The sequence below is a fragment of the Onychomys torridus genome, chromosome 5, assembly GCF_903995425.1.
Source record: "Onychomys torridus chromosome 5, mOncTor1.1, whole genome shotgun sequence".
Classification (NCBI taxonomy): domain Eukaryota; kingdom Metazoa; phylum Chordata; class Mammalia; order Rodentia; family Cricetidae; genus Onychomys; species Onychomys torridus.
The window spans coordinates 5,057,874-5,129,962 of NC_050447.1; positions in this window are offsets into that span (position 1 = coordinate 5,057,874).

Genomic DNA, 72,089 nt, shown 5'->3' on the forward strand with positions numbered 1-72,089 from the left:
TTGACCTCAAAGCCCACACTGATAAGATCTCCTGCAACATGGCCACTTCTCCTAATATTGCCACTCTCTATGAGTTTAGGGAGCCAATTACATTCAGAATACCACCGTTAGTTTAAAATTCATTGGTTTGAAATTCATCAGAAACTCAAATGACATTTTTTTTGAGAGCTAGGTGCTTGCTTGACAAGCTGACTTTAAAATGTATGTGGAAGTGTAAACTGCTTAGAATAAGCCAACACTGTTAATGAGAAAAAGAGACTGAGAATATAGTTTCTAATGGGAATATCAAAACACAACTTTTACAGCACAAATACTTGATTCATAATAAAGTTGATACTGGAGAACAATGGAGAAAAGCAGACATCAAAACATCTAGGGAAATCCCCTCAAATAAATTGGTCTCTACTGCATTTCCCACACACACAAGAGTAAGCACGGGCTGAGAGATGACTCAGAGGTTAAGAGCACTGACTGGGTTTCCAGAGGACCTGAGTTCAATTCCCAGCAACCACATGGCAGCTCATAACATCTGTGCTTCCTGTTCCAGGGGATGACACCTTCACACAGACTTACCTGCAGACACAACACTAATGTTCACAAAATCATAAATGAATACATATTTTTAAAGAAGAGTGATCACAGCCTGTGTATTAAAGGCCATACCATAAAGCTCTTAAATGCTAGCAACTGAGATGGCTTTGTGACTCCCGACGAAGATGCCCCACTGATAAGACCCCTAGCTCAGCAAGTCAGAAAATTTTCCTTGAAAATTACAAATTGAGTTAGTCTTTGAATTGTGGTAGGATCTGAACACGAGGGACTTTAGGAGGGATATGCTAAACACGGATGAAAATGGAATCTGAGGAGCATTGATTAGCTTGGTTCAGCTGGGGTCAAAGAGCCTCAGGACTGAGAGAGAGGTCGGACAATGTGCCCATGGCCAGCTGCTAGTAGACTTTGAAAGCCAGAAGAAAGGACAGCCCACAAACCAGAGGCAGACTCAGCATTGCTCTCTACGACACCAGTGCTAACATGGAGGCAGCGCCTGGCTGGAGACTGGAGCGAAGGAGGGAGAAACAGGCAGGAGGCACATTGAGTCCAACAGGAGTTACAGCAGAAGTCTTCCTCAGGAGACAATCCATGAACATTACTAATATCATGCTAGGAGAGAAAGGAGGTGAGGCAAAGATAAATAAATATGGTTTTTAACTCAGGATGAGTGAAGTAATGCTGGGGAAATAGTTTAAAAATCTGGAGGATGTCAGATTTGTGGCTAGTGTAAGTTAGTTGCAGCAGTGATGTCCAAGAGTCTGCTGGGATTGAAGGATGGGAGATTAAGAAATTGATCAGGAGTTATTTATGCACATAAGTGAATCTAGGGGGTTTGTGGCTGCAGTTATGGATGAGCTCACCGGGGGAGAAGTTTCAGGAAACAATGAGGACTGAGAACTGAGTCTCAGGGAACATCCACATTCGGGGAGTAGGGGGAAAAGAGGAAATGGGGAGAATCTAGTGGGGAGGTGGACGATTAGAAACAGGTGGGAACCAGAGACAGGCTTATAAAATGTGCTGCTAACAGTTCACTTGCTCCACCTCAGGGAGGAATGCAGTCCAGGCGAGCCGTCCGAGTTCATGTTCTAGAGATGCTGGATAGCATTGGTGCATAGCTCCAGTGGGAAGGCGGGGGAGCCGCGTCTGCAGGGCAGAAAGCCAGTGCAGGGAGTTCATTCCCAAACTTTCTGCAAGGGAAAAGCAGATCATAGCTAGAAGAGATCTTGTCATTTGTCGGACAGTTCCTTTAATTTCTCTTCAAAGATGTAAAAGGGCTTTAGAAATGGCTTAAGACTTATCCTGGGGGAACAAATGTTCCCCTAGGTCACATCACACCAACAGATTTTGATTTGTATGTTTGTGTGAGCAATTGAGTGCTTTAGAAACTGAATTAGTTCTGATCATTTAAGCTTCACAAAAATTATTTCTAGTTTCCCTATAAAACACTGGAAATTTGGCAACCTTTTCCCATCTTGATGAAACCACCACCTCTAGTGACACGTGCCTGTCTCTCACACCTCTCAGCCTGCTGGAGTCTCCAGACTAGCTGCTGCACCTTTGCAAGGGTTCAAATCCAAGCTCCTTTATTAATTCCACCACATTCATTTTGTAAAATAGACGTGCAAAGTTCAAAATGAGAGAGTGAGTGGCCCTGGCCCCAGAAGTCCTGTATCTGGTCAGCAGAAGACGCCTGACCCGGCATGTCCTAACTCTTTTTCAGTGGGCATGCCTTGCTAACTCACTAAGTTCTTTTCAGCCTTGTTGTCTCTTATGGACTGGCCCAAGACATTTCTACTGCTTCCTGGATTCTAATATTGCCAATATCAGCGCTGTGGTTTGTTTGGGTCAATCTCTGACCAGGTTCTCAAGTCTGTTGATGTGGTTCAGATGGTGAGCAGAGTGATCCCGTAGGCAAGCAGGCCACTTCACTGTTCACCAACCCCATGCTCAGCCTTTTTGGAACTTTGGCAGGACACGAAGTACATAAATTCCACATAAGGTTTCTTTTGTGGAGATTTTTGAGGCCTAAGTGGAATGATGTTAAACAATGACTATTATGTGTTGCCTCCCAAAGTAGAAAATTAAGTTCAGCTTACTGAAATTAATACCAGATCACACTCTTCACGCCCCTTCATCCAAGATCTACAGTTGGTCTGTCAAGGGAATTTGAATAGTATGTTGGCATTTACATGTTCTCTGCCTGGAGAAGAAAACCGTCATGTAACAGTCTTTCTTATTTCCCTTCCCTTTCAAAAGTCCCCTGAACATCTAGAGGGCACAACAACTTCTGTTAAGTCATAGAGGCCCCCAGTGTCTTCAGAAAACCTGGGTGAGTCCTGCACCAACGCCGTCTCCTTAGCCATGCTCCTGCCCCTCCACCACATAATATGGATTACATTGCTTTAGAAACAAACGACGGTGGGCTGGGGATTTAGCTCAGTGGTAGAGTGCTTGCCTAGTAAGCACAAGGCCCTGGGTTCGATCCTCAGCTAAAAAAAATAAATAAATAAATAATAAAAACAAACGACTACTGGATTTAAGATAGACAGTGTCATTCTGCTTAGTATTAGAGACTGAGTGGCCCTGTGGAAATACGCAAAGCTTGCTTTTTCTATGAAATCCAACTTAAGATACATTCTAGGTTAGTGTCACAAACAGCAGTTCTTCCCAGGGCTTATCTCTCCATGTACTCCTTGCCAAGTGCAGCCTAGAGAGGCCTGTATACACTAACAAACAGTATGACTTAACAGACTGTATTTATCAATGACAGTTGATGATGCTGTCGCAGTCTGTTTTCCCACTGTACAGCTTTGAAAACATAACTGCAGGCTGCAATGTCAACCTCTTCATCTTATCTGGTTGCGCTTTATGGAACTTTATGACAATAGTCGCTGTTGCCAGTGTATTCTTTGTTTTGTTTTGTTTTGTTTTTTTCACTGCTGGGGCAAATCCCGGACAGGAGCAGGTTGAGGGATTTATTTAGCTCAGTCCGACATGGTGGGGAAGGCATGGAGGCAGGAGCCTGAAACAGCTGCTCACATGGCATCCACAGTTGGGAAACAGAAAAATTATGCCAGTGCTCACACCCCACCACCTTTTTTAATCCTAGTCCAGGACCACAGCCCATGGCATGATGTCAGCCACTCCCGACTCTTCCCACCTCAAGTGACTTGGTCTCAGTTGACTGTGAGAGCACCTCACAAACATGCCCAGCGGTTATTGCTATGGTGATTCTGAATCTTGTCAAGCTGACAATCAGAGTAATCATGTCAGGAACTTAATTCATCTAGCTGCTCTAACTGATGCTCCAAAATGAATGGCATCTGGACGGCCCCGGACCAGTGGACAAAGCACTGGGTCCTTCTCTCACTGTCACCTTGCACACATTGCGTGGCTCTTCTTCATCTTGTGACACTGCCATTTTGTCACAAGGTCTCCATATTTACCCACACAGATGATCATAGGATCTAATAATTAGATAATGCAAGGGCAATAATCACATTGATTTTGTGTAGGCAATGCCCTCTGTTTTGTGTATATCACTCACCCGGCCACAGTTCTAAACTTGCAACTCTATTAAACTACTACACAGAACCACTTGAAATCACTCCATGGGAGAATGTAAATAGTTTGGAAGTTACCAACACAGAGATCGCATTTCCCCTTGCAAGAAAAAAAAGCTGGAGTCTATGATAGAGTTGCTCTCCTTGACTTGTGGGTTTGTTGACCACTAATTATATCCTTACAGACCATTTCCATATTGTAGGCATCAATGAAAGTCCATCAATATGGCTGAGTATTCCTTTTATAAACCATCGCATGCCTCATGTGGCCCACTATGTCTATAACACAGTTGGTGATTGCCTCACAGAGAATGACAATGTTTATGACATGTTATAGTGGCTATGTGTAGAGCCTTTGGACAAAGCTGTTATTGAGAAATGAGTAAAACAGTTCACATGGGCCTTAACTTCCACACTTGGTTTATATCAGTTTCAGCTCCAGGAGGTTGGTATTGCTTCCTTTCCAAACCAACGTTGATACTTTTGTTTACAAGCTTGCTAAGAAGGCATGCAGTCTGCTGGTTCCAGCTAAGGTCACAGTATCTGCACTGCTGGAGAAAGCATTTCAGAAAGTGGGTGTAGACAGATCCCAGCCTGCAAGTTCTGGAAAGACTCATTCAATCTTGAGCAAGTTCTGTTGTCTCTGCCTGTCTTAGTCAACACCTTTTAATTCATTCAGAGACCTACAGGAAAAGCTCACAGAATGTTTAGCAATTTTAAATACATTCTATAATTCCTCTGGCTCATAGGTGGGATTGAAACAGGAGGGGAAAGAAACTGTAAAATCTACTGTTAACATTGTAGATTGTTCCTGAGTTCTCATAGATCCCAGGCATTATTTTATACCTGTTAGTAGATTTGTAGCGTTATCCATTTTCCATTACTGGGTTCTTCCATCTTGCTACTTAAGATGTTAATGCAGTAGTAACTATTTCCTGAGCACTTAGCAGGTGCAACTTTTCTCTTTAGAACACTAAGACTATTGATCCACAGTCTCTTATCCCATCACACAAAGGCTAATGATATCACAAGAATCTTACCCATATTCCTCAGGGAATACAAGAAACTTCCATGCTCGTTCAAGGAAAGCCTCTCTGGCAGATGCAATGTTGGTGTGTGGGAATGCTGAGCCCTAATGGTTAGGCTGACTGGCCCTGACCTAGTGTACTTGCTTTCCCCCCCTTGGTTTCCTCTCCTTCCCCAGCACAGTACTCTGGACCCACACTGCCTCGCCTGTTTACCACTGTGTATAAATACTGTCATTTTCTCCAAGATTTGGGGACACTAAGTATTAGGAAAATCACAGCTAACTTTCTCTAATAAGAGGATGTCATGTGTCCTGCCCTGTCACTTTCTGCCTCATTACCTCGAGACAGGGCCTCTCACTGACCCTGGAAACTGTCAATGTTAGCTGATCTGTGTGTCTCTGCCCCAATAGTGCTAGAGTTACAAACATGTGACCATGTGTGGACATGTGTACCAAACACAGCTTTTCCCTTGGTTCTGAGGATCCAGGTCCTCCATGCTTGCACAGCCAGCTCTTCTACCTACTAACTCATCTTTGAATTAATTTTCTCTAAAACTCATGTCACCTTAAATACTAGTCCGAAGTCATACTACAACAATCTTCTGATGGGAATAAAAGGCCTGCTTGTGTCTCTCCAGAAGTCTCTGATCACAGGCTTGCAGGCAGCCTTTTCAGTGGCTAGACACAAAAAGGGACTAAGTCCATCGGTGCTGTTGTTCTCAGAAGCGCTCAGTAAACAAACAAACAGAAGGACAGGAGTGAACCTTGCTCCCTTGTGTTGCTGGTTGTCTCAAAAGTCTCATGTCATGAGATCTGCACTGGTGCCACCTTTCAGGTGGACACCATTCTTGTCAATCCTCCGCTGTGACCTGTCATTCTTCTCAGACATTATCCACAAGTAATGAAGATTTCCTGGAGAGTTCAGTGGTATCTCATACACCTTATGTGACAATGACCAGCGGTGAGCTAGACTCATGGTGACAACTTTAGTGAGCATAACATCTTCCATGCTTAGGAGAATTTCTTGTAAGCTGAAGAAAGTGTTACACATGTCAGGTTCTTGGTCCTGAACTGAACGTAGCACTCTCTCACTACAGACGGGGCAAAACCACCCAGCGTTTGCAGGGTGTTTCCATTATGGTGCTGGTAGGTGGAGCATGTGTAAAGGAAGCATGTTCCAGAATTCTTATTTATTGTGAGAAATCAGAAGAGTCCTCAGCCTCCTCCCAGGATCTTTTTATTTGGTTGGTTTTTGGTTTTTGGAGACAGGGTTTCTTTGTGTAGCCCTTGCTGTCCTGGATCTCTAGATATCAGGCTGGCCTCAAACTCACAGAGATCTGTCTGCCTCTGCCTCCCGAGTGCTGGAATTAAAGGCGTGCGCCACCACTGCTCAGCCTTCTCACAGTATCTTAAGGACTGAATGGCTGTCTATCAATTAAAAATAACAGATTCATCCCTATGCTAATTACCTGTGAGATTCCACCTTCCTGAATGCTTAAGGGAAGTTCCTTGTCTATGTATCCAGCATATTGGGCCTTAACAGCTTAGATGCAAGATTGTAAAACATCAGGAGCAGGGTTGGGGATTTCGCTCAGTGGTAGAGCGCTGGCCTAGCAAGTGCAAGGCTTGGGGTTGGATCCTCAGCTCCTAAAAAAAAATCAGAAGCGAACTTCTGCCCTCTGTGGTTCTCCCATTGTGCTGTAAGCCTCCTCCCTCCTTCAATAAATGGTATTCGGCATTCTAAAAAGAAGAAGGAGAAGAAGAAGAAGAAGAAGAAGAAGAAGAAGAAGAAGAAGAAGAAGAAGAAGAAGAAGAAGGGGTCAAAACCCACAGAGACAGCTGACTGGTGCTAGTTGGAGCTCACTGACTCTGGACTGACAGCCCGGGAACCTGCATGGGACTGAACTGGGCCCACTGAATGTGGGTGACAGTTGTGTGGCTTGATCTGTTAGCGGGGTCCCTGGCAACAGGGCCAGGACTTATCCCAGGCGCATGAACTGTCTTTCTGGAGCCCGTTCCCTGTGGTGGGATACCTTGCTCAGCCTTGATACAATGGGGAGGGGCTAGGCTCTCCTTCAACTTGGTATGCCAGACTTTGTTGACTACCATGGAGGCCTCACCCACTCTAAGGAGTGGATGGGGGTAGAGTGGGAGGGAGGTGAGGAGGTGGGAGAAGGGGAGGGAGGGGGAACTGGGGTTGGTATGTAAAATGAAAAAAACTTTAATAAATAAATACATTTAAAATAGAAAAGAAAAAATAACAAATTCAATGGACACTCTGATAAAATATTAATACACTTAATTATTGTTTCTAATTAAATCTTGAATATTGCTTGGTTTTTTTTTGTTGTTGTAGTTGTTATTTTGTTGTTTTGTTCTTTTAAAGAAGAAGGAAACAGCCTACCATTAAATGAGAAATCTGGGAAGGGCAGAAGAACAAACCTTGTGTCCTGAGCAGTCTTCTGGGAAGTACCTTCTCTAAGGAGTCTCAAGTGACTCAGCCTAGAGGCACTCCCACAGAGCCGAAAGGTGATGGGTTTTGGCTTCTGTAGAAAAAAAATGGAATTGTGTTTTCTATCACAAAAAAGTAAGGTGTCATCTCATGAGTAAGTTGTTTTTTCAGTAGAATTTGTTTGCCTTGGTCCCCTTGACGTACATCTCTGATGGAGAGTCCCTCCACTGTTTGTTTGAATTAGTCTGTGTTTAAAAGAATGTGATAGAAATAGTGAGACTCCGGCTGGAATTCTTTGGAATGTTCTGGCTGTTTGTAGGAACATTACTGCTTCCACCTTGGTTTTGGCTGACGGACAGTAGCTTCCCTTCAACTGGTTATAAATATAACAATTATAATGAGATGCACAGGTCATGTCTATCTTAAATATTGGGTGTGTTAGCTCACATAAGAAAAACAGCTAGCCTTTGGTCAGCATTACTCCATGCCTGCAGACCTGCTCTAGTCGTGACCAACTTTTGCTGTAAGTACCAATAAGATCATTAGCAGGTAAGGAGTCCAAAGCTTTGAGTTCACGCAGCTGTCCCAGGAGCTCAGGCTTTTGCAGTCACAGTGTAGGACACATTCCTCAACGGAGACAAATGCTCAGGATGTTTAAGGGAGCCACATGGAGAAGCTCCATTCACTAAGTGTTCTGAGAAGGGAGTCCTTCGTTTTGGTTAGCACCTTATTTGGGTTTCTTTTTCCTTTGTCTGCCAGTACCACATACATGTTCTGTCAATGACTTTGATACTTTAAACTGTCACATAGCCATGCTGCCTCTGTGGATGAACACATCTCACTTTATTGCCAGAAATACTCAAGTTCTTTCATGCACAGTTCAACTTTGACCTCTTCCTCCTGCTTCTCCTCTCCTCCCACTTCCTCCTTTTCCTTCCCTTTTCTTTTTTCTGTAGATTTATTTGTTTCATTTTATGTGTATGAGTGTTTTGCCTGCATGTAATTATATGCACCACATGCATGTCTGGTACACATGGAAGTCAGAAGAAGGCGTCAGATCTTCTGGAACGGGAGTTAGGGTGGTTGTAAGATGCCCTGTGGGTACTGGGAACAGAATCCAGGTCCTCTGAAAAAGCAACAAGTATTTTAATCACTGAGCCATCTTTCCAGCCACCCTCTTTTGCTTTTTGAGTTATGATCTCACAATGTAACTCAGGCTTTCTTGGAACTTATGATCTTCCTGCCTTGGGCTTCAAAGTGCCAGAATTATAAGTGTGTAGCTATGCCTGGACTTAGTGTGTACCTTTAAAATGGTACATTTCTCAAATACCAGTGTCTACTCAGATTCTTCCTGGTCCATGCTCTTATCAAGTTATTGGCTAATTATCAACTTCCATGTCACCTCTCCTTGATCTTTACTCTTCTTGACACAGAGACATCACCTCCATATCTTTATGTTTCTATATATCCTACAGTTGAAAGAGAAATTCTAAGAAATCCAGAAGATGAAGAAGCAATTAGGGAAAATCGTGTTCTGTGATGTCACAGACATTATTTATAACAGCTCTGTGTCCAGAAAGGCCTGTGATTGACTCACAGGAAGTTCCATAATACAGAAACAAAGGTATGATGGATGGAATTTGGGAAGATCCAAAGCTTAGGTCATTTTGGGGTGCCCTTATTTAAAGGGGAACATATAATTACAAATATGAAATCATGTAAGAAGTAAACCCCTATTCCAAACAAGAAATCAGAAGAAGTTATAAAGTAATAAGATCTGAGAAACATTGCCCTGTCCTAAAGTTCAGAGAACAGGCCTCTCACTTTTATTACATGGTTACATATGACCTTTTCTCTTCTAACCTTTTTTGGGGCATATTTTATCTTCTTAAGACAATTATTTTCTTAATTATGAAAGTGATATTTTTATAATGAAATTATACTGCCAATGCTATATAAATTGTTGAATTACTGTCAAATTTTTGAAGACTTTATTGAATTTCTTTCATGTATGAACTGCATGGTCCAGAGTAATTCTGTAAAAAACTAGCCCTTCATGTCAAGTAGTTGTAAAATATTTCCTTTGTAATTTCTTTGTCTTTTTATTTTTTTTCGTTATGATGAACAAAACCAAGGGTCTCACACATGCCTGGCAAGCACTGTACCACTCAACTATATCCCAAGCCCTATAACCTACCACCACCCACACACACAAAAGAGTTTTGTGTAAATTTAGCCTTATTATTATCTGACAAGGAGATATGTTCAATTCCTTTCCTCGAAAATGCCTAATTGTAGCCAGGTGGTAGTGGTGTACACTTCTAATCCCAGTAGGGATGCAGAGGCAAGTGGATCTCTGAGTTGGAGGCCAGCCTGGTCTATAGGCTACACAGAGAAACACTGTCTTGAAAAAAAAAAAAACCGAAAAACAAACAAACAAACAAAAAAGAAATGCCTAATTGTCAAGAGGGTCAGAGAGTGAGTATATAAAGTGGTCTCCATATTTCACAACAGAAAAGCTGTGTGTGGATTTCTAAATACTGTTTCCCACAATATACCACAGTAGTATAGGAGTGGGGGAGGGAGCTGGAGAGAGGGAGAGGGGAGATAAGATATCTAGGTGAATGGGAGGGGCAAGAAGGCAGACGCCTGTTGAATACCCATTCACAGTATTTGTTAAGAAGGCTAAGAGGACAAGAAGGAGCCTAGTAAGAATGAACGTCGACTCACAGGAAGGGCTGTTCGCAGTAGTAAGCACGAGGGAGTGCTAGCCTTCATCATTTCCAACACATGGAAATGCCCCCTTCAGAACTCATCCTGCGCCTCTCAATCCTAAGCAAAGACAAGTCTGTGTTTTATTTCGTCCATTTTGTATCATCTTTCAGGGGACTGTAAATGATGCCTTCTAAAGACATAGGTCTTCATCTTCATAAAGTACTTTCTCACCCATCATCTCATTGGACTATTATTGCTCAGTTATGAAAATAAACAGATTTTTTACTTGTTTACATCTTGTAATAAAGAGGTGAGACTTAAAGATTCCTAGAAGAAGATTCTGAAAAACAAACAAACAAACAAAAAGCCAAGTGTTTGAGTGCTCAGCTCTGAGCTCTGCTTGGAAATCTGTGCAGCCTACAGGAGGTTGAGACTTGCTGTAGTATGTGCATCACTGAGGGCAGGCTTGGAGGTTTGGTAACCTCTCTGTCTCCCTTTTGTGCACAGACTCAGCATGGTCAGCCAGCTCTGCCCGCCACCATGCCTTCCTTCCTTTCCACGTGGACTCACTCTCTCCCTCTGGAAGCAGAAACCAGAACAACCCTTTCTCCCACAAGATGCTGCTGCCAGGATATTTTTATCACATAAACAAAAGAAATTCTATATGTTTTTAGTCTCTGAAGTCTGGGGAACACTAAATGGATTCTGCTTCTTCCATTAAGGAGGATTGGAGGAAGATAAATCAAAACAACTTGATTTTTTTCCATGTCCATTGATTGCGCCTGGCTCCTGGTCTTGAACCTGAGTCTCTGGGCTTTCCATACTACACTGGTTTTGTAATTCAGGCCCCAAGAGAAGGCATGCATTAAAGTAGCTAGAAATGTTGATTTTAGAGTCAAGGTCACTGAGTCTGAATCTCAGCTCTTGCTTTATTGTCTGTATTCTCCTGGGCAAAATATTAAACCTCAGTGTGCCTCTGTTTCCACATGAGAGCGAAAGTCTATGATAGAATTAAGCAGGTTACCACTGGGAAGCGGCCTCAGCATCTTTTGTCAGCAGTGGAGACGATAGGACTCTATACTCACTAATTTCCTGTCATGTGCTGTCCATTTCTTTGTGTTCCTCATGCTCCAGTCTTACTGGCCCGTGATAACCCAGCCTCTGGTGTCTGCAGTGCTCACTGTCCTGCTGTGGGCATCGCCCATCAAGACACAGGCTGTTGCTGCTTCAGTGTATCAGCACCAGGTAGGAGGGAAAGTGGGCATTTATTTTGTTTTATGTTGCCTCTTGGGTGTGCTACTATTTAATTCTAACTGGCCATAAAATCACAGTTTTGATGCAAATCTGTAATGTGTCCCTTCCTTTTTCTTTTCTCAAATCCATACCATCCCCAGAGAAAAACAAACAAAAAATACTTTTTTTTAAAGACAGGGTTTCTCTGTGTATCCCTGGATATCCTAGAACTTACTTTGTAGACTAGGCTGGCCTCGAACACAGAGATCCACCTGCCTCTGCTTCTTGAGTGCTGAGATTAAAGGTGTGTGCCACTATGCCTGACTCAAAAAAAGCTCTGTGGCCAATTCCTTTTTTTCTATTCCATTTGAAAGGCAGGACAGATACTCACTGAGAAATCAGTGCTGTAGTGTGACTGTGAAATATCTCCCACTGGCTCACCTGTTCAAATACTTGTTCTCTGGCTGGTAGTTTCTGGAGATTGTGGACCATTTTGGAGGTGGGGCTTCACAGGAGAAAGCAGGTCACAGGACCCCTTGAAGGTGGTATGTGCCATCCTCCCTTCTGTTTAGTTATCCCTCTTTTCTGATACAATAAGATGTGAATAAGCCATGGACAGAATTGCCCCCATGCTCTGCTATCATGAAGGCTCCCCTGCCCCATCTCATAATAATTAACTATAGCGCCTGAATTGTGAGTTGGAGTAAGCATGGCCTTTCTTAAGTTGCTTCACTCAGTCACAAGAAGAGCTAGCTGGCACAGTGTCACAACTCTCAGCTGCTTTATTGTTCCAGGGTGATGTTTTCCTCTGATGGCCTATTCTATCACAGTACACGCGGGCTCCTAGTCTACCCATGAGAAAACTGGGGTCTCCTTGTCATTTGTAATGTGGAGTAGTGAGAGGGTCTCCTTGTCTCCTTAGACTTTCCTTTTTGGAAGTCATAATCAAAGGACTATAGGGACTCGTTTATAGCTGCTGCTGAGTGTCATTTAGTATACTATCTAGGCACACATATTACAGATGCATATGTATTACTTAATAGAATATAAGTATTAAGCCTTAAGATATGTAGTCTGTGATTTGATTCTACAATTTCAAGGAAGTTTTTTACGTCTAAGGAAATATTTAATCAAGTATGTCAAGGTGTATAAACTAGGATTTTATCAAGCTGGAGCTGTTTATAACAAGAAAACTGGAAGCAGCTACATTGTCCATTGATAGCAGATGGATTGATAATTTATGGTACTTTCATAATGGAGTACCAGGATGCTCCTCAGCTTATGATGGAGTGATATCTAGTGACAAGTTGAATAAGTAAGGAATCACTTAATCAGCTTAGACTCCCCAACACCACAGATTAGAAACCCAACATGCGTTAGAGTAGCTGTTACCCAGTGACAGATGAAGCTCAGGGTTAGTGCCCAGCATGGTGGCAAAGACCAGACCAGAGGGAGACAGAGTGCAGTTGGTAAAGTGCTTCCTCTGAGCACTGGAATCTGAGTTTGATGCTCAAATCAATGGATATGACAGCACACACTTGTAATTTCAGCACTAGAGAGACTGAGAAATCAAGTCATTGGGGCTCACTGGCTGGCCAATCTAGCCTAGTTGGTGGATGCCACTTAAGTTAGAGAACCCTTTCAACCAAATGGGGCATGCTGCCTGAAGAATTAGGGAATGACATTCAAGGCTGTGTGTGTGTGTGTGTGTGTGTGTGTGTGTGTGTGTGTGTGTGTGTGTGTACATGTCTATATACACATATGCACTCATGTATACACACAAACATGCACACATACACATGTACACACAGTAACAGGCCATTTATCATTAGTCTGGAAAAGGTTCAAAATTCAAAATACAGTTTTTACTGAAAGCATTTGCTTTTACACCATTGTTAAGTAAAACCTCCTAATTCTAGGACAATGTGTTCTTAAAACCATAATGTGGATTATAATTATTCAAAATAATATACATAGTAAATCAATTACTTTTCCTTTGGGGTAAAGGATTATAGTGCAATTTGTTTTTAAAATTATGTGTATTCACTTATCCATGAATTTATATGTGCTTGGGAAAAGTCAGAAAACATAAACAGTGAACATGAACAACAGTTGTTTTGGGTTATTGGATTACAGATGGCTTTGACCTTTTAGTTCACTTGACTTTCCCAGTCTTTCTCACTAACAGTGATTTTGCTTATGATTAAAAATGACTGTGGAATGGTTTGAAATGGCAGAGTCTCTGTAAATTCTCCACTCATCAGGAAAGTTTGCATACCTGAGCATACAGCAGTGATGTTCCATGTGTTCAATGAAGAGGAGAAAAAAGATGAATTCTCACAAAACAGCATCAGCAGGGAACAGAAGGTGCTTTAGTTCTATTGTTAGGCTGGCTTGTCAAAATACAACGAAGCATATCATTGTAGGTGTGCTTCTGCTGACTTAGGTCCTTCCCTTCTTCCATTCTCTTCTTAGAGGGCTTTGAAAGTTCTGTGTCTGTGCATGTGGCTAGGTGCAGGTGAGTGCATATGCCTGCAGATGTCAGAGCATTGGATCCATTGGAGCTGGAGTTACAGGTACTTGTAAGCTACCCAGAGTGGGTGCTGGGAGCTGAACTCGGGTTCTTTGGAACCGCTTCTGAGCCAGCTCTCCAGCCCCATGTCTTTTTTTCTTGCTTCATGCTGTAAAGAGGCACTGTGATTTGCCATCTTCTCTGTGTTCAGGTTGTACACAGAAGCCAAGAACAGGGAGAAAGCCAAGAACTAACATATGTGCTCGGTCCATATCTTACTTGGAAAATGTTCTAAAGAAACATCATTAGTGCCCAAGATCTGATGGCATTGAATTTGCTCCTTTTGAACTTTTGTCCATTCTTAGCTACATTTTGAACAACTGGAGAACCAAGAGTATCCAATGCTTTCTTAGGTTGACACTTCCATGTTGTTTCTATATTAGAGAAGAAAATAAGACTTAGGAAAGCAAGGTAAATAGATGCTAGAATGCCTTCTGCCATTAACTGCTCTATGAGCTAGATGGTGAGGATGATGGATCACAGATCATGGAGGGTTACAAAGTAGTTGGAGGCAATGCTGCATTGTTAATAAATCCAACAGCACTTCCACCTGCTGATCTCTTCCAAGGAACTTGACTAAACTGCATTCTTTTCCTCGGTTCCCATAGCTTCCTGATAAGTAGATAGTATTGACTTCACGTTGTAGATTAGGGATTTGGACTTCAGGGAGGTTATGTAAGAGGCACAGTGAATAGGTGGCAGAGGTAGAGAGAAAACCAAGGCTGTCTTCCTCTAATACCTTCTTCCCTCTGGCTTTCTCATTATTTATTTCCTCAAAATTCCTGTCATTGCTGGGGGACTGGTTTCTTGACCAATAAAATGGGGAGTTTATGCTATTCAAGTGACCATTAAATTGAATGGTACCCTTTAACATTCTACATGAAATAGCCAAGGGAACATGATTTGTAAAGATGGTTTGTTTGGGCTCTCAGTCCTGGAGGGACAAAGTCCAAATTGAGTGTCACCCTCTAGGCCACACCCCATCTTGGTGGTAATGTATGTTCTGTGCCCATGTGTCTCTCTCACCACTTATACAGCCAACAGAACTTAATTATGAGGAATTTACCCTAATACTAATTGGATGTAATAACTTCCCAAAGCTCCACCTCAAAATATTGTATGAGGATTGAGAATTAACACCTTCCAATACCATGAACAGAACACTTTGGAGATCAAACTCCAGCATGAATCAGAAGACAGACCACATACACAAGCATAAACACTGCACATCGCATGTTTACCCAGTGCCTTTTGTGTCTTAACTACCTGAGGATAGAGTATGCCCATTGGAAGGGCACTTTCTCTGTCTTTGTCTCTGCATTTGGGGATTTTGATTTGTTCCTAAAAGGGACGTTTCCTCATAATTCTGACATTGGGGCACCATGAATGACATGAACCATTATCTTTCAACAAGTTGTTCCTTGCAGCCAGCTGGAAGTCTCCCAGTCAGACAACCTGAACTGATGCCAGATTCCCCTGGAAATCTGCACTGGCCTCTTCATAAGCCTGGTTTGTTGATAGAGAGTTCCTATTCCAGCTGAACCAAAGTCAAGACAACTAGCCAAAAATACATTTAGTGCTCAATTTTGGTTTATATAACCCTAATTATAATTCCGAATCTACAAGTCCTCAGTCAGAAACTAGGGATTAAAATAAGAATAAAGAGCAGCAGTATCTTAATGAATGGCATGGGAAGAAAACCATGTTTAAAAAAAAAAAAAAAAAAAAAAAAAAACAGGGTGTGATATAAATTTACCTCAAAAACAATTCTGCCTTCTGATAGTTATAACCCAGGTGCACATTCTTTTTTTTTTTTTTTTTAAATACAGTTATAAAAAGGGCTGGTAACTACCATGTTTGAAAGGTTTGAGGAATCCAGAGATGGAGGCAAAGTTGTCATTCATGTTTTCCATAAGGGAAGGCATCATGACTGTTGTGAGTGGGCAACTAATATGCATCTTCCAATGGATGGAGAGAAGAGAGACATCTTAGCCTTTCTAAAATGCAAGGTATTTGGGGCCAACATAGATTCCTAAACAAAATATTTTCAATAAGAAAACTATCAATCAATATAATTTAAAAAAGATGAATAAATTTATGGATTTTTTTTCAGGACTCTTCAAAAAAAAGAAAACCATCAATCAAAACTGCAGCTTAGAAAATACTCTAGAAAGTCTAAATGGTGTGCAACTCTTACACAGGGTGAATAATTTGAGAAATAATCATGTAAAAATGCACTCCATTATTAGTAGCATGTGCAGATTTACAGCCTTGCCAAGCAAAATGTGGTCACCCTTTACTAGAAGAGGATGCTTTTCCACTTTGGCTTTTGTCTTTCCCTTCAGTTAGGTGATTTCCTACATGGTCAGTATTGCTTTTGGAGACTGAAGCCTTAGGATGTCAATGTCAGGTATTGACTACATTTAATGATAAAAGATGCTACAAATAGTACCATCTCTTAGATGCATGAAAACTATCACAGGCACACTCAGAGTGTAGGTGATCTGGAAATCCAGCATCACTTTTGAGGTGCAGAATCTCTCTGTGTATTTAGTTTGGACTTAAACTCCCTCTGTAGTCCCAGCAGCCTGGGACTCCAAATATTCCTATTTCTATTTCTTCCCAGGCAAAACCTCTTTCTATTTAAAAGTGACCCTTAGCTCTTATCTGGAAAGATATAATCAAATCATTCACGTAGGTAATAATTAATAAATATTAATAATTAATGTCAATGATTGCCAATGACTATCTACACATTTTAGAAAGATATATTTTGTATGAATTAGTGTCCATTTCAGAAAACAAGGAATTCTCTTGTTTCACTTCCACCCTACTAACATGTTGTAGTTTATTTTAACCGCATGAAACAGGAAAACCACAAATATAGATAGGTCAACATGCAATACTTCAATATATGCAAACTGTGTAAGTAGAGTTCAACATAACCGTTTTCTTAAACACAGTCTTAAATAGGAGTTTTCACAATCCTTTCTTCTAGCAGCTTTGAAATGAATAGGTTTTTGTTCTGTATAATTGCCCCACTGTGCAATGAAAGCAAGCCAGAACTTCCTACATTCACCTGACTGCAGCTTACCCTCTTTTCTCTCCACTGCCTGCTCACCCAGCCTGTGCTAAACGCCACCCTGCTCCCAGTGTCTATGAACTAACTATGTTATTCCTTTTTTATAGCAGAACATTGTGTATATGTGTAATTTTTCCTTCACACATTCATTTGCTTTTAAATTTAATTGTTTTTTATTAGCTTTTATAAGCATATAGAACAATGGAGTTCATTATGGAATTTGCATATATGTGATATTACACAGTATCTACTTACTTCTCTTTACTGGCTACCCTTCCCTACTGGCTCCTTTTCCATATATATATATATATCTTTTTAAAAATGGCATTGGTGTGTCAAAGAGACACCTATACTCCCATGTTTATTAGTATACACTCCATAGTAGACAAGGAAGGCAGAAAACCTAAGGACCCATCCATCAGGAAATGGTGATCTTAGCAGAGGAAGATGTCTTGGGCTGAGGAGAAGGTCGTGGGATCTGTGTGAACAGAAGGAAGAGAGCAAGTGGGGGAGCAGTGGAGAGAGGCTGCTGGGGAAAGCATGGCTGGTGAACTCGCAGTTCAAAATCCTCCAGGGACAAATACAATCAGTAAATAATAAATATCCCCAACTTGCACTCTCACAATTTATTTTCAATGTCTTCCACTAGGAAGAGTCAGCAGCTACAGGGCTGGTGAGGTGCCTCAGTGGCTGAAAGTACTTGGCTGCCAAGCCTGATGACCTGAGTTCAATCCCTGGAACCTACATGGTGGGAGGAGAGTGTCAACACTCACAAGCTGTCCTCTGACCTCCACACATATTCTGTGGCCCACAGACGCTCCCCCCAAAAAAATAAATTAATCAATTTAAATGATCTTAAAAAGCATTACCAGATGGGCATGATGATAAACATGGTGCCAGCTCTGGAATGTGGGAGGAGAAGAAGGGGCAGAGAGAGACTATTTCAGAAAAAAATTGAAGACATTACAATGTTTTTCCATTGTGAACATAAATCACAAACACTATTATCATATTTTAGAATAATTTTTTGCATTCTGTTGAACAAACATTAATTTTGTGCCTACTATACACTGGGTCTGGACTCCAAATACTGAAATAAGTTTGAGAGGCAGTTATGTGAAGAAATAAATATTGTATGAATAGTGTCTTTGTGCCCAGATTCTTTATGGCACGTCCACAAGCAGATGTCAGGCTGTCTCTAAGACCTTGCAGAACTGCAGCTTTGCCCTCTCTGCAGCCACTTTCCCAGCCTCCAAAACCTGCAGAGCAATTGTTTTGAATCCTGCCAATGCCAGGGGCAGGGGGGGGGGGTAGTGTTGTGTTCATTTGTCTTCAGATCCTTTCCTGTTGCACACTTGGACCCTCTAGCTGAGAGGCTCTGGAAAGACCCTTCTACTGTTTCTAAAGACTTCTTTATCTATGTCTGTGCTCCTTTCTCCAGAAGCTCTGCATCAGTCTCTATTGGTTGCCAAAATAAATTACTCAAACTTTTGTAGGCTTTAAGAAAACAAATGTATTATCTTACAGTTGTTGACGTTAAATAAAAAAGTTCTACCCTTGTCTCACAGGACAAAAGTCAAGGTTTGGCCAGGCAGGGCTGTTTCCCTTTCTGTGGGCTCTGGTAAGGTGCATTGCCATTTCCTCACCTTTTCTAGCTTTCCCAAGACTGCTCCACCTGGCTCCTGGTCCCCTCCACTCTCTTAAAGGTAGCAATGGTGAATCAAGTCCTTCTGGATATTAGGTCACTCTGACATCCTCTTTTGCCTCCCTTCTGCTTCTAAGGACCCTGTGGTGACTTCCCCAGATCTCCTGGGGATCATTTCTTGATTTTAAAGTTTGAGAATTAATAACTCTAATTTCATTTGTAAGCTTAATCTCTCTTTTCTATATAATGAGTATGTTCCTAGTTTCTGGAGATGAGGATGTGGATATCTTTGAGGAGACCTTTCCTTGGTCCGTCAAAGCCACAGTGTCTTTTGCAGCATGTGTTCTAACTGCAGGTCGGTCTTCTTTGCTTTTCTTCACATTTCTGACATAGTCTCTATACGCTGCCTTCGTTTTTCTTTTTTGCTATGTATACATGTGTATGTGTGCATGTTCGTGCATGTGCGTGTGTGTTCTGGCTATTGCACTCAGGTCCTTGTGTAAGCATTAGAGTAGGCCAGCACTGCAATTGCTGACCTCTCCCCCAGCCTTCCATAGTTTGTCACTGATGCCACTTTCCCCATGCGGAGTGAGAGGACTGCATGGGAGTCTCAGGTGTTCTGCAGAGGCAGGTCCCATTATGCTGAAAGAATTCACGCTGCCTTGGGGGAAATGATGCCGTGGGTGTGATTGCATGCCAGTCAATCGCAGGCATTCAGGCCTTTCTCTCTACTTCTCCTGGGTTATAGATTTTTTTTTCCATTTAAGAATTTCTTCAGAAATTTCCCTCTCTGGAACTCCCTCTCTCTGTCACTTCCAGCACTAGATGGATATGTCCGGATCTAAGTCACCAGTTTTGACTTTCACATAAAAATGGACTGGAGAAGAGATCAAAAACAAGTCTTTTTTGGAGGCAACTGTTCTCAAGACAAGCATGTCACCTCTGCACTGTCCTGAGAGCTATTCATCACTTTCCACACATGTTCTCCATTAACGGCCAACTGTGATCAATATTGAATGATATCATGCATTTGATGGTCACTAAAGATTGGATTTTTTCAGCCTATTTTGTATACATTTTGTGATGTGAAAATGATTTACCCAACTTTATGTTGTGTTTTTAAGTTTTTCTATGAACAACTTCTTTGGATTTGGCCCCATGGCTTAAGAATCCCATGGGCAGGTTATTTTCAGTTATAATTTTTCATTTTTAAAGTTACGTAGCCCTGGGACATTTGCTTATTCTCTAGGGATGAGGTTTCCAGAGAAATTGGAATTTTTGTTTGTTTGTTTTGATATGAAAAAGTCCCTAGTCAGTTTATGGTAATACCACATAGTATCCCATAATACTCTATTCTGTATCAGTGAGTTTAAACATTCTGATGTTCTTCCAAGTGGCTCTAAGAAAACATATGCAAAACAGTCTTTCTTCGTCACCAGTGGATTGCAGGGTGCCCTCAAAATAGCACTGTCCCTGTCGCACACCACCTCATGCTAACTGGCAGGGTGACTGAAGCCTCAGTTACTTAGATTTGTAATCATGCCACCATATCTTTTGACCTGGATTCTTGTTGGTTCCACAATCTGAACACTGCTCAGATCTTATGGAGCAAGCCCTCTGTGCTGACAGAACACCCCGTGTGCTAACTCGCAGCTTGGGCCCTGATAGGAGACTGTTGGGAAAAGTTGCTCGGCCTGGGCCGTCTTATCAACAGACTTCACTTCAGTGATGAGTGTGGCATTTCAGTGACACTAAGCCAGGGACCAGGCTGTTCAGATTTACCATTCGTCACCTCCCTTTGCATTCCTGCTTCTAATGGGGACATATATGGTCTTGGGAATAAGAAGTAAGTAAAGCTGCCTGCTGCGCTGCAGGGGGCACTCACGGTATCTAGTGGGTGTTGATTGCTTGTGTGCTAATTGTTTTCTTTGTCCTGTGTTGCTCCACACCCAATAGCTATGAACATCAGTGGACAAGTGTGAGGAAGAAAGCCGCCTAGCTTAGGGTCTCGGTTTCAGAGGAACCAGTTGTTGGAGTGAATGCCACCTGGGCTAAAGAATTTGACCATAGTCTCTATGAGTATCTGTCTATTTATTGTTACACACAACAATATCAGATCGTTAAACTAGAGGCTGAAATTTGACTTGGTTCAATCCAGTTCCAAGTTCTTAAGTGCGGGTTTGGGAAGGTTGCAGGCAAACGTGAGTTGGTGCTGCCGTGAGTTACAGGAGCCAATTCCCCTTGAGGCAGTCAGAAGACCTTCTGGGTCATCCATAACGGAGATAGGGCTCATGGCTTATGAAGGCACTCCCAAAAGCCACATTATTTAAAATATTTAACATTATGATAAAATACTCATTGTTATAAATGTAGTAGTAACAGGACATGGAAATTACCCCAAGAACTAGGAGACTGTCTCAGTTAGGGTTTCTATTGCTGCAATGAAACACTGTGACCAAAATGCAAGATGGGGAAGAAAGGGTTCATCTGGCTTACACTTCCACATCACAGTCCATCACTGAAGAAAGTCAGAGCAGGAACTCAAGTGGGGCAGGAACCTGGAGGCAGGAGCTAATGCAGAGGCTGTGGGGGGTGCTATTTACTGGCTTGGTTCTCATGGCTTCTCAGTCTGCTTTCTTATAGAACACAGAACCACCAGCCCAGGAGTGGTTCCACCCACAATGGCTGACCCCTCCCACATGACTCACTAATTAAGAAAATTCTCCACAGCCAGATCTTGTGGAGACATTTTGTCAACTGAATTTGTCTCCTTTCAGATGACTCTAGCTTGTGTCAAGTTGACATAGAACTATCTAGCACACTATCTGAGGGTTGTCCTGAGGATGAAGTAACATTATTAAAATATATCACAGTGGATTCAGTATTTAATTCTAGACCTTAGCACTAGAGCAAATTTAAATTCTTCTTCTTTATTCCCCACCCCATCTAGGATATTCTACAGTCCTGATGCACTCTTGTTACACACCAGAATCATTTCCCATAAAAAGAATAAAAATCTTTGAAGCAGATATTCCAAGTCTGGATTTTCTAGTTCTAAACTCAATTGAACTGGATTTAGTTATACTTAACCCTGAGTCTTGGACTGTATTGGACAGGTATGTGGCTGGCTGAACATATTTTTTTTTGTGTGGTTACTAGTTTTCATTTAATTATTTTATGGCCATTGTAAACATGAGTGAGAATGACATAATATTTTCAGTATGTGAAAATATCTAAAAGAAGTTTTAAATTTTGTGGTTTTGAAACATTTTATGGAACCTCTTTCCTATTTACTATTCTTAATCTTTTATGTAAAATAGATTAATTCATTTAGTTAGAAAGTTTTTTCAGTGGAGAAATGAAAAACTACCCAGTGAGCAATTTAAACACATGTGATGAGTCAAATTTAAGCTGTATGTATGCACAGCTAATTCTTCTGTAGAGTTCTTGAGCACACTTAAATATTACTTAAAGCATATGATTATGGAAATTTGGTCATTTTCGTGCAAATCTCTTTGTTCTCCAGGTTGTTCTCTGTGCTATACGAGTGAGCACGAGGTTTCCTTCACTTTCCTGTACACTCAATATGCCTGTGCAGGAAGTTGTTGCCTTCCCTGCTTTTGTCTAGAAGTAACATTTACAGAAAGCTGAACTCAGTTGTCTGCAGTGTGAGCAGGGCATGTCAGAGAGGGATAATCCATGCTCCACAATCACCACAAAAATAGCTCCTGGTGCCTTCCAGGAGACACAAAACTTCAGGAGGGAAGTTTTTGGAAATCCATGCTTCATTTTCTTTCTGCAACAGTGGATAGTGACAGAGAAAGTGGGAACGTTATTCTAATCAATTAATAATAACCTCTTAAGGCGGTGTGGGCAAGACAGGAGTAAAGTAGGAAAGAGATAATTTGCATTTACCTCTATTTTATAACTAATTTGTGTCCTGTGGTTACCCTGTAGACCTTGGCTTTTCCATGTGCAAACCCCAAACTGGCTGAAAACTAGTGGTTGTCAGGTGGTACAGGCCACAGGAACCGTAGAGTCTGGCAGTGACTGACAAGGGTGCAGGGAGCCTGTCACTCCATTTGTCCAGTTGCCATGTGGTATCTGCTTTTGCAAAGTCCTTAGGTGTTTTGTTGTTGTTGTTGTTTTTATGGTTTCCATACTAAACAAACACACTCATCACAGGATCTTTTAGGTTGGAAGGACATGGAGCCACTTGTTCAAATGGGTGAGACTTGTCCATACTTTATTTTGACACACCTAATGATGTCTGAGCATGAATTTTAAAGGCTTGCTTAGTCTACAGGATTGCAGTCTGCTTTGTCCACACGCTTTGTTGTGGGGGTGTGGCTTGACACTAGCTTGTTATTATGCTTCTTGGTGATTTCAGCACAGAATGAAATCACAGTCATCTGTTGTGAGTAGGAGTCTCTTTATTCAAAAAAGGAGAGCTAGCTGGGGATGCAGCTCAGTAAGAGTGCACCTGTGCAGCGTGTTCAAGCCATAGCAATGTAAAGTAAAAATAGGTGTATAGATAAGTTTGTAAAGGTTTATTTATTTACTTTTTTGTTGTGTGTGTGTGTGTGTAAGAGAGAGAGAGAGAGAGAGAGAGAGAGAGAGAGAGAGAGAGATGGGGGATATGCACATGAATACAGGTGTTTGGGGAGGCCAGAGGCATCAGATTCCCTGAAGCTGGAGTTCTAGGCAGTTGTGAGTCACCTGACATGGATGCTGGGAATCAAACTCAAGACCTCTGAAAGAGCATTACATGCTCTTAACCACTGATCCATCTAGCTAGTCCATAAAATAATTTTTAAAGATGGGAGCTGATGGCAGAATAAATAATCCCTGATGTATAACCAGAAAATGTGTATTCTTCTCTCATTCACTAGACAGAAACATGGGGGACAATATAACAGGGGTTTATGCTTTTTGCTTTCCCATCAGCAAAAGCGAATATTAGATCAGTGGCCGCTGAGGCTAACCTGGGAATCAACAAGAGAGTTCTCAGGTGTTCCTGGAGTGTTACTTTGCCTGTATTTAAAGGAATTGGTGACTGCCTTGTGAGCGACTGTCTTGAAGGCCTCACCTGACCTTCTGTAGAAAGCCTATGTGATTTTAGTGCGACTTTTTTTTCCTTATTAATAAACCACTGGTAACTGTTAATGTCCCTCAAAGGGTTATTTCCTTTGTGAGCCCCAGTGAGGGAAAGGAAGTACAGGAAGGTTCTCATGAAAATCTGTCCTTGAGTGTTTGAAGCAAAGCAAAGCATGCTGTCGTGTATCTAGCCTGGGGTGACATGGTCAGATTGGGAACCCACATCCATGGACTTACTCATCATGACATCCCTGCCTCGTGACTTACCCAGTGCATCCTTCTGACTGGAAAACTGGTAATCACTGTTTTCTTGCTGAAATGTTGTGACCTCTAGATTTCAGGAGGTGTCAACATTTATAAAACCCAAGGCCAATAATGTACGAGAGCATTTTAATAAAGAACTAAATTTGTAGTACACCAGAAGGTGTCTGCTCTCTTCCCGCAATCACGGCATCCTTGTTTGTATGATAAAATTCTTACTCTTTTTCAGAGGAGGCATCTAGATCCAGAATTGTGATAACAGATTCCCAGACAATAAAAATAAACGTCTCAGCAGGGTGCCTCCACACTCAAATGCTTCCCAGAGTTATCCATTAGCTCCATGCCCTTCCATTTTCAGGAGTATTACTTGCACTTAACTGTGTGGGCAATAAAAACATGTGTTTTCATAAGTTGTATTGGCTAATAAAAGTGGCAATATATGGTTAGGTACATGTAAAGAATTAGATATATATAAAATCTTAAAATTGATTGAGACTTATTTTCTGATAGTAGATATGTTTTCCATATCTAGTAGGATCGGTCATTTTTCAGTGGTGTTTATATTGAAGGCTATTTTGAGTGTGACCTTCTACGTGCATTTTCTCAGGCTATTTTTTGTTTCTTCTTTCTCATTTGAAAGCCTATATTTCATTCCAATTTTTGGTCGAATCTCAAATCCCTTTCCTTTCAAGATAATCTTCTAGCTATGAGTATTTTCATAGTGCTCTTTCCCATCGATGAGCTGTTTGGTTAGGAGATGAACAAGATCTGCTTTGATGACAGGGAACCCACAGAGACAGCTGACCTGAGCTTGTGGGAGCTCACAGATTCTGGACTGACAGCCAGGGAGTCTGCATGGGACCATCCTAGACCCTCTGTATTTGTGTGACACTTGTATACCATGGTCTGTTTGTGGGGCTCCTAGCAGTGGGATCAGGACCTGTACCTGGTACTTGAGGTGGCTTTTGGGAAACCATTCTCCATGCTGGGTTGCCTCACCCACACTGGATGCAGGAAGAGGAGCTTGGTCCTGCCTCAACATGATGTGCCATGCTTTGTTGAATCCCATGAGAGGTTTGGCCCTTTCTGAATGGACACAGAGGAGTAGATTGGGGGGATGGGTAGAAGAGAGGTGGGGGAAGGGAAAGGGAGGGGAAACTGTGGCTGGTATATAAAATAAATGAAAAAAATAATTTAAAAAAGAACCACCTTGATTTGGGGTAGTCAATATATCTTGTTAATTGCTATCCACCATAGCAATGTCTAATTCAATGCTAGCATGGTGCTGAATGACAAGAAAGTGCTCATTAAATACTATTCACTATGTATTACTACAGTGAATGGATGAATACATGAATAAATAAGCCCTGTTTTAGTAAAAACTATTTTTGTTAGTTTTGATTAGAGTCTATGCACTACTTTTGAAATGTTATGGGAACAATCACAAGTTAATGATATGGAGTTACAGTTTTGCAAGTCAGAATTGGTGCATTATTTTGAGGTAGCTTGGGTGAGGAGAGGGAGGTGCTGGCCATGTCATAACAAGCTGACACAGAGCCAGAAGCTAGAAGTCAGCAGCAGCTTCTATCCAGTGAGTGCTTATGGGGGAGCTGTCCTTATTCCCACACAGCACTCAGACCTCTACTAACCTCTCGTCCACTTCATTAGATGTGCCATTTGCTAGGCAACTTCCTGTTTATTAGCTGACACTCTATGCCAACCCCCAGAGAGGGAAAGTACTAATTGGTTGTTTAAGCTTTCCTACTGGATAGAGAAGTCTGTGGTTTACTCCAAGGAAATAGATGGTGCCTTAGTTAGGTTTCTATTACTGTGAAGAGACACCATGACCCCAGTAACTCTTATAAAGAAAACATTTAATTGGGGTGGCTTGCTTACAGTTTTAAAGGTTCAGTCCATTATCATCATGGCGGGGAGCATGACAGCGTGCAGGTAGTCATGTTGCTGGAGCTTAGAGTGCTACATCTTGCAGGCAACAGGAAATTGACTAACTGTAACACTGAGTGAAGCTTGAGAAAAAGACCTCAAAGCCCACCCCCACAGTGACACTTTCTCCAACCAGGTCACACTTCCTAATAGTGCCACTCCCTTTGGGGACCATTTTTTTTTTTTCAAACCACCACAAATGGGCATTATTATTGACCACTGTGTACTTAGTTAATGTGAGTATTTGGTGAGAAAAATGTTTTGTTTTGTTTTTTCTAAGCTTTCCAAGCTTGCAAGGCTGAGGACCAGACTCTGCATTATACTACTTAAGAGAGCCTTCTCATGGCTATACCTTTTATACAGTGTATCTTAATATTAAAAGCACTAAAAACACACACCAAAGCCTTATAAGAATACCTTAGAACCATATTTTAGCACATAGGACACACTAGCACAGGATTAAATGCTGACTCTATCATGTGTATCATGGGATACACTATCAAGATTGATAGTGGACCATATGAATGATGATACTGAAGGGCCCTGATTACTGTACTGTTTGGGGCTTCCTTTTAATGGAGTGTAAAAGAAGGAGGAGTTTGGTTACTAAGGGCTGTCGTGAGGGTGGTTCTCTGTAGGCAGAAGTTTCTGTCCTGCCAGAAGCTCCAAAATAAACACACTGAGGCTTAATATTAATTATAAATGCCCAGCCAATAGCTTAGGCTTGTTACTAGCCAACTCTTACATTTAAATTAAACCATATTTCTTATTTATGCTTTGCCATGTGGCTTTGTACCTTTTCTCAGCATGACATGCCCATCTTGCTTCACTTTGCATCTGATTGGCACTCCTCAGACTCTGCCATTCTTCCTCCCAGCATTCTCTTAGTCTGGCTCTCCTGCCCAATATATTTCTACCCAGCTATTGGCCAGTCAGCTTCTTTATTAAACCAATAACAATGACATATATTCACACAGTGTAAAGGAATATTCCACACTTCCCCCTTTTTGTCTAATTAAAAGGAAGGCTCAACTTTAACATAGTAAAATTATATACAAAAAAACAGTTATTAAGAATTTCAGTTACAATATCCAGTCTATTTGTATTTAGCAAATTTAAAGAAAATACTCTATTATGTATTTCATCTTTGTGACTCTAAAGTCTTATATTTACTTTATCTTTTGTCATAACTAAGGAAAATTTTAACTATGAATATCTAGTCTTCATTTCTGTCAAAGACCCCAGAAGGATGAAATGTTAGCTAACAATGGGGACATCTGGCTGCCTAGAGAGTCACCCTAAGTTCTTCTGCAAGGTTGGGGCATCCAACTCTGACCTACAGGCCTGGAATATCTGACAGAATTTTCTGTGAAGCAGGAATTTTGAAGGCCAGTCCTACCTTGTCTTGGCAAAGTTTGGCAGTCACTTAATTGTGCATCCTGCTGGTCCAGTTTGGACAATAAATGTTAATAATTGAGGCAATGGCAGTTTCTTTGTCCAAATGGCTAGATTTGCCATAAAGAAAGCAAATTCCATATGGAGCTTCCTTGATGCCCATTATCTTTTTTGAAGTAGATTGACACTGTCAGGAGTAGACATGTTTTGTTGTCATGAAAAGCCTTAGGTTACTAAACACATTAAATGCCATATTTTGTAGGCCTTTGAAGTATTTGAAGACCATCTATCTATCTAAATATATTTGTTTATAACCTTGAAAACACAACTAATATGACTATAAATTTGACCATTAATCTGTATTTCTTAATTATATATTACATTTTTAAATTAGCTACATAAGCACAATACCCCAAACAAAAGTATAAATATACATACAGTATAACAAAATTAACTTTAAATTTGTATTGATATACAAAAATCCATACCAATGTAAAATATTTAAGACTAGTAGCTGGTGGGTTTTGATTTAAAAGAATATTCAACAATCTACCTTTTTATCCTATCATTTCTATATCCCCCTTTTCTTTTCAGAACAAGATCCCTGAGATCTAATCGAATTTGTTTAATTTTTTTCACCATTATAAAAATAACTTGTAACCCCCCTTAATGATTTAAAAAAACATTTATAACCAGCATTTTGGGAATGTTGGCATCATTTTCTAGACTGTTTCCTGTCATTTAGGTAATCTTTGGAACCTGAGAAAATTTAGGATAATGCTTAATTAAGTCTTGGCTGTTGTAGTCTGTGAGACTGAATCATCTCAGCTAGCATCCTTAAAGCTGTTCTGGATGCTGGATAATCTGAGCCATCCATTTTCTTTGATGTCTGGTCCTTTGTTCTGAAAATACATAAACTTTTAAAGGTAATGTACATATCCATATTAATACAAGTATAGACTGTGCATTGTATACAAGTTAGCCGAAGATGATTTTTTGTTTTATATTTGAGCAGATAAATATATATCACATATCTTGTAGTTTTTCTAGGTTTATTTCTTTATATCTGTAATCAGTATTTCATGGGGTCTTCCCTGATCAAACCTGAGCCATATCAACCTGGGATGAATCCATAGCCTCTCATTTCCTGTGGAAATAAAAACATAACCCCTCTCCCAAAGTAACACACATTTTGATTGAAATTTTGAAGTCAAGGTATTTTTTAAATATATAGGTTGGTTTAATCTAGCAGTTTCCACAATCCAGTGTGTCTCAGCAGCTGTTGTTCCTTGATTAGCAATCAAAGAATTCAAAGACAACACAATAATATACAGAATCCAGACAGTGTTTATTTTCTTCTTTATGTGTCTTATTATATTTTTATTACTTTATTCCTTTTTTAAGGACTTGACTTTATTATTTTAAAACTATATATTTCTTTTTTATGACTATCTGTATCATCTCCTTTCTCTCCTAAGCTTGTGTGTTTTTAAACACACTCTAAACCATTTAGAGATTTTTTTCCCATCTGAATCTGCCTTTACTACATATCTGTAATCTTTTTTCCAACTGTAGAAGTCTTTAAACTGCTAAGCTACATGGCTAGGACTTCTCCTTCTGTTTTAACAGCTGATTCCCTCCCACAGGCAGGTGCCAGGAGATACTTTTCTGTACTTTGGCCAGCACGAGTGACTGGGGAGAGCACACCATGTGGTTTAGCTCATGGTATGCTGGTGGCTCAAGTCCTCAGGTAACAGCCAGGAGACATGTATTGTACTGAGGCCAGCATGAGAAATGTGAGACTAGGAAGCCATGCCTGGCTCTACTTATGTGTATCTAGAACCCCTTCCCGAGCTCTCTCTGGTTTTATATGGATGTAGGTGCCCCACATTGGGTGCCATCTGTAGACAGAAGTTTCTGTCCCACCAGCAGCTCCCAAATAAACACACTGAGGCTTATATTAACTAGAAATACTCAGCAAACAGCTCAGGCTTGTTACTAGTTAACTCTTACATTTAAATTAAACCACATTTCTTCTCTATGCTTTGCCACATGGCTTGGTACCTTTTCTCAGTATGGCATGCCCATCTTGCTTCTTTCTGTGTCTGCTCAACACTCCTCAGACTCTGCCCCTCTTCCTCCCAGCATCCTCCTAGTTTGGCTCTCCTGCCCAATCTCTTCCTGTTTAGCTATTGGACAGTCAGCTTTTTTATTAAACCAATCACAGTGACATATATTCACACTGTGTAAAGGAATATTCCACAGTTCTCTGTTTTGACTGATAGGTTGGGTCATATAATCATTTTCCTATCATGAATGTCTCTTCCCATCATATATCTAACTTTAATCATACACATTTCCAATTATGAATAGAGATAAGATGACAAATAGGAGATTATCCCTGAAAGTTTCTTTGAGAACACAGTTTGCTTTACTGTATGCACATCTTAAACCAGCTCAGGTTCAATAGCCCCTGACCCACCCTGTCTCTGACCTTTAGGATGTATTGAGAATACCTTTGAAGAGACACTAACCAAGCTTAGAGGTCATTAAAAGGAGAAGAAACTTATCCCATTGTTCAGAGAGTGATGTGGCTGTAACTTGATGTGGGTGGGGGTCCTAGGTTGCTAACTGGTTGCTAGGTGCATCATTCAGAAATGGATGTGTGTGCATGGTATGTGCATGTGAAGGAGACAGGCTGCCAAGTGCATTATTAGAACAGAAGTGTGCACAGGCAAACCCAACAGAGTCTCAAATCATTGACCTATTCCTTATGCTCACCTGTTTCAGGAGGATTTAAAGGGAAGTAAATTTGAATATAAGAAAAGGAGAACTGAGTTTTGAGGAAGTTTTGTCCCATAGTGTGCTCATAACCATGTCTTTAATTTAATTTTCTGTTCACATAGAGTGACAAATTCTGTTAGTTCAGAGTAAAAGCAGCTGCCCATTGTGAATTTGAAGAGTTTGAGGAGGTCAGAAATGGGAACATTATAAGATTTTTTCCCAGAATATTGAGAACAATGGGCTAAGTAGAAGAATTTTGGTGCAATCCTGATTCTTCACAGAAGCTCCACATGGAGCAAACATTGAAATCTGTTCTTTATCTAGAGATACACATGCTTAGACATCTTCTCAGTCTCTTGGGGACATAATTCAACTTGGTTTAGTTTGAAGGATAGAACACAAAGACATCGACTCCATCTACAAGTTCTAAGAATAAGACAATAAACATGGTGACAAATGGCTAGTATCTTACTGCGCATTGGATCTTCTTACCTGGAGCCCATTGAGTACCCCTGTTCATTTAAGGTGGCTAAGCAGATTCATTCAAGGCTAAACAGTATGCATGGTGAGCCTGAGAACTTGAGCCCAAGTGATCTCAATGGTGAACCTCTTAGCCACTACCTTCAGTTGCTTTTCGAGTGAAGTTAATCACACATCAGGGTGCTAGGTAGATGATGAGAATCATTTTCTAACATTTCTCAGGGAGTAACACCAAATCATTGCCTCTCAGATGTGATGTGAACAAGCTGGTGATCCAGGGGTGCAGAGAACTTGTTCTGCAGATGGTTTGGCTTAATGGTAAATGTTTTCCTTCACATTTCTTTAGGCAGACTTTTCTTTCCCACCCTCCAGTTCCCAAATGACTGACATGGAAACTCAATATTAATTATAAATGCTCCACTGATAGCTCAGGCTGGTTACTAGCTAACTCTGACATTTTAAATTAACCCATATTTCTTATCTACCCTCTGCCACATGGCTGTACCTTCTTTCAACATAGCACATTTATCTTGCTTCTCTCTGCATCTCTCATGACTCCCAAGACTCTACCCTTCTTTTTCCCAGTGTCTTGTATGTCTTCTGTCCCACCTATATCTCCTGCCTAGCTACTGGCCAGTCAGCTCTTTTATTAAACTAATCAGAAGGCAACTTGGCAAGGACACATCTTCACAGTGTACAAAAAGATTATTCCATAACACATTTCATATCAAGTTGATTTTCCTCCTGAATTCCCATTGAATGTAAACTAACAAGCAGAAGGATGCTCAATATGATGTGACCATAGGTCACTTCCTTTGGAAACATGAAAGAATATCTCCACTGTCAAGTGCTTTCCATCCTCACTGTCTTCCACTCCTTTCTGCAAAAACACATCCTCACTAAGGACCACCAGTTTACTCAAGGTCAACATGGTAGTTTGGCAGCCATTTCTGAGTATGAGTCATAGTGGTCCCCAGACCATGACTGCAATCTGCAGTACACCTTCACGAGTGTCTCCTCTAAGTTTGCCTTTTGGAGGGCAAGAACCCCGACTTTAAGGGTCAGGAAGATTCTATTTGGTTGAGGCACCTTGTGTCAGCATCCTTAGAAGAATGTTTTTCAACGTTTTATAAAGCAACTAAAGCCCATGGCCTCATCAAGGCTGGGTGAGTGCTATGTATGTCTTATTTTTATCCAAACAAAAAGGTAAATGAATTGTTGATAATTAATCAAACCTGTATAATAATAATTTTGTATGTGTTTATACATACACATTCACACAGAGATAAAATAAGTGGTAGAGAATGTGGGAGTGAGAGTTGGAGTTTTGCTGTGATTTCCAGAATTTTTGTTGTATAGAATTGCCTTGACATGTAAATAAAAAAAAATTTAAAAAAAAATGTGTGTACCCTGAGCTACTTTGAGTTCTTCTTGTGCTGTGAGAGTTCCTGAAGGAATGTGAGCTCCAAATGAACAGACATTATGTCTACTTTGTTTACAGATGTGTCCCAAGTACTTGGAATAGTGCTCTGCACACAGACAACGCTCTGTGCTCATTGAGGCAATCCCTGATGTTTCCTCCTTTTGTGTCAGACTGCTGCTGTCCTATGCTATCTGTACTGGCATGTTGCTCTTATGTGTCAGAGCCTGGTGGAGTAAGTGGGTCATGTTTTTCATAATGTCAGTCTTTTATCATTGTTTGTCTAGAGTTTACTGGTCCCAGGCATCTACTGTGAATAAAACCACCTATCTACCTCATTCAGCCATGTGGGAATGCTTATTGTTACATTTTTCTGCTTCACTCTGTTCATAGTGCTGGGAATGCATTTCTGTAATTTACTTTCTGCCATTGTATGGCAAAGAGCGAACACTTTAAAGAGTGCTAATTTAAACAGCTCTTTAACTTGCATGCTTTCAGTGTGGCTAATGGTGGAGGGGGTGGGGTTTATGAAGCAGGGCAGCTGTGAGGTTTGCCCAGCAGCTGGGTGCTGTAAGGATTAACCAGCTCCTTCTCTTCCATCAGTGGAAAGGAACAGCCTGGCTGGGGAGGGCTTGCCTATGTGTTACACACCCTCGAGAGGGACTTTAAAGATTGGACATAGTGTTCTACTCCATCAGCTTCGCTCTCAAAAACAGAGTCTGCTGTAATTTAAAAGTTGCAGAGAGTCTTAGACAATGTAGTTTTTTAGGCATGGCATCCATTCAATTAGTCTGTGGACTAGACCAAGAATCTAGATATTTCTCCCCAGAGATCAGAGTCCAGAAATCACAAAGAGCAATTGGGTAGAGAAAGGAATTCATACAAAGAACTGACCTATTACGGCTCATGAAAACCTGATGTCTCTCTGTAAGAATAGTTCTGCAGGATGCTTTGCATTTCTTGTGTTCCATGATTTTGTGCCTAGATGTATAATGGAGTCTGTCAGAAGGAGAAGTGGGCCTGTGCTCTGTTGATGGTATAGTTGGCCTCGATGCTCACCAAAGTCCAAATCCATCTGAATTTTCCTTTCTGTTCTCTTTTAGGTTACCATTCTGTTAGAAGTATCACGTGATTCTAAGTAGCACTTTATTTCCAGAAACTAGACTTGACATAGCTGAGCAATGTCTTTTAAAAACTGTACATATTGGACGTGTTGTTGTGGCCCCTTGTTGAATCTGTGGTGTGTTGAGGGATACACTTGGCCAGCATGGATATGGCCAGTCAGAAGGCCTGCGAGCAGTTGGCAGTCTAGGGAATTGTGCTGAGTTTGTCTAGGCTCTGAAATCCCAGGAGTGCACGTGCTCCCACTGTGTCTTTGCCAATGTTTAGAGGTGCTCTCTAGAACTTTGTTTTTGTATATGATACATATAATCCTAACATGCTTGCTGTTCTTTTTTTGGACTCCTTTCTTTGCCCATATAAGCACATAGTTTACAGAGCTTTATGTATGCTACAAACAAATTTTCTTGATTCCTTTTTTATTTTCTTCAAAATTCTTTCTTTATATTTCTGATAATTACAACCGTGTGTTACTATTTTGGTTTGTAATTCTAACATTAGGCAGTTAGTTTGCCTCCAAAGCCTGATGCTTTCAATGATGCTGGGAGTCATATAGCATCTTCACATCAACAGCTCTTCCCACACCCTCAATTTGATTTTGTACTGAGTGGGGGCAACCCCTCAAATGTGAGACTGTGACTACAGAAAGTGTAAACATTTTCCAGGCCCCAACCCCGTTAGGGAACTCTCCATGCTCGGTCCCTTCAACTCTAAAATGAGGTTTTAGTAACATGTAATGTCTATTCAGTACGAGTTGGTCCCTCCTGTCATTTCCACCACCATTAACGCTACTGCTGGTATTGTTTTAACACAGCTTTGTCTTCTTAAAGGAAGCGGATATATCAACTCTATCTTGATCATCAGATTGCTCTAGGCTTTCTGTTTTCTCTTGTCTTTGCAAAATGATTTCAGCTGTTGATTTTTTATTTCTCCTGAGTACCAACAGCTCTCTTCTTACAACAGTGGTCTTACTTCCCCCATTTTCTTCTATTTTTTATCAAGAAAGTTAGAGTATATGTTGAAAGAAATCCTATTGTCTCCCACTCCTTTATCGTCTATTCAGGATGATGTAAGACTCTGACCTCTAGTGGCTGTGAGCTGTAGTTGCAGGCCAAGGACAGCCTGCTTCAGATCTGGAGGGATGAGCACCCAAAGGTTTGAAAACTCTTTTGATGCATTGGACTAGTCTCTATGTCAATCAAGACACTCCTCTTCTTCCTTGCCAAGGAATTACTTTATAACACTGCTTCCAAAAACCACACCATTTTAAGTAAGTGTTGTGAAGACAAGAGTCTCAAAAACAGTGTTGTTGCAAACCCAGTACTACTGCCTAATGACACACGTCCAGAGGCTCCAGAGACAATGATGGACTGCCAAATTTTAGGTGGCCTTTGAGGCTCTAGAATATTCTTAAATGAAATATACCTTATTTTCAAAAATGATACCTCGCAAAATTTAGTTGTATTTTTATAATAAAAGCCTGAGAAGTGCTTCTCAGGTACATTTATTAATTTATCAACACGACATGAAGACCAAAAGAGTAGGTCTAGAAGTTCACATGAAGCTCAACAGAACACACACGAGATATTTGTATGCTTTAGGAGTTGTGTAAAATGAGGTACCATGATACCATTTGGTTTATTTTTGTTAAGCTTTTATTATCTTGCTTTAATAAAAAGCAATTTTCAAAGTGAGTGAGTAGATTAATAAGGCAAGACTAAAATGTCATAATCTAGGAATGTGTGTCAGCATGTGCTTGGGCACATAAGCTGTTGGAAAGTAGAGGGACTGAGTCCCTGAGAGGCAGTTGACTGGGACAGTGCAGGGTTCTTCTACTGTTTCTACCCAGAGAGCACAGTCTTCTTTGGCCCCTCCCTCAGTAGGTATTTGTTGTTGTTTCCAGTCAGAGAGGAAACTGTTAGTGACATGTCCTTGGAAGCCCAGTTCATCAACCCTCCCCTAAATTTGTACTGTTGACCCTGGCTTCAAACAAACAGGATTAATGCCTTTTGGCAAGGGAACCTCTGGATTTAAGTATGAGTCTCTTCAAAATCAAATGTTTAAAGCCTGATTAATTTCTTTGGGAGTTTGCTAATGGATGTTGTTTTTCAACTCTATGTTGTAGAGACCTTTTTTAAATTTGTATATTTATTGTGCAAGCAGTTCAAAAATCTCAAAACATCCAAAGAAAACTAATATTCTATCTAAAAATACTTTGACACTATTGATAATTTTTTTGTTTTTTGTTTTTTCAAGACAGGGTTTCTCTGTGTAGCTGTCCTGGAACTTATTTTGTAGACCAGACTGGCCTCGAACTCACAGATCTGCCTGCCTCTCCCTCCCAAGTGCTGGGATTAAAAGCATGCACCACCACCAAATGGCTTATAGGTGATTTTTTAATAAGCATAGTTTTCTTAACGTTTGAACAGTCTTGAGAAAAATCAACAACCAGAGTTTATAATAACCGTATTAGGCACAGTTTGACATCTTCACATGTGTCATTTACTGCATTTTTTTCATCATCCCATTTTATAGTTCTAAAAAGATGTCTAGGAATGTGGGTCAGCACCACAGTAACTGGCTTCGTGAGTACTTAAACCCATATCACCTGATACAAAGATTATGTCTTATACACGATATGAATTATATAGATTGGTCATCTGCCATGCCTCAAACCATCCACACACCAAGGCTGGAGAGAAGGAAGGTTCAGTGGGGAAAACGCTGGCTGTACAAGCATGAGTCTCTGAGTCTGAATGTCCAGAGCCCATGCACTGCCAGGTGGGGGTATCTGTATCCCCAGCACTCCTCCAGCAAGGAAGGAAAGACCCAGAGACCCCTGGAAACCTGCGGTAGTGAATCCTCCTCATATAACACGAACAAGATGGAAGGCAAAGGCCTATCCCTGAGGCTGACCTCTGACCTCCACCCACTGTGGCAAGCACTGGGGAGTGGGGCCCTCACTGAAAGGCACGACCCTCTACCCCCATTCTCTCCCTTCCCTCTCAAATCCCACTGAACCCTAAGAAGTCCAGAAGAAAGCCAAGTTGTTCAACTTGATTCGCCAGATTCCCTGGACTCTAATGCCCTTTTCAACAGTGATCATTTGACCATTGCAAGAAAACAGACAGATTCCTTTTAGCAGAGAGCTAAATTTTGTCAAAATTGATATGCAAATATAAATTGTAAATGTAAAGAAACTTTACACAGAGTAATATTCATAAAATCCTTTAACAAATTAGCAGATTTAAACAAGAGTTTCTAGAATACATATTTTTTGTGATTAGTTTGCTATGATCTTGTAGGCACTCTCATTTCTTACATTATATAGTAAAAGTAATAGCTCGGGAACATTTAAAAGGATGTACTATATTCTAACTAAAATCCACCTGGAAAAGATCTTTTTCCCTGTTGCTACCCTCTTGAACCAAATGCTCTTCCCTTCTCAGCCATCTCCATAAAACAATGGTGAGGAATACAGAGGGAAATAAATTCTTAAATATAATAATAATAAATCATTATTTTTGGTACATTTAAGGGCAAGATGGGCATGGTGGCACATGCCTTTGTTCCCAGCACTTGGGAGGCAGAGGCAGGAAGATCTCGGTGTTTGAGGCCAGCCTGGTCTACAGAGTGAGTTCTAGGACAGCGAGAGCTGTTACACAGAGAAACTCTGTCTTGAAAAACAACAAACACAAAAATAAAAATAAGCAAACATGCCTATTCCTGTTCTCATGTAGTCTTTATTTATCATGGTCTGTTATTCCTTGTTTTCCCTTTCTGTTCTTGATCCAGCTGGGATCTCCTGCTCCCCTTAGCTTTCTTTCCCTCAAACCTTGCCCTTCATTACTCCCACTGTCATCCAGGTTGTTCATGTAGATCTCATCCATTTCTCTGTCATTGGGTGATCCCTGTGTCTTTCCTAGGGTCCCATTTTCTAGGTAGCCTCCCTGGAGTTGTGTAGCAGTCTAGTCATCTTTGTTTTACATCTAGTATCCTCTTATGAGTGAGTACATACCACGTTTGTCCTTCTGAGTCTGGGTAATGTACAATGGAAAAAAGAAAGCATCTTCAACAAATGGTGCTGGCATAACTGGATGTCAATGTATAGAAGGCTGCAAATAGATCCATATCTGTCACCATGCACAAAACTTAAGTCCAAGTGGATCAAAGACCTCAACATAAATCCAGTTACTCTGAACCTGATAGAAGATAAAGTAGGAAGTAGTCGTGAATGCATTGGCACCAGAGATCACTTTCTAAATATAACACCAGTAGCACAGACACTAACAGAAACAATCCTCAATGGGACCTGTTGAAACCGAGAGCTTTTGTAGAGCAAAGGACACAGTCAACAAGACAAAGCGACAGCCTACAGAATGGGAAAAGGTCTTCACCAACCCCACATCTGACAGAGGGCTGATATCCAGAATATATAAAGAACTCAAGAAATTAGACATCAAAATGCCCAACAGTCCAATTAAGAAATGGGCTATAGAATTAAACAGAGAGTTCTCCACAGAGGAAGTTCAAATGGCTGAAAGACAATTAAGGAATTGCTCAACATCCCTAATTATCTGGGAAATGCAAATCAAAACGACTCTGAGATACCACCTTACACCTGTCAGAATGGCTAAGATCAAAAACACAGAAGACAGTTTATGCTGGAGAGGATGTGGAGCAAGGGGAACTCTCCTCCACTGTTGGTGGGAATGCAAGCTTGTACAGCCACTTTGGAAATCAATATGGCACTGCCTTAGAAAATTGGGAATCCATCTCCCCCAAGACCCAGCTGTAGCACTCTTGGGCATATACCCCAGGAATGTTCAATCATACCACAAGGGCATTTGCTCAGCTATGTTCATATCAGCTTTGTTTGTAATAGCCAGAACCTGGAAACAACCTAGATGCCCTTCAACTGAAGAATGGATAAAGAAAATATGATACATACTCACAATGGAGTACTAATCAGCAGAGAAAAACAATGACATCATGAGGTTTGCAGGCAAATGGATGGATCTAGAAAAAAATCATCCTGAGTGAGGTAACAATTATTTTCAAAAGATTGTTGTGGTGATGGACAAAGGTATGAAAGCCAGTGATAAAAATCAAACCTGTTTCTATGTACTACATAGGTGTGAACTGAACTTGAAGGATAGTTCCTTGAGAGAATTAGTGCCTACCTCAAACCATTTCCCAACATTATATTTGATGGTAACAAGCTGCCATCACCCTCTGCTTCATTAAAACAAAACCCATTGCCTGGTTACATTCATACTTGAGCAATACAAGGAACAAAGCACACAAGAACTTAGCAATAACAAAACACAACAGGAGGAACATGAGCAAGACTCTCTTGTCATGCAAAGTTACCCAGGACACTACAGGAAGTCACCCAGAAGATCTTTGACAGAGACAGACAGATCATAGGCTGATCCAGAAAGAAGTGTGGAAAAGCTAGCAGTGTTTTTCTTGTGAATACTCTGTCTTTCATCTTGCTATCTCAATAACAGTAACGAGAAAAAAATAAACATATGTAAAGCCAACTTTTAATACTTGCAGAATGAGTTTTTTCTTCCATAAGCAATGGTTAGAACAAATATCCAAGAGATATTTATTCAGATGAATATGTTAATCCATCTCTATGAATTTGGAGCATTAAATAATTCTAGTGTAAAAATCTAAGTCTTTATATTTGGAAACAAATATTTCTTACATCAAACAAGAAAAAATGTGAGGAAAAACTGTGATGTTTTAAGAAGGAAAAATAATGGCTGAGAGAGGGCTTGATCAGTTATTAAAGCTTGATATAAATTCCTGACACTTAAAATGGCATGGCCACAGAAAAGAATAGCCAGACAAATGGAAAAATTCACATGTGCACGTGTGTGCGTGTGTGCGTGCATGCATATGTGTGTGTGTGTGTGTGTGTGTGTGTGTGTGTGTGTGTTTAATCATGCATTGTAGAATGGTATTGTTACAGGAAATTAGCAAGGTTAAATACAGGAAGTCTTTAAGATCCAATAAATGAAAGTATTTTAAACAGTTTTCAAAGCTGTGTAAATACTACATAAATTTTATTTTCATCACACAAGTTGTGAATCTGCAGAAGATTTACTGTGCCACAGTCTCACAGAGATGACTCTTTTCTCATCTTGTTACCAGGGTGTCATTGGAACCATCATTCCACAAAACACCCTTTGCTGAAGGCTAGGGAAACCAATCCTGAAAAAGAAAACTTTCCAAGAAAGTTCTGCAGTATCCTCTGTACTGTTGCTAGCCTGCAACTGTGCTTTTCTCAGTCTGAAATGAAAACCTTCCCCATATCTCACCCTCACCATCATCACAACGTTCACCTTCCCCTTTGTGCTCCTGTCTGGTCACACTAGAATACCCTGGATGTCACTAACACATCTGTATCTCTTTATCTGTCTATATATGTTATTGATGTTTCTTTTGAGATAGTGTCTCACTGTATAGATGAGACTGTCCTTGAACTCACAGAGGTGGGCTAGCCTTTGTCACCTGGTGAGGTGAGGTTGGCTGTGGCTTACTCTGCTTCTCTGATCTTTCAGCTTTTACCCCAATGTCTGGCTCTAGGTTTTTTATTAATAAGACCTTTTAAGATCTTCACTTGTAAGTTCTTAGCTGGGGGGCTGGAGAGATGGCTCAGTGGTTGAGAGCACTGGCTGCTCTTCCAGAGGTCCTGAGTTCAATTCCCAGCACCTACATAGTGGCTCACAACCATCTGAAATGAGATCTGGTGCCCTCTTCTGGCATGTAGACATTTTTAAAAAATGAGAGAGAGAGAGAGAGAGAGAGAGAGAGAGAGAGAGAGAGAGAGAGAGAGAGAGAGAAAGAAAGAAAGAAAGAAAGAAAGAAAGAGAGAGAGAAAAAAAGAAAGTCCTTAGCTGAACTGCTGCTGCCTCTAGCTTACCTCCAGGAAACCCTCAGTCTAAAGACAGTGAGTTCCTGTTTCCTTATACACCTTTCTCTGACCTGCCATCTTACTTCCTGGGATTAAAGGTGTGTGTTCTTCCCAAGCAAAGGTATGAGATCTCAAGTGCTGGGATTAAAAGTGTGTGTCACCACTGCCTGGCTCTGTTCCCAGTGTGGCTTTGAACTCACAGAGATCCAGGATGTGGATCTCTGTCTCCCTAGTGATTGGATTAAGGGTGTGTGCCACCACTGTCTGGCCTCTACTTCTAATTAGTGGCTGGCTCTGTCCTCTAATCCCCAGATAAATTTTATTGGGGTACACAGTATATTGGGGTACACAATATATCACCACAACTGTTTAGATGTTAAGGATTATATAACAACTTTGAATACAGTAGCCCAAGATTTTTTTTTGCAAAGAAAGAATGCTATCCTGACTAATTTCAAACTCACAATCCTCCTGACTCAGCTTCCTGAGTGCTGGGATTACACAAGCATTCTACTAACCCCTCCCAATAAATGATATTAATTTATATATATATGTTAGTGGAGTTCAAAAGCAGGACCTGAAAAGAGCAATTGCTTATACATAGGAATGACTCAGTAGAAAGCTTTGAGGATCTCCTGGTTTGGGGCCCAATGCCTAAAAGCCCCTAGAAACCATAACATTAGCATGAGGCCTGATGAGGATCTAAATTATATTACCCATTTGCTGCTGTGATTTAGTGTAGACTATAAACACCAAAGACGCACAAAGCCTGTTTTCTATTCAGTGAGGCAGGAGAAGTGAAAATATCCTTTGAGCCTCATCCTGGAACTTTTGATTGTCATCATTGTGCTCAGTGTTGACCATTTATACATTCTTGTTCTGTTTCCTTCCTCTATTGTCCATCTCAACCTGTGACAACATCTTCATAACTTAGTTCCACGGCATGTTTCTTTGTCCCCACTCCCAATTCAGATACAGGACCAGCTGAGCTGTAGAGGCATCCTCTCCCTGTCTCCTGGGCTGCCTCAGCCACACTTCTTTGGCTGAGCACAACTCTGGACTGCACGCAGCTTAGTAGTGCAGTGCTCTGGGGAAATTCCTGCATATTGTATGGATTTAAAGCCCACACCACGCACAGGCACCAACTGCCTAAACAGCTATCTGGTTACCGCGTTCAGTAAGTGTCAAACTGCTGACTAAATAGTTCTCATTAGCATAACTTGACCTTTCTGCCTTGTGTAAAGCCTTACTCTGTCTTTAAAGGATGGACTGAAGTCAGCAGCTCAACCAACCAGACACATGCATTATGCACATTTTAAAAACAATGTCCAGCTCCTAGAACTCTGTTCCCTCTGCTAACCTCCAGCAGTCTCAGTAACATGAAGGTAGGGTCCCATCCCTCATGCAGAGATCAAGTGTGCATGCATTCAAGGACTTAAGTAATGATGAGAGACATTATTTCTCCTCTGGGGAAATTCCATAAGAAGAGGGAATCTATAATGTAATTTTTCTGAAACTATATTTAATCAACTTTTAATATTCCAAACTGAGAAATAGAATAACTTTTTGTTCTTAATGATTCTTTTTCATAGACTACCACAGGTTACAAAAGTCTGCACTGTAATATCTATGCATGTAGCAAATGGTGCTGTCCCTTAGGCATAGAAGTGTTTATGCATTTGCATTGCAAACAAAATGCAGAGATCCAGACATCTCCTAAAACAGACATATATTCAATCCAGTGGTCAGTTCAGTAAGAGTAACAACAGTGTTAGTATTTTGCATGGGAGTAAAGCCTTAGTCAAGACATGGAGAAATGAATGAGAACAGGTGAAAAGCCTCATTTTACTTAACTTGTTGTTTCAGATGTGTTTCAGGACAGAGCATTTAGAAGATTTGCCACATGTTTCTGAGTCCCCATGACAGGAGGTGTGCACGAGATTGGTATGGCCCTGAAATGTGCTTACAGAAGGAGAAACCGCAGCAGGAGCAGAAGTGGAGGCATTGTGACCTCATAGACATCCCAAACACCACTCAGCCCCAGGGCACTTTCACCCTTCTCAGGTGAAGCTCGCAGAAAAGATAGTATTCATCCTGAATCCCATCTGTCAGCTCAGGAGGGACAGAAAGGTAAGCCGGGGAACAGTCGCAAGGAGTCTGAGGCAGCAGGCTGAGGAAGAGCCAATTAAGTTGGGAAAAACTGAACTTGTTAACAAAACCAATAAATTATAAAGCACCGAAGGTAGTCTTCTGTTAAATGTCTGTACTCCTTACTATGTTGTTGAATCTTTCTGTTTGATGTATTCTTTTATATATATATATATATATATTACATAGCAAATTTCTGAAAAAAATCAACCCAAAGAAAATGTGCTCCAAAAAAATTACTGCTGTCCTAGTACTTTTGGAAAAACAGAAAAGCCTACTAAATGTAAATAAGCTAATATCTGAGGAAAATTATGCTGTTCCTTCCATTTCTATTTAGAAAGAGAAATTACCTTGTCTCCTTCTGCAGAAGGAATGTGGCATTTAGCTTAGACTTTAAAATAGCTTATTTTAACAGCACTCCAGACAAATATTGGACTAGAGATACTTTTTAAATAGCATTTATAGATTTCATAAAAGATAAAACCTTCACTGGAAAAATTAAGTTTGGTAATGCTCATGTTTGCATGAAAATTAAGTCAACAGTTCCCTTTCAGTTGCTTATGCCTTAAATATGTCCATGATGCCCTAGAACAAGGAAATTATAGTACATCTGCCTAATGCCTACATATTGAATTTTTCATCTTTTATTGTTCGTTAAAAATATTTTAGGATGATCAGAATAAATACATTTGACAAGTTGAAAACATCAGTGAGGGCCTTGACATAATATACATGAAGAAGAAAGTGTGAGCAGAGGCTTCTGGGTAAAATGATGACTTGCACGTACATCATAGTACCAAGGAGAGTAAACAACAAAAAAAGTTAAATCCTTATTTGAAGCCAAAGTTTTGCAAATTATTTTCCTAATTTTATAAAAAGGAATGAAAAGGTCTTCCAAATTCTTATTCTTCTCTAACTTCCCATTGATACACATATAAAACTGAAGGGAAAGGTAGCTGCCAAACTGTCCACAGTCCAGACAGCTGACTGCATTGTGATTGAGGCCATGATGGTTATAGAATGAGAAACTGGAATTTTGCATGGTTTACTATTAGTTATGAATGATTTGTGATGGATTTGCAGTTGTTAAAGGTTTTTCAGATGCTACTGCCTTTTTGAAAAGGGCCACGGCCATTGTGTGTAATGTGCTCTGTCTACTCATGGGAGATGGCTACAGGATGCAATGATTTTTCCCTCAAACATGTGAAGCACTGGTTTCATATCTTGTAAGATGTCTGTGAACCCACTGGACTGTACTTGAGTCATCTGAGTTAATAAATTATAAGAGCAAAAATGAAAAACATTAACATCAAAAGCTCACCAATCACAGGTCTGTGAAAACCTTTGAAGCCATTCATTCCTCATCTATGCAAACTACATTCCAGAACCCTTGTCATCCTTTCCTGAAAAGTTCAGCCCTAAATCCATGAAGTGGAACAGAATAAGGCTGGCATCTGGAGCATCCGAATTGAAGAAGAACTTCAGTGCCCTAGCACCAAGCAGGTTGGAGATGACCCACACCAGGTGTCAGGTCTCAGAATCTTAGCATGCTGGGAAAAAAATCTTGTGAAAGGAATGAGTGGCCTGGGTCAGATGGCCAAGGTTGACCAAAGCTTTAAGAATATTCATGCAGAGAGGAAGGGGAGTGGGATGGGTCACAACTAAGCCCAATGAGGAGAAAACCCATGTGGAGGACTGGGAATGTGGGGCCATGTCAGGATAAGAAAAGCATCCCAGAAGAGGAGGGTGCTAATGAAATCAACACTTGAGCAGGAAGAGGAGGGTGCCCTTGTTTGTGGGTGATCAAACTTGGGTGCTGGGGGACTAAGTAGGGTGGAGAAGAGCAAAATGTTAAGGCATGCCAGAGACTTAATGGGATGAGGTAGCCCCATAGAGTGATGGTGGGAGATGTCAGAACCCAAGTGCAGTAAGGAGAAGGATGAGGAGGAACAAAGATGGAGAGGGATGAAGATGAGGAGGAGGCGGAAAGAGTGTAGAACTATGAGAGGACAGGAGGAGAAGGACAGAGAGGAGCTGAGGATGAGAACAGAACTGGAGCTGTGGAGATAGAATTTTGTCACAAAGGAATAAAGTGGACAGACTGAAGAGGTCAGTGTGCTTAGATTTTTTTCCTTCAGATTATCTTGCTGTTGGTAGCATCTCTTCTTGAAACCCTGGGAAGAATACCATTAGTCCTCGTTGAGAACAGGACTGGTCAACTAAGTAAACATAGAAATAATTAAGACAGGGTTCTCACTTTTGGACAAGAGAGTTACAAATCCAGAAAGGAGGAAACATTTACAAACTCATTGTTTGATTGAACCTGTAACTATCTATGTGAACTTTTGAACTACCTATCCATGATGATGATTATTGATAAATAGATGATAGATAGATAGATAGATAGATAGACAGATGATAAATAAATAGATTGAGAGAGGAAGAGGATAGATGGATAGAGAGATAGGTATATATTGATAGGTGTGTAGATAGATGATAGATGGATGATAGATGATAGGTCAATCTATGATAGATGATGGTAGATAGGTAGATAGATAGATAGATAGATAGATAGGCAGATAGATAGATGACAGATGTTAGACAGATAGATTCATGACAGACATATAACTAGAAAATGCATTAATTAAAAGTATAAGCATATAGCTATGGGGGTAATTCAGATGTCTATCATCTATCATCTATCATCTATCTATCTGTCTATCTATCTATCTATCTATCTATCTATCTATCTATCTATACACATGTGTTTCATAGCTTTCTGAACTGAGAGAGGATGGGAACAGGTATGTTCAAATGGCAATGAGTACATCTACCACCCGATTTTGAATTTTAACACTACTTTATGCAAAACCCCACAATGTGAAAAGAGGGACAGATACTAGTTCAGAGCTGGAGACTAGGAAAACACTTTGCGGTTTGTCTTGTGCTGGGAAGCAATAAAGTGATCAAATGCTATTGGATACATGTCAGAAGGACAGAAGTCAGCTTGAGTGGGCTTCTTGCTAAATTTGGGGTGGTGTCAGCAGATGAATAATGACAACAATAGGTTATATTACATTGGAAGAAATGAGAAATCTATTTAGGACCAAGTACATGAGTAATTGAAAATGGGGAGAGGATCCAGAGATGTATTTAGCTTCAACATATCTGCTCACAAAATAATCATTAGTTTCTGAGACAGAAAGAAACTTGGCAGTAGGGAGACAGGGAAGCCTGGCAAATACCACTTGAACACGTAGCATTGGAAATGGGGCAATAAAGGCCACTGGCCACCTGATGGGCTTTAGGGAGAATGTGTCACCATCTCTGCAATATTCTCCCCAAAATGTACAATCTAATTCTAAGCAAGAGGAGACAGAGCCAAGCCAGCTGAGGAGCACACCACAAAGTAACTGCTCTGTGGGTCTCTCAAGCATCAAGGATAAAACTCAAGGTTGTACTAAGGATGTGTCTAAGGATGAAAGAAACGAAGAATTGTACCAATTACATGTGTGTGAAGTTTGAATTGGTGCTTGTTACAGAACACTATATTGGGAAAATGTACACACCTTTGTACATTTTAGTACAAAGTGGTAGCACTATCATTGCTAGTGTCCTGATATGATGGATATATTGGAGTTATACAAAAACACATTCTTGTTTGTAGAAAATACTAAGAAATCCAGGGGCTATGAAGAACCAGTTATGTAACTTACTCTCAAAGAGTAAAGAAACAGAAAATATTTTATCTACTAACCATCCAACTAGTTCATGTTTGTGATCATTAAAATGTATAGAGGAGCTGAACTTGGTAAATTCTAGCACTTTGGAGGTAGAGGCAAGAGGGTCATTGGTTCAAAGTATCTCGGCTACATAATGAGTTTGAGTCCAGCCTGGGTTACATGAGACCCAGTGTCTAAACAAATGGATTGGGAATTATAAAACATTGAAGGGAGACCAAAGTTTTCCCAGCCTCAAGGTGGTGCTAGCTCCTGAACTCTGTGTACTTGTGACACAGGGGAGGATGGTGCATCAGCTCCTTCTGCAGCAGGGGAGGGTGGTGCATCAGCTCCTTCTGCACTAGGGGAGGGTGGTGCATCAGCTCCTGAGCTCTGTGCTCTTCTGCAGCAGGAAGTGCAGCCTCCCATTAACAGAACCTTCTCTGTGGGACTGACAGACCTTTCTGGTTTTCCTCAGAATGGAAAAATAAGCCCCGTGTCCTCCTCCTTGTTCTCTGCAAACCCTGAGTCATCCATCCTGACACAGAAATCTCAGGCCATCTGATTGTCTTTCATCCTTGTTTTAATATCACCCACTCATTTAATTGTGCTCTTGTTTACCAAAGACTTTGCAGCTCTTTCTTCACTCTCCATACCCAAGTTCTCCCTTTCTCTGTGTGTCTACGTGATTCCCACCATGCACACGCTATCAAATCAGCAGGCATGTTCTTGGGACGTTTCCATTACTTTTGTTCATGAGGCTGTCATCTCTCCTAGGGCAGAGAGCGGTTGTACCTTGATATCTTTGTTTTCTCTTACTGCTTAGTTAACTCTCTCAGTTGCTCACTGACTCTTTACTCACTCACTCTTCACTCACTCACTCACTCACTCTTCATTCACTCATTCACTCATTCACTCTTCACTCACTCACTCATTCACTCACTCACTCTTCACTCACTCACTCATTCACTCACTCACTCTTCACTCACTCACTCATTCACTCACTCACTCTTCACTCACTCACTCTTCATTCACTCATTCACTCACTCTTCACTCACTCACTCACTCACTCATTCACTCACTCACTCTTCACTCACTCACTGACTCTTCACTCATTCACTCACTCACTCTTCACTCACTCATTCACTCACTCACTCTTCACTCACTCATTCACTCACTCTTCACTCACTCATTCACTCACTCACTCTTCACTCACTCACTCACTCTTCACTCACTCATTCACTCACTCACTCTTCATTCACTCACTCACTCTTCACTCACTCATTCACTCACTCACTCTTCACTCATTCACTCACTCACTCTTCACTCACTCATTCACTCACTCACTCATTCACTCACTCTTCACTCATTCACTCTTCACTCACTCACTCACTCTTCACTCACTCATTCACTCACTCTTCACTCATTCACTCTTCACTCACTCACTCACTCTTCACTCACTCATTCACTCACTCACTCATTCACTCACTCACTCTTCACTCACTCACTCACTCTTCACTCACTCATTCACTCACTCACTCTTCACTCATTCATTCACTCACTCACTCATTCACTCACTCTTCACTCATTCACTCTTCACTCACTCACTCACTCTTCACTCACTCATTCACTCACTCACTTACTCTTCACTCACTCATTCACTCACTCACTCTTCACTCACTCACTCACTCACTCACTCACTCACTCTTCATTCACTCACTCTTCATTCACTCACTCACTCACTCTTCATTCACTCACTCTTCATTCACTCACTCTTCACTCACTCTTCATTTACTCACTCTTCATTCATTCACTCTTCACTCACTCATGCCATGTGCATATATTTGTTGAATAAGTGAGTCAGTCATTATATCATTTTCAAGGTAAGACTATATTATATTGTCAGAAGAATCTTGAAATTTTACTTTTTAATAAACTTGAACCTGTGTGTGGGTTGCGCTAGTTTTTCTAAAATCAGTTGTCAAGATTTATGCCTATAAGATCCAGATACAGTTCCCAGAGCAAAATGTTATCCAGTAATTCTTATTGAATAAGTAAATGAAGACGCAAAAGGTCTCTGTCTTAGTTTCTTTTCCTGTTTCTGGGTAAGATAACCTGACTAAAGCAACTTAATGGAAAAGAGTTTATTTTGGTGCCATCTGCCACATGGGAAAGTCAAGGTAGCAGGAACCTGAAGCGGCTGGTGCACCCATAGTCAGGAAGGAGACAGAGAGGGGGAGAACGAGATGCAGAGAGAGGCTTGTCATCAGTTAGCAGTCTCTTTTTCAATACAGTCCAGGACCCAAGCCTAGGGAATGGTGTTGCCCACTTTTACTGTGGGTCTTCTAACTTTAATGAACCTAACTACTATAATAGCTGACAGATGTGCCTAGAGGCTTGTTTCCTGGGTAATTCCAGATCCTGAATGTCAACAGTTAACAATAACCATTTTTCTTTTCATCATATTCTTTATCAGGAATGGCAATTCTTGTGCTTGTTCTGTGCTTTTTCTTGTGGGGTACACCTAGTTGTACACCATTATTATGACAATGTTTTTATACCTTCATCTTTCTTGGTCAGGAGCAGGCCAGCGTTTTGTTAAGAAGATCTCTCTGCTGAGTGGTGGTGGCACACACCATTAAATCCCAGCACTTGGGAGGCAGAAGCTGGTGCATCTCTGTGAGTTTGAGACCAGCCTGGTCTATAGAACGAGTTCCAGAACAACCAGGCTACACAGAGACTCTCTGTCTTAGAAAATCAGACAGAGAGAGAGAGAGAGAGAGAGAGAGAGAGAGAAAGATTCTGATGAGCTAAAGTTCATCAGACTCCTTTAGCTGCCTCTGTGGAAACATGGTCTCAGAAAAGCACTGCCCCTCTCAGCCTATTATTTATAAAACTGGGACCAGTTGACCCTCTTGGTTTTTATTTATCAGTAAGTTTTCCATTATCTCCTTTCTCTTGGAAGTGATCTTACACACTCTTCCCCTCATCTTGTAGAGCATATGTTGAACTGCTTGCTCCCCAGGTTCTTCCCCAGTTTTCTTCCCACCCTCTTGACTGGTTATGGAGGGAAACTGGAAGACTTAGACAAGCCCAGCTCCCAGGGCTGCCTAGCAAGGCAGTTCACAGCCCTGGGGACTTCTACTCCCCAGGGCTCCAACCTCACATTCCATTCTGGTCATGGTTTCCCTGTTAATCCTGGCTCCAGATAAATCCCAGCTTAGAAGCCAAGGATTCATTAAGTGCTGCTCAAATGACTTGTTTTGGCTCTGATTTTTGATAGCACATGTAATTTTCAATCTATGTGCATGAGTTATTTGAATTAGCTGTTTGCTGAGAAGTGAGGGCCCCATGTTCCTTAATGGTATTTGAAACTTTATAAACTGATAACACTCTAACAGACCTCCCAACTAGTGTACTTTTAAGTCACTGTGCAAAAAGTATGCATTTTTCTGCATAAGGAAATTCCTTCTCAAGGACCATTTTGAAGAGATTGTCCCAAATATGACAAAGATAGAAGTAACTGCCTGGAGAAGTTCATTTCCCCACAAGAAAAGGCAACTACTCTGCATATGTAAATAACTGTGTCTTCTTTGGTTTAGTTTCTAAAGGCTCATGGTACATCCCCACACATCTCTCAGGATGTCCAATGCCCACTAGACCTTACCCACATGAGCCTAAAACCATCTTCCAAAGCCTAACCCATAAGAAGCTAAAATAAATTCCTGGCTTTCAGCTGTTGACTTGCTTATTTATATGTTCATTTATGTATATTCGTTTCATTCCTCGTGGTTAAGTGATATTATAGCATACTATGAGCCTTTCTTGTGACCAATGAATGAGTCGAGTCAGACGACAGGACATTAACAGAAAAGACACCAGCTAGAGAGAGTCCTGGGATGATTTCAAAAGGAGATTAAGTAAAGAAAAACTGAGGAGTCAGGACAGGGTGTTAGAGCCAGTCTTGGAGAAGGCAGCCTTAGGACAGGGCAAGCTGCTAGCTAAAGACCAGTGAGAGCTTGTTGGATACACATGTCTGGAAAACATGGTTCCCAATGCTCTTAGATGTAGTTAAACTTCCTGTTCTTTCAAGAAAGTGAGAAAAGAATAGGAACTGGGTAGGAAAGGAGAAGATGGTTTGGGAGAGGCCTTATAGAGTAGGGTAGGAAGCTTGTGTTTAGTTTAAATGTTTTGAAGAGAATAGAGACAGAAGAAGGGAAGATAGACAAGAGCTCACTGCCCCACAAGAGGACAGACTGTGATGGACACTGTGTGATGCCTGTGTTCCCAGTGAGGATCCACTTGGAAATGTGGACAGCACAAGAGAAGACAGAGGAGTCATGATGAGATATAGCTGGGAACCGCTGGACAATCTCTCCTCTCTTTAGAGCTGTTTTGATGCACATCAAACTGTCACAGACTTGAAAAGTAAGGGTGTGGTGGGAGAGAGCTGAGGAGCACTCAGGAGCTTCCCAACAATCCCACGGTCGTCTACTGTCCATCCCTCAAAACCACGGTCCTCTTCGGACCTCATTTGGGAAACAATGGTTTTAAAAATCCCTTGTTTTTTTAATATCCTTGTTGATTCTCGGCTTTGAAAAGCTGGGAAGCATTCCACCCAGAACTAAACAGTGCTGGAGGAAGTCACCGTGGTGAACAGTGAGGCTTTCAAAAGGAAGGACCAGGGAGTCCATGTTTTATGGTCACACTGGACTGGAGAGGTTGTCACCAACTTTTTTCATTGATACTCAGTTTTAGGAAAGCTTTTCCATTAATATAGAAATTGCTGTTATAAACAATTAGTGAGACTTTTTCTAACTGATAATTTATAGAAAGCACCCCCCATTTCATCTAAAAACAGATTAAGCTTAATCTATGTCCTCAGATTTTCTTTGTTTTTTTTTCTTCTTTTTTTCCTTGGATGAGGGAGAGAGTGTGATTAACATTTGTTTAGGCTTTCACCACTACCATGGTTACAGGATAGTGGTCAAATGTGTGCTCTCCAGCATTTGGGTCTTTCTTTCTTTTTTAAGATATTTAAGGAAAAGGCAGAGGCTGGGAGAGCAGTGGGGGTGGAGGAATCCAAACTCTGTGAAATGTTTAACCTTTTAACATAGTTCAACAAAGTTTAGATTTCTGGCAAAACGCCCAGACTCTCTAAAGCTGCTCCTGGCTGAAAAGCCTGACCAGGCCCGGGCACTTCAATCATTCTGTCTGAAAGTTGTAACAATGTGAAGAAGAAAAGGAAAACAAAACAAGCTCACCCTGATAGCTGGACTCACAGCACCGGGTGAGCCATTTGAAGAGTGCTAAGAATCTCCTGGGCCTTGGCGGTGTAGCCGCTGCCTCTGCAGAGAACCAACTAAACCCAACCGGGAAATGACCGTGGCATGGAAGGTGAAGGAGTGTCTACGTGTACATGACAAACTGACCCTGTCACACATTAGAAAGAATTCCATTTCACAGAAGTGTGCTCATGACTGCCATCGTGGTGAACAGCAGAAGACACTGATTAGGTGATCGTGTCCTGGGCATTTAGTCTGGAGAGAGTTGTGTCACCCAGAAATGTGTATTCACATTTAGGTGCTGACAACATCCTCTAGCCACAGGATATGGGGAATTTGTAGGTAGCCCAGGGTGACCACATGCGTCCTTCACCCTGCCTGCTGCTGTTGGATGTGTCAACAGAAAGTTGTTAGAAATCCTCGAGTGTCTGAGGTTTGTCAGGTATCAGAATCAGTTGTAAATAAGAAAATGCAAGATGATTAATTTGAAATAATTACAGATGTATGGGAACCACGATTTCCATATGAGGTCCTGGTTTTGAGGGATGGTCAGTAGATGACAGTGGGATTGTTCGGAAGCTCTTGAGTGCTGCTCAAAGCTCTCTCCCACCACACTCCTACTTTTCAAAGTCTGTGATCATTTGATGTGCACCTTCAGAGCTCTGAAGAGGGAGCGGATTGTCTGACTAAATCTCCTTTAGTGGATACATTCCTAGGGGATGCTTACTGGGGACACTGGAATAATGCAATGTTAGCATGGTTTGTATACAAAGGAACACATGCCCTCACGTAGATTCAAGAACAATAGGGAAGACATTAGATAAACAGAAAAATGGACACACCAAGAAACTGAAGTGGGGTAGAAAAGTCAGTCCATTCGCCTACAGAAAAATAAAACACTGCAACTCTGAACAATGAAAAAGGCTGAAGACAGGCTGTGACGATGTGTGCAAGCATGCGTGTATCTGTGTGTGCAAGCATGTTTGTGTCTGTGTGCGCAGGCAGGTGTGAGCATGTATCTATATGTACTTGGATGTCTGGGTGTGTGTTTATAACTGTGTCTGTCCCTTCACAGCTGACCTTGAACAGACATGCTAGAAGCACAGCCCTGCTTGTCATCCAGGCCAGCCTGGCAAGGGGACGAGGTTCTGAGATGTTCCTTTGTCACTAGCTGACTTTGTCACTTTTATTAGATCTTTCAATCCCACCCAGGACTTAGGACATAAAGCATTCTAAGTCATATGCTCATCAAAGTGGGAGGCCACTGTGACAACTGCTGTGCTTTTCCCCTCTCTGGGCTCCTTCCTGGTGGGGATGCTGTGGGCATGATGCTCATCACTATATTCCTTGCTGGATAGAATGTATTAAGAGGAAAGTCTTGACGAAAGCCACACCAATGGCTACCAGCTTTTTAGTCTGAAAATTACCAAACCAAACAAAATAAATAAAAACATTTGCTAGAAAATTATTCCTCCTAAAAAGTGCCAATGATTGGGCCTCTAGCCAAATGATAAAAAGTTCCATGGAAGGTGTGCTAACTGTAGCAAAGAAACTCAGAGTGTACCTTTTCACTATAGAAATAGTATAAGCTGCATTCTAAAAAAATGGAGACACTGCTCTGAATCCAGTAATCCTAAGCTTTACTGTGAAAGGCCTTCAAGTTCTGGAAATGTGAGCTTTCTTCCAACACACGACCTGACTTGTAGCACTGTACAAAGACTGCCATTTCCTCCTTGCAGTATAAGCCAGTTATAACCCATGTCATAACCCATTTACATGCTCATTATGGACTATCAGATTGTTCCCATTTCCTCCATCATTGAATCCATACTACAATTCCTCATGGAGTAATAGTGATTTTCCACAAGATGCAAAATTACTCAGTTAACAAATTTATTGATTAGGAGTTTATGAGTGAGCACAAAGCTATGGAGTAGCCCTAACGTCAGAAGTGTTTGGGTATAAGTACATAGGTTCATTCACATGGAGTTTGAAAGACCAGCTGTTTGAAAAGATAGCTATCAAGAGACCCAAGCTTTTCAAGTTTATAGGTGTATGTCTGTGGTCTGAGTGTGGTCAGGAGACCCACAGTGGAGCAAAACCAGGTTCTAAGCTAGGGGATGGGGTGGATAAGAGAACACCTGTGATATGAAAGTGGGAAGGGGTACTGGAGGCTGAAGTCTATGAGCAGGGAGAGAGAAGAGGGATGGATATGGAGGAGGGTTAACAGAAACAGAATATATGAAATGCTATAAGGAAACATGTTATTTTGAATGCTAACTGAAACATAAAACAATATACAGTAGGTCAGATTATGGACATGCTCATAGGGGCAAGGTCATGGGTCTATAGAAAGGAGGCAGCCATCTAGAGGGTAAGGGGTGAGTCTCAGGAGAAACAGAACCTTTTTTTTTTTTTTTTTTTTTTTTTTTTGGTTTTTCCGGACAGGGTTTCTCTGTGTAGCTTTGTGCCTTTCCTGGAACTCGCTTTGGGGACCAGGCTGGCCTCGAACTCATAAAGATCTGCCTGGCTCTGCCTCCCGAGTGCTGGGATTAAAGGCATGCGCCACCACCACCCAGCCTAAGAAACGGAACTTTTGACTATTGACTCTTTGGATTTAGATCTCTGGTCTCCAGAACAGAAGGAAAACAGTGTCTGAAGGGGAAAAAAAAATACTAGCCCTAGCCCTAACCAGGTACTGTGCAGTTGAGATGAAGGAGCTTGAAACAGGAACCACTGTCCCATCCAGCCTGTGTGTGACAGATGTCCAGGGATGGAGACAAGTCGGCTGGAGCATCCAGGCTCAGGCAGAAAGGTCAGGAAATCACTGGGGATTGAGGATTAGTTAAATTTGTTCCTGGTTTGCATAGTGGTGTTTATTTTAACCTCAGTTTCCTGGATTTCCAGTCTTAGGGGCTGAGTACATATTCTCCAGCCCTCCCCAACCCTCATGTCCATACTCCTTCAGGTAGGACATGTCTGATGGTGAATAAGTATGAAGACTCCTGTTACTAGTGTGAGCTGTTTTTGCTTTTGTTTTCATACTTAGACCCTTTGCCTATCCCCTTGGCACACACCCTCTAAAAAACAACAAACTAACAAACAAAACTTAGGTGGAAGAGGAAATCCAAAGCCAATTTGTACTTTGCCTGCTCAGCCTTGCTAGCATATGCTGACTTACCTTGTGCAGAAACTACCTAACATGGAAATAGCTCTACGTTTTGTTGAGAATGAAACTGAGGTGTGTGTGGTGGCTGAGGACACTTTGTCACAAATTATTGGAGCTACAGTGGCCACTGCACACATCACATCATTACCAGCCTGGGGCCGGGGAACTTTTATTTCAATTATATTTTCCTGTGCAGTGGAAGCCCTGTCCTGAAGACTAAATGCAAACCATGCAAACCAGTATCTGCCTCACTAAGCTAACACTCCACTCCTCAGTTTCTGGGCACCAGGAAGCTGGTTTCATCTATCTGCCCACTTACAAGTGGGAAACTGAGTGCTAGCATAGTGGAGCTCTTGCCTCCTTTTCTGTTAGGAGACAGGACATGTTTAGGATTAGACAGCGTGTTGTCTAACCACACCTTTAAATCAGGAGTGGATGCACTGTGCTGAACCACACTATTCATGTCTTTATTCCAGAATCTCCTTTTTTCTGGGAAAAGAAAGAAAACATCTGTGTTTCCAGGCCTGGGAAACAGCAGACAATTCCAAGGGCCTTACCAAGCAGTGTGTCACCTTCTGCACTCCAGGTCTCCTGGCCCTGAGCTGGGCTTTTCCCAACACAGTCCCAAGAGGCAGCACGTCTTGTTTTCAGTCTACAAGGTCAGCAAGGCTATGGCAAAGAGCGTCCGGCCACATCAGAGCCCAGAGAAGCCATTCTTCTCAAGAAAGTGCCCCATGCCTCTCTAACCAGACTATGTTCTGAATGGCTGCTCGCTCCAAGTTCCAGTCTCTGAATCCCCCCTAGTGATTTGGTTAGATTATAGACAGCTATAAGAAGAATGCCTAACATAAGACAGTGAACGCCTTTTCTGGTTTAACGTTTCCAGCGGCTGCATTTGCACCCCTTGGCTTCATGGGTGAATAAGTTAAGTTCATATAACCACTTTTCCTGATCGTGGTAGTTCTGGGTTAAAAGTAGCTACGGGGCAAATGCTGATGCTTCAAACACAGCAGCCAACTTGCATAGACTGTAATCTGTGCGAGGTGTATCTTGTATGGTCTTCAGGTTGATGAATGAAGCATCCGATGAGACACACAGATTTACTCCTCTGGGTGGTATGAATAATGTTTGAAGTTTGAAAAAGTTTTGAAGAAATTTCACTGATCTAGAAAGGTCAGAAGTTTGTTCAAAGTCTCATGGATTCCTCCTAAGAAAACCCTAGTCCTGAGCTATGTAGAGAGAGCAGCATTCCTTTACTGGCTGTCTACTGTGTGGAACTCTGGGTCTTGGTTGGTGGCTCTGCAGGTTCTTCAGCATTCCTTTGTGTCTGTGCTTCTGTTAAAAGAAGGAAGAGCATTGGAGGCATATGTTCCTAGTGCAGAACTGCCTCCTATCCATGAGTTCATTGGCCCTGTGGATGTTTGAGTTTTCCCCAGGTGGTGAGGGAACAGATAACATTGTATTCCATAAATTGGATGACGCTCACTTTTCTTCAGATTTTAGCATATGTGAAACTGAAAAGCCATTGGTTCTGAGGAGTGGTATCTAGTCATCATTGCACACATCACTGTTCTGTGTTAATGCAGGAAAAGTGAGAGTTGAGAGTAGTTGCTGTTTACGATGGCTTCAGTGAGATCCCCTCATTACCTAGCTTCGACATACACACACAAAAACCACTGTGATATGCAAAAGCTCGGGAACGAAGCAACTGGCCCCCTGTTTCGATACTAGTGAAGCAAATGCTCCCTGTCAGAAACCTCTGTGGTTCATTCTCTCCTAAGAAAGAGACATTACATGCTTTTGGGAACCTAAGCAGGAGAAAACCTTGCAGTTCCATGGGGCTTTGTATGTCTTGTTATGGAGATAAGTGAAAAGAATTTTTATTAAAGGCCAAGAAGTACAGCTACAGGCGAGAGAAAATGCCAAATTATTTGGAATAAATAAAAAGAAATTTCCGGACAGTGAAGGCTTTCCAGCCCACCCAGGCTTGAGCAGGTGCTCTTTGATGTGATTGGAAGTATATAACATTCTTTCTAGGGCTGCTTGAAGAGTAAAACGGATGCAACCAGGAGTGTTCAAGAGGAGAAAGAGACATGCAGCCAGATTTAGCTCCAAGCACAGCAAGGAAGAGATAGGGTAGAGGGCAGTGGGTAGAGAATTACTGAGAAGAATCAAACAAAGGCAGAGGATTATAGTTGCTGATGATTAGTCTGGGTGATGTTTGCAAGGAATCTGTCACTGAGCTACACTTCCAGTCCTCAGATAAATTCTGGTCAAACCAACTTAAGAGGATTCTTCATAAAGACCGAGTTGATCAAATATCAAACATGAGAACATGGGAGCTTCTTTCTAGACTGACAACAAAATTTGTATTGGTTACTTTGGTGCTGCTGTGACAACACATCTCATAGAAACAGCTTAAGAAAATAAGAGTTTATTTAGTTCACAGTTTCAGAGGGTCTCAGTCCTCGGCACTTGGCCCCATGCTCTGGGGAAGAGCATCATATGTGCAGAAGTGTGGTGGGTGAGAGGTGAATCTCACTTGTTGGTGAACAGGAAGTAGAGAAAAGGGAACAACACTAGGCTGGCTCTCTCCATTCTGTTCTATGGGATGATGTCACCCATATTCAGGGAGATTTGGTTGCATTGTTGGCTGACTCAAAATCTGTACTTGGCATAACAATAGTTGCTTCATTGATATTGATATTCCATGCACTACAGGGGATGTCTGCACCTCATCCAGGATTGCAGTTGGCAAGAACACCTCTTACCAAATGTGCAAGCTGAGAGTTGTCTTACAGGTTATTTTACCTAGTAGACAGCCAAAGGCAGGAGATTTCTTCCTTCCCAAGGCTATCACAGCAGGAGGCAATTGCCTAGCAACACACAGTCCCAATGGCAGAGCTGTGGCTCAATTCTTAAAGATTTCTTTACTGAGATCTCAGGGTGAAGAGGCATCCTAGCTGGTTCTTCCCTTATCATTTATCATTTAATTGTCTTACCTAGTTTGTGACTCTTAGGGCCTTCCTTCTTTAGCTAGTACTCTTCAGAAACAGCCTCACAGACACACTCAAGGGTGTTCTTTACCAGTGCTGTAGGTGGTTCTATATCTGGTAACATTCATATTGAAAATTAATTATTACAGAATTCTTGCTACAAAGGGGCCATTCAGACTCATCAAAGATGAGAGTCTAATTATGACCTAATCATGAAGAGGGATTAAGAGAGCTTGACTAAAATTTGGTTAAGGAGAGTTTTCTCTGTGTATTTAAGGAATAATGGCATATCTCATTATCAGTGATGTCTTAGAGTCAAAATATGTTTTACAAAGACAGAAAGGGTAAAAAGTTTATTGCCTGTGTTAGCAAGGTCTATAGTCCCTTGTACCATCATTACCTGCCTCTTCAAGTGGGTTTCCTAGTTCTTCTAATTCCTGGGTGAAGAAGTGGAGGCAGAGGCCATCAATGATACAACTCTTAGGGAAGAATTCATTTAACTCAAGCAGAAGTAGTAATATAGCTGTCCCCTGACTTGCTGAATAACACAACAGCCCATGTTGCCTCTAAAACCTCAAAGGAGGACTAACTGAAACCCAGGCACAGTAGAACTGTTTACCCAGATATTTCCTAGTTACAAAAGGACATTCAATGAGGGCCCTAAAAAAGTTATCTGTAGCCACAACTTTTGTTCTCCTGCTTATATAGGCACCCAAACCTACTGTCTGGGACAGAGTCACAGCCATCCCTTGTCACACATTAATTACTTCTAATAGGTTTCATGGGATAAATGTTTGCAATTAACTGAAGTTTCATGGGACAGTTTTATCACCCATTTTTCTGGTCTACTCCAATTTAACAATTTGATGTTTTGCCTACAGGCTAGAAAGCTAACTTTATGCCAAAGACATTTCTATTTTAGCTATCATGGTCCCAAAATGAACATTTTATTTTAAAAAGCAACTGGAAAAAAATACATGCAAGAAGAAAAATTTAATTTCTTTTTGACGTCCTGAAAAAACAACTTAAGGTGATCCAGTTAACAAATAGCAATTTGGTTCAGCTGTCTTTCTGGAAAGAGTGATCCGGACTTCAGCAGGGACCTCATTCCGAATATGTTTGAGGGTTGCCTAGCTTTATCTCTGCCCAAAGGCATTGCAAAGTGACCTTGGGTGGTTTGAATTCATTTGGTTACTGTCTGTCTCAGCTATAAACTGTGATCTCCGTCTATCAGGCATGGGAACGGCTTCATCATATCCCTTTTGGTGAAAATCTTTGGCTCCCAGGCCTAATTAGAACATTTTTGTCTTGCTAAAACAAAATAGAAATGACTTTCCTCAAAACCACCCACAGAACTTTCAGCAGAAGGAAAACTGGAGCTCAAGGTAGATGATTCCTTCCTCTAGCCAAGGTCTTCTTTCACATTGAAACTGTGGTTTGCTTGTCTCTGGGCTATAGCTTAGCCTTTTACAGCTCACTAGCAGTGATGTCTGTCTGATGGGGTTTGGAAAGTATCATTGTCCTGGATTTAAAATTTTGCTCTTGAATAGATTAGACCTGAAAGTTGTCCAAAGCTTAGTTGGGTAAAGCCTCCTCAGTGTACTTTTACTATTTCAAATTCAGGGTGTTTCCAGTGTTCATGGTATAATAAAACTAATTTGGTAGGTGAAGAGTATTTATAGTATGTTTGATATAGAAGGGGACAACTTCCTAAGTACTTGTCGAGTAAACTCTTGGGTTACTTACTTACCTTTTGACTCTGACAAAATTTCTGGCACAAATAACTTAAAGGAAGAAGGGCTTGCTCTTTCTCGAGACTTCAGAGACTTCAGTGCACAGTCCTTAGCTCTGGCGGTTCTGGTCCCACAATGCGACAACTTACCATCCAGATGGTAGGATGTTTTGAAGGAAGCTGTTCATTTCCTGACAGGATGCAGAGTGAGTGACTGAATGAGTGGTGAGTAGATGAGTGCTAGAGACCTGCTTGGAGGGGAGGGGACAGCTGAGGGTGAATCAGGTAGGCTGGCTGCCAACAGTCTGCAAGTGAGGGAAGATTATGCCTTTTATACTGTAGAGTTGCACTGTAGGAAGACATCAGGGGCATGAGAGATGGGTGTGGCTTGAGATCAGGGGTTGAGAAAGCTAGCATTGACCTTGACAATAGGCATCATTCATATGTTAATGAAGGGCCACTTGTTCCTCTGGTCAGAGATAAGAAGGACTGCTTTAGCAAAAAGGAACTTTCCTCAAATTCCTGAGGGAATGGAGACCCTTATCCAAATGCCTGACCTTGGGAAAAGGACTTCTGGGAGCAGACACTATGTTGTAGTTTCAAGTCGTACTATATGTGTCTGTTCCCCTCATAATGCTCCCAAAAGAGAAGGTCCTGATTCTGACCCCACTTGGGGACCCACCCAGCATCCTGATGTCATTTTATGTAAAGTCCCCTTTGAGAAAAAACCCCTCCCTCTTCTTTCTCCCCCTCTTGCCAGAGGCTATGCACACCTCTCTCTTTTTCTCTCTTCCCCCTCTCTTTCTCTTTATGTTTCTCCCCCCACCTCTGTCTCTCCCCTTTAATAATAAAAACTTTCCACGTGGATGTCCCTTCTGCTGTGTAACTTCTCCCGCACCACGCAGCCCTCTGCTGCACCCACACGTCCTCTCTCACCCACTGCAGGGCACCTTGGTCTAAACCTCCTGCCAAGGCCTCTCGAGTGCTAGATCATTACACTGAAGTCTTCCTCTTTTTTTTTTTTGTTATACTGTACTATTCTGATTTATCTGTATTTATTAACTGAACTCTTGCCTTAAACAGCCTCAGGCTCTGGATCTGAATTGTAGGCATTTCATCCTTGGGATCTGGTGTGTCTAGTAGATCTCTAATATTCCTGTTCTTGGTATAATTAGGAGGACACAATGGAATTCCTGGCTCCACCGTGGTAGGAATTTTTTCCAAATAATTATTTTGTTTAGAGAGGCTACCATTATAAACATTTTTATCCTTTACTAAAGCCCACACAAAAGTTACCAAAGAGAAAGAAAGGCATTCATGTCGAGAGTCATTAAAGATGAGGAGAAAAAGGTGCTGGAGAAGTGTGGTCTGCAATATGGAAAGTCTGGAACTTTGTCAAGCAGCAATGGTAACCATGCGGTCCATCTTACGTTTTAATGTAGATGTTTGGAAGTCATGATGAAGAGACCCAGTAGGGCTAATCAGTGGCTATAGGGTGACTGAAAGAAGGATGAGGTGAGCGCAAAAGCTAGAATAATGTCTAAACTGGTAATGATGACCAAATGGACTTCCTGTCAGAAAGGAATTCAAAGAATCCACAAATCTTTCCTCTGAAACTGAGAGAGATTGTAATTTAGCATGAGTAACTGTATAATTCGGCCATGCTTACATAACCAAAAGGTAAGCAAAATGTCTGGATTATGTAAGGAAAAACCTGTGAGGAAGGGCAGCCCTTGAGTTGCAGAGTTCAGGGTAGAAAGCAGGGTATGTGAGCCTCTAACAGATAGGAATTTAGGGATGCTGCGAGAACCTGGCAGCCAGGTCCAGCTCTGACTGTTAAATAGGCACCTTAACCTTTTGTGTGGGTTTGAAGCTTAACAGTCCAATCCTACTATTATGAGCTCCCTCCTCATCCACCTTGCTTGCCGAGCTCTCTGTCATCAGCAGCTCAGAGTACCTCCACCGCATCAGCAAATTGTAGGGCATGTCTGATGAGAAAGTAACAAGTTGATTGGAGTGACCCTGAAGTCAAATGCAAAGTCAGGTCACAGTAGTAACACCTTCATCTCCCCAGAAAAAGAAGACCAAGAGGGATCTTTTTGCAGAGATTATGGCGAAAGGAGAAAAGCCCCAAGTCAACACTTCTTTTTAAAGCTATGAGATAGTAGGGACTGAACCTGGGGCTTGGCATAGGTTAGGTAAGGCTTTTACCACGCAGCTGCATCCCCAGCCCCACCCCACCCCTTTCACTTGGTACTTTGAGGCAGGGTCCTGGTGAGAGCCTGAGGCCATTTCTTTAGTCATCATGTAGTTCAAGAAGTCCCAGAACTCAGAGTCCTCCTGCATTAGCCTCTGGAGTGCTAGGTTTACAGGTCTGTGCCCCGAGGCCTGTCTCAGAAGAGTCCTTTATTCCTTCTTCTGTCTTATCTAGTCAGAAGGGGCAAATTCTTAAAATTTTAGATGAGAAGAAAGTCATTTGCACATGAACAAAAGCACTGATTTCACCTCTATCTAAAAATCTCAAGAACCTCCCAGAGAATTAAAAGAATTAACTTGATTTGAGGGGACTCTGGAAGAGCTAGGTCTAATCCATATTGATAATGGAGATATAGTATATTGACAACCAGGTGTAGTACAGGGTTGATCAGCTAGGACAGGAAGACAGCAATATTGCTGCTGTTATCTAGGCTGTCAGACTCTTGTGCTAACCTGAGCCAGGCTCTGTGAGGTCTTCCTGTGTATAGCCTTGAACTCTGTTACTGGGCCACACTGTCCAGTCTTACCACCCCTCTTACTATCTCAGGACATGATCACCCTTGGTACCTGTTGCTCTCTTTATTTGGTCAGAGTCCTGCTCCTCATCCTCTGTAGCTTGTCACTGTGGCTAGTCTTTGACAAGAATGTTGTTGATTTGCAGCTGGGAAAATATTCCCAGCTTTGATGTTTCTTTCCATATTGTTGCTTGGACACAAATCCTCACTTGTCTTTGTATTTAGAGTTGAGCTTGGTCTCTCAGCCCCAGTGCAAGAACTCTACCACAGAAGCCCTTTGTGAATAGTGCCTTACTGCCTTTAATAAGCAAGCACCAAGTACCATGGATAACTTTTAATAGGATATAAATACTATCATAGCACTGGGTGATGGTTGTGTATGCCTTTAATCCTGGCACTCAAGAGGCAGAGGTAGGCAGATCTCCGTGAGTTTGAGGCCAGCCTGATCTACAGAGCAAGTTCCAGGACAGCTAGGGCTACACAGAGAAATTCTGTCTCGAAAAAAATATATATCATCATTACTATTTTATATGGACTATAACTGAAAAGTCTGAGTTATTAATTTTATATTAAATGAAGTTTTAAGTCAATCTACTAGAGAGGGTAATGTTATAGTATGAATAGTTAAGGTTCCTACTTAGAGATTTAAATTTCAGAGGATAAAAATCTCTAGTTGCTGAGATGGCTCTTCTGGTGTAAGGGCACTTGTCAAATAAGCCTGATGGTCTGAGTTTAAAGCCTAGAACCCATGGCTAGGTAGAAGGAGAGAACCAACTACACCAAGTTTCCCTCTGACCTCTACATGCATGCTGTGGTGTGCATGCATCCAACCCATGTCATCAACACTCATGTGTATGTGTGCGTACTTGTGTACACATACACACACACGTGCACGCGCGCACACACACATACACACAGACATTATAAGTAAAATTTAAAAGAACTTAAAGATCTGTATCAGCCAATGGCTTATAACATTAATAGATTCTTTCTTTTTCAGTTCTACATATGTATGTTACTCATTTGCTCACTGCTTTCAGCAAATTGGTGAGGCAATCATAGTGCACACACTTAAAATGACTAAAAAGGAAAATTTAGGATTTAATGTATTGAAAATTTTTGACTATATTTATGTAATCATATAACCAAAGAATTGTTATTTCACTATGTAACCAACATAAAAATTATTGAGATTATGTTAGCGTCCCATCACTGTGACAGAACACCTGTGACAATCAACCTCTGGGGAGGAAGGACTTATTTTGACTCATGACTTTGGAAGTCTGTCTCTGGTTGCTTGGTCCCATTGCTCTTGGGACTGTGGTGAGACAGAACATGGTAGCAGATGATCAGGGCAGGTGAAGCTGCCCATTTCCAGTCTAGAGAGCAGAAGGGTCAACATACAATCTACTGTTGAAGTACATGCCTCCACATGTTCTACTCTCTCCAACTAGGCCCCAGCATTCCACAGAAGCACTATCTGCTACGGAACAAACCTTCAACACTCAAACTTTTAGGAGACATTTCAACTCCAAACCATAACAGGTATTTTCTATTTCCAAACCTTGAGCACTGATTTACTGAAATAACTTTTGAAATAATATAAATGATGAAGGTTTGGCTTGGTAGAACTTTCCTTTGCTGCTGGAACATGGCCTGTTCCGTTCCCAATAGCACTGGAAGAGATATGGTAAGAAAAAGGGAAGAAACAAGAGTGGGCTGATGTGATGCCATCTCTGGGCATTTCTGTCTGTGTGGTTTTGGACTCCACCAAGTGCAGGTCTAGGGTAAGCCACTACTGAATTACTCCTCAAGGAAGCACACGTTTAGACATTAAAGGGAAATGAGATTAGATGATGTCAATGATATTAAATCTGGGTCCTTGTCTCAACTAAGTCCACAGTGTAGTACTGGGAGCCTAGTTAATTAATTGGGAGGAAAAATAGCTTGAGTCCTTGGTCCTTTAGAAGAATAAAGGTTGAACACATAGATAGGTATATAAGAAGAGAAAGGAGACCACACCTTCTCTGAGAAGCAGACGTTCCAACAAGACTAGGGATGTGATTAATAGAAAGCAGACTTACCAGAGGGCAGAGCAGATGGGGATGACTGTCTGCTCACAGAGTACGATCTAAAGGCTGCGTGGAAACCCTGGAAAAACTCAAGGCAACCTAACCCAGAGTGGCCACTGGAGGAGGGTAGAGCACCTGCCTTCTGACCCGCAGCCCTTCTCAGGAGTGTAATTTCACCTGCAACTTGTCCACAATCAAACTGATCTTGGGGAGTGTTCTGTCCTCACTGGGGACAGATCCTAAATACATTGCTTCTGACAAATCTTCAGGCACAACTAAATGCAAGCAGGAACATTGGAATACAACTTCATTAATAATGCACACACATTGGGAAGAAAATACAGAAAGGCATACAATGAAGTAGCCCGACTTAAAGGACTAGTTCCTTCCTCAAGCAGTGGTCCAGTAGACGCAAGTCCACGGAAGGTGGTGGGGTTTCAAGCTGCCTACTCCACCAAGGGGTTTGCTCTAACACCTTCACTCTCCTCTGCTGTGGATATCGCTCTGAATAAATAAAACACTGATTGGTCAGTAGCCAGGCAGGAAGTGTAGGCAGGACTAAGAGAGAGGAGAATTGGGAGAAGAGGAAGGGAGGCGGGGAGACACTGCCAGCTGCTGCCATGACAAGGAAGATGTAAGGTACCGGTAAGCCACAAGCCACATGGCAAAGTATAGATTAATAGAAATGGGCTAAATATAAGAGTAAGAGCTAGACAATGGTAGAATGGCCAAGCAGTTAAAATAATATTAGCGTCTGTGTGTTCGTTTTATAAGTGGGCTGTCGGACTAACAGGGCTTGGCGGGGGCTGGAGAGAAGGTCTCCAGCTATACTCTTCTAGACTTGTAGAGATGCCAAGCTCAAAGTTGTGGCTTTCACGTGGACTGCAACTTTCTTAAGAGTAGACAGCACATCTGTTTTCCACACATTCCTTCACTGAAGAGGGTTTCACTGAGCACTCACTCTATGAAACTCTGAGAAACCAAAGAGACAAGTAAAAACACTATCGTTTTGCAAAATCCAGACAATCAGAATACATAAATAAAGAAGGTTGGATAGACTGAAAAAAGCATTATGGGGGAAATAAAAGAACACATTAAAGCAATGTTAATTAAAGGAAATAGCAATGGCGAATTTGTATATTTAGTGGGGTTGGATCTGGAGTTTTGTGATGCAGAATAGGACAGTAAGGGCCATTAATAAACAAGTGAAAGCCAGTGAAAGCCAGGATTTGAAAAACTAATTATCTCTGAGAGAACAACAGGTGGTTCTCCAGGCAGAGAAGAGGACCTGAACTTCCACATGAAGTTGATGGCATGCCTAATTAACGGGAAGAGAGTGCAGGGCCGCTGTGGCTGCAGTAGAGTGAATTAGAAGGGTCATGTTGTCTCAGAGACAGGAGTCTGAGAAGCCACGATGAAGTCTTAAACTAATCTTGCATGAGATGTGAAGCCACCAGAGGATGTAGAGCAGAGGATTGGCAGGATTTGAACCCATGTTTTATCAGAACTGCTTGTGGTACTGTCCTGAGAGTAGGCTGTAGAGAGGCAAAGTAAAAGTGGAGGTCTGGGGATGGAGAGGAGAGAGAGATGGGGGGGGAGAGAGAGAGAGAGAGAGAGAGAGAGAGAGAGAGAGAGAGAGAGAGGGAGTTGCTGTAGTCCACCCGAGAGACATGGTGGACCAGCATGGGGCTACACAGGTAGCAGAAAGAAATGACTCTCTGGGTGTACTTTGGAGGGAGAGCCAGTGGGATTTACTGTTAGACTGGAAAAATGAAAGAAAAACAGGAGGTCCTGTAGGCTGAGCAAATGCAATCAGAGTCACCATTAGCTAACAAGAGAGCACAGTCAGGGATTATGATGGGGAGTTGAAATGTGAATTTAGCTGTGCATGTATTAACTCAGAGGTGCCTTAAATTAAATACTGAGGTAGAAACAAATTACCATAGAAATATCCCCTTTCTTTAAACCAAATTTGAACCCTTAGCACGCAGTTAAAAGTGGGGTAAGGGTCCTTGTGCCTATAACCGCAGGGTTTGTATGGAGACAGATAGATCCTGGAAACTAGCAGGATCCAGAGTAGCAGAAATAGAGAGCTTTAGGCTCAGTGAGGACCTTGTCTCAAAGGAGTAAAGTAGGGACTGATAGAGGAAGACCTTGGACGTCTTCCTTTGGCCCATAAATCAGTATTGAACCTACAAATGTCCTCAACCATTCAGAGAAGGTTGAAGGTGAAGGCCTAGGTCACCAGTATAGTCTTATGATTAAATGTCCTCCTTCTCCTCTTATCTTCATTTGTTTTTCTAAAAAACTTGTCCCTATAAGAGAATGTTTAGCTACTAAAAGAACAGGTATGAGTATATTTTAATAACACTCATCTTTACTTTCCCTAATCCAACCCAGACATACATAGATCTTTACCCACAATATATTTCTGCAGAAAGAACTACCAGTTGAGTGGGAAGCCTTTTAAAACCACCCCACTAGTTTGTTTATCAATGTGGATTTTGAGATAAATGCTTAAAATTCTTGGCAAATAAATATTTGCATGATATTCTGTGCAAAGATGAATTTCTCTAGGATAAAATGAGGTTTGAGAAATACTCTCTTACTGAGCTCCAATAATGTTTGATGGTGACATTATTGGTTTATGGAACTATTTCTATTAAGGAGAAATTGGCACCTGGCATACATAATTTTTGTGAACTTAATTTAACACGTGGGCTGTATTCAAACTGTGGAGGATGCTGTTTTGAATAATTCAGAACAGAAACAGAGGAAGATAGGAATGCACGTGGGCTGCAGTAGTTTATTAGCTGGCCACCTGAAATCTGTCTCACTAGTCACTTTGCTAGTTTTTATGAGACAATAATTTCTGAGGCACAGCCAGGCACTGATGGAGTCAATCATGCACATCTGGGAGTGACTATGTATCTACACATTTTCTAAAAGGTGATTCATCTCTTTCTAGAAGGAAACAGAGTTGGTGAGTATGGTTGTTTTATACATAGAACATGAAGAGTTTAGGAAGTTGACTTGAAGATTTCCTTATTTTCACTCACTCTGATCTACTTTTATTTTCATTTTAATTGTTGCCATGGCTTGGAAATGGAGTATGCCCCCAAAAGACTCCTGTGTGGAAGGCTTCCTGTGCGCCTGGTGGCATTAACTGAGAAGACCAAGAAGACTCTAATCTGAACTAACCCATTGATGAACTCATAGCTAAATGGACTTTTCCATGGTGGGACCTACTTGAAGAAAGGCCACAGAAGCATGTCTTGGAAGAGTATATATTGTTCTCAGACCCTTTTGTCTTGTTCTGTGCTTCTGGCCCCCTGAGGAGAGCTGCTTTGTTGCTGTACCTTCAGTGCTATAACATTCTGCCTTGTCACAGGTCCACCAAGTGATCGCTATCCAAACCTCTGCAACCATGGCCACAGCGATCCTTCCTTTTGTTTGAGTTGACCTTCTCAGGTGTTTTTGTCACAGTGGAGGAAGACTAACAAAATTATCTTTGATGGCTTTTTTTATTTGGTCTGATACTTCACATGGCTTTTTAATTCCCAACATCCACCTACTTGCTTGTCTTCCACTGAAAAGACTTGGAATACAGTACTTGATGTTGGCAATGGGAATTCTCAGGATTACTGCATATTGAATTGCATATTATCATGAAGGAAAAGGAAACCTGAGTAGATGTTATACCTAAAATGATTTCAATACAACAACCAAAACAACTAATTTGGGTAAGTGACTAGGTTTGAACTTCAGCATCATTTTAAATACTTATGCTTGTAGATTTAACCTTCAGAAGTTTTAATGTCTATAGTACATGAGTTTGTAAACAAATGCTTGTTCCCTAACTAGGAACATGGTACTACTGAACACAAACACATACAGCCTCAAATAAGGTCAGGATCCTGGGAGAGTGCAGATAAACCCGAACAGTATTTTGAAGCCCTTGCTTTGGGGATAAGAAAGATTGTGTTTAAAAGGAAAATAGGGGTCTGGAGAAGGAGAGTTTTAGGCTGGATGGAGAAGAAGCTAGGAGGAATTAGGATTAGACTAGGAACAGAGAATCAGAGCTAAGAAATTATAGACAATTAGGATAAAGAATGAGAATTAAGACATGACAATACAAAGACATGCAGAGAGGAATGGTGTGAGCTGATTCAGTCCTTCGCCCTCACCCATAGGTTTCTCTTGCTTCTTGTAGCATCTTTTCTGGACCTGAAAGAGGCCTTTAAAGCTGGCATTTGACTGTCCACAGATGTATGTGTGCCCATATGATTGAGATGCAGTCATGAGATTACAAGTACACATTACATGAAAGTGCACGGTAAATGGCGAGAAATCATAGCTGTTCTTGCACAAGGAATTACATGTGGAAGCAACAGTATTCAGAGTCAGTGGCCTGCAAGCCTTGCTTGACAGGGTACACCATCTAAGAATCATTCCTTTGGTGGACTTACTTCTGAATTATCAATTGCTATAAGCTGTATTTGCATCCTGGCCCACAATAGCTTGTGTCAATGGCTCCTGACATCACAGAGGTGCCTATTTAACATATGAAAGCAGTTGCTAGGCCCAGGTTCTCAACAACTACTTTTTACAAAAATGTTCTGGCTGGCATACCCCACCCCATATCCTAAACTCTCCATTCCAGTGACTGGGTTAGGCCACTTCTCTTCCTTATATGACCCAGCCATGTTTGTGCTGGCCTTTGGGGTCCTAGCTCTCTCCTGATCTCTCACCTCCTGGTTCCACTCTCTCTCCTCACCCCACCTCCCACCCCCATGGCCTGGTTCAATCTGGACCCTTCCAGACACCTTTGGTTATGTTCTCCCTGATATCTGCTATAAGCCTTCTCCTCAACCCACACCTTGGAAGCAGTCATGTCCTCATTTCATTTCATGCTTTCATTCAGTAGGTGATGTCCTATTCTGTTCAGAGCTTCTGTTTTCCCAGAATTCTGCTCCTGTGCTTTCTTAGTTATGGACTTGGGACAGATCCCTAACTGGTCATGTTCTTTGTAGCTGAGACTGAAGAAGGTCAAGTGTGGCTGTCAAACGCTCTGTGAGATCGGTGCAGGCATGCACTGGCTCCTTGGTGCAGGCATGCACTGGCTCCTTGGTGCAGGCATGCACTGGCTCCTTGGTGCAGGCATGCACTGGCTCCTTGGTGCAGGCATGCACTGGCTCCTTGGTGCAGGCATGCACTGGCTCCTTGGTGCAGGCATGCTGGATGAAGAGTGACAGAGTATAGAGCGTCTTCATAGGGCTGGGACAGCATCCCTGCACAGCATCAGCCATCACACAGGGCTCTCTGCAGATGGTGGAGACAGCAGGAACCTGAATGAGGTCAGGAGTCTGGAAATCAGAACAAGGCCAGAGATAAAGAGAGGAGAGACTCAATGCATTTATTCAGACGATTTAGTGGTTATATGTCACAGAATGCCATCAATCCTGTCCACACCCCTAAACATCTGTGTTAAGATGAAGTTTACATATCTTCTGCTGTGGAGAATGGATAAAGTAGTGAGTGAGTGTGTATTAGTGACATGAGCATCACCATGGGAAGCACCTCAGTGTCTAGGAACCATGGGAATGACTAGGCCTTCCCCAGGTCAGGCTCCGTGGAATGAAAGACTTCCTCTGGTCTGAGTACAGATGCTGATGCACCATTGACATTCAGCTAAAATGTGTGTGCAGAAAGTATCTGTCAGGAACCAGGTCCCGCACCCCAGCCTGCCTTCAGTAACTCAGTGCCAGCTGCCAAATGTGACTGGAATACCCTTTAAAAAGTCCCCACCATCATGGCCCACTCTCTGTATCTGTCTCTCTCTTGTCCCTCTCAGAATCGGCCTTCCACTCACCAACCCACCCCCAATAAATCTTGTGTGAGATCCGTTGCATGGTGTGATCTCTGTGGCATTCCTTGGCCCTGATCCACCAAGATACTCTTCCAATGCAGAAACCCCAACACTATCAACTGCAACTCCCTTGTCCTGGATGTTGACAGAGTATGCAGAAACTATCAACCTCCTACCTCCTCCTGGGTGTCTGCATCCTGATACTGCTCCTCCTTAGAGTCTCCTCCAAAACCTGGCTAACCTGCCTCCTCCTTGTTCATGCTGTATATTATATAATAAAGGTGCTGACTTTCTGGGCTGTTGCTGGTAAGTCTCCATGAGAGCACATAACACACCTATCCCAGTTTTTCTGTGTGTGTGTCTGTGGTTTCTTCATTCCCTGTCACTCCAGTTAGATCAATCCCAGAGCAATGCATGTAGCAGCATAGTACGTACCTTTCATCTTGGTTTTAAAAATTGTCATTGAGGAGGAATGGGAGTTTCATGCAAAATTTTAAGGTAAGTTTTGATGAAAATATCCAAGCAATTATACTGAAAGCTTCAGAAGAGCCCAAGTATGAGAGGAAAAATATTACATTTTCATAAAATGAGTAGAAAGATAGTTTTTGAACCGTCTTTATTTTCAAAATATGAAATAGTGAGCAAATGAAAAAAAGAAATAAAAGGACATGACTCCTCCTGGGTGTGGTGGCGGATAAAATTTATTATAGGTATGAGAGCTGAAGCATGTCCACTATAGACAGAGGTGAGTCACCATGCTTAGGAAATGCAAGATTTGGAGACACTAAACCCAAAGGTAGAGGTTTGGCCATGTCGAAGGAAGTATATCACTGTGGAGGTAGACTTTGAGGTTTCCTATGCTCAGGATACCACCCACTGTCACAGTCTACTTCCTGTTGCCTTCTGATGAAAATGTAGTGAGCACCATGTCTGCCTGGTGCCACCATGCTCCCTGCCATAATGATAATGGACGAAACATCTGAAACTATAAGCAAGCTACCACAATTAAATGTTTTCCTAGTCACAGCAATGGAACGCCTAAGACAATATAACATATATGTGTGTGCATATAAAATATGCACAGTTAGTTGGTCAGAGTAGATTATATGTGGTATATTATATACAGCAAATATAATCACAGATGAAGAGGCCATGAGTTCTAGAGGATCTGGGATGATTGGGAGGACATAGAAGAAGTTAGATGGTAAGAGGAAGGGGTGAAAATGTTGCAAATAATGCATGAAATCCTGAAATAAAATTTTTAAAATGAAGATAGTATTTTCATAGAGATGCAGAAAGAATCTGGCTCCAGGAACCAAAAATATGGATTTAAATATGAACTGTATTTATCTTGCTGATCTGTAACATTATACAAGCGGCTATCCTCTCTGACTCCATGTTTTCACTATGGCATAATCACAAGGTACTTTTTGCTTGGGTGTGAGGACTAAGTGTGATATTGTAGTGAGTGTTTTAGGCAAACGGGCTTGTTGGTTTGTCAGTTTGACACAAACTTGAGTCACCTGGGAGAGGAAGCTTCAGTTGAGGAACTCCACCAAATCAGCCCATGATCAAGTCTGTGGGACCTTTTCATGATTAATGAGTGATGTGGGAGTGTCTGATCCACTTTGGGCAGTACTATCCCCAAGTAGGTGGTCCTGGGGTGGATGAGGAAGCTATGTGGAGAAAGACAGAAAACAGCACTCCTCCATGGCCTCTGCTTCAGTTCTGCCTCTGGGGCCTGCCCCGACTTCCCTCAGCAATGGACTGTGACCTTGGAGTTGGAAGATGAAAAATAAACCCTTTACTTCCTAAGTTGTTTTTAGCCAATGTTTTATCATGGCAATAGAGAAATCTAAACCAGGGCAGCAAATAAGACACAAATAAATAACCATAGCACTAAGCTCATAAGAGCTTGAAAGGCAAGCTGAATTCTAATTCCCAGGAGATGTTTGAATGCACTACTTTCGACTCCTCTCCTTAGATATAAAATTGGAGGGTGTGCTCCTGGATTTTGAGAGTTATCCTGAAATAAAAACCAGACATTAAAGATCTTAGT